The sequence below is a fragment of the Electrona antarctica genome, assembly GCF_951216825.1.
Source record: "Electrona antarctica genome assembly, chromosome: 7".
In the NCBI taxonomy this organism is placed as follows: domain Eukaryota; kingdom Metazoa; phylum Chordata; class Actinopteri; order Myctophiformes; family Myctophidae; genus Electrona; species Electrona antarctica.
The window spans coordinates 44,137,902-44,206,921 of record NC_136812.1 but is presented as its reverse complement, the minus strand read 5'-3'; the positions used below and the strand labels follow the sequence as shown (position 1 = coordinate 44,206,921).

Here is a 69,020-nt window from a genome sequence, read left to right as displayed (position 1 = left end):
CTCAGAAGCAAACTCATAACCCACGGATCCACGATGAAGATACTCAGCCACAGCTGGCACGATTGACACATTCTCAATACTAACGAAGGTCAGCCTTTGTCTGTGCAATTCAAAATAGTTTCAGCATATTTGATATTTTGAGTCTATTGTCATTTTGTTAATCTTAGACAAGTCCTGCAACATACTTGGCCATCATCTGAGCAGCTCCGTTCATCTCATTGAATGGAGAAAACGAATGTACTTCAGTGACCTTTGCCTCCATGAACAGGGCACCAGTAGTTTCTGGCTTCAAGGTATACTCATAGGATACTGCTCCCCTCAAGTTCTTTGTGATCTGTGCAATAACACATGGTTAAGGTTATGCTGTTGAACTGACAGTAATATATCTTGCGGTATCCGGCAGAAAAATAAATTGGTCTTACCGCTTGACACTCAACACATTTATCCATGTAAGCCAAACCAATGTCCTTAACGATGGGTCGCTGGCAGTTGTTCAGATCCCTGGTTTTGGTCAGATGGATGCGTTCAGCCTTTGTGTCCTCATTGATTATGTAGTGGGTATTGCACACACCATGAACTCCATCCTAGATAATATGAGTATAAATTGAAAATTGCAATAGAATATAATTCAAGTCAAGTTTATCTGCGTAGCCTGTAATCACAGATATAGTATCAAAGTTTACATTCCCCCATTTCCAGGGCTGGAGCGAGTGACACTGCAAAGTACACCTAAGAGCTAAACTATTACCATAATGTATTATGATGTACAAAATACAGAAATGTACAGTTCATTCCTACCTCCTCCATCAACTCATAGACATTGTGGGTGCTCTTGATGTTAACATGAATGACGTTCAGGACTCCTCTGAAGATATTCAACACAGTAGCGGAGACAGTAGCTGGGGCAAAAACCTTACCCACAAGACCATTTGCATACTCAAACTTGATGGGAGTCATGAGTTGAGCAGCAAGGGCAGCAGTGAGTTTTGACGCTGGAATAAAAGGTACGTTGGCCCCGACACCAGCATACTCAAAGAGCTCTGGGTTTGCAAGCTGCATATGGGAGAGAGTCACATCAGTTTTAAATACTTAACCTGCGGGAACCTATGTTCAAAGCATTTACTTTTCAGGAAATGGGAAAAGGTTTACCTGTGCTCCAAATGAGATCCAATAGTTTTCATTGGTTAAATCTTTTTGAACACCTCCAACCACTTTCAACTTGGCGTTACTATTTTGGGCATGTCATTATAAATCTAGTTGAAATGTTTCAGAACAGATCTATAAGCTCACAACGCATATGCTCACGCATATCGTAAGCTTGTGGATAGGTAGGCTATCTTTGCTATTTGCCAAGTATAAAATATAGCATTAATTTATGGAAAAACAAAACAAAAAAAGTTAAAAGTACAAAAGATTCAAACATGAAAGGTTTCTGCCAGACAGGGTGATAAGTGCATTATGGAGATTATGTCAGTGTCAGTGTGTGAGTGTGACATTGTGACGTGAGCTTTGTCAGACATGCTTGCTCGTACAGTACCTTCAGGAGGAAGTGTTGAGCGTCAACTGCAGTGAGAAGAATTTTGCTGGTGATTTTTACTCCAGCTTTTGCCAGACCCTCCTCGGGCACACCTCCCATGATCACTGCCTCATACTCGTATGCAATGGTCTTGCCGGCAGGAAAGTAGGGGGCTGTGGGAATAAATTAACTGAATGAGATCACATTGACATCTCTTTTTTAAAATCAATGTTAATATTAGTTCAAATAATTGCTTCATAATTCGGTTAGGGTTAGTTCAAATTATTATTTAAGTTGTACATTTTGAACTGAATTTGAACTTTGAATATTTATCATGCAGATATGTTTGCTTTGTAAAATAAGTAACATATTCAATTGAGATCTGGGTTTGATAAAGTGTTGACTTACCATAGTTGTGACAAGCTGTAAATGATGATAGTATACATTAGAATACATAATTTTAAAAAAGATGCTTTAAAAATATATATTTTTCCATGCCATTTTCTAAAAATAATTGCATGGATATAGTGGTTAATGTATTTTTTAATCTAGCACTTTTCTTTTTTTTTCTTTTTTTTTCAATAAAGTTGGTTCCTTCCATTTCTCTGTAAAGTGACTTTGAGTACTTAGAAAAGCGCTATATAAATCTGAGCTATTATTATTATTAAGAAAAACTGAATCAAGTGATACTTACCCACAAGGGCTACAGTCAGGGCGAGGACAACCACTCTCATGATCGGGAGAGGATGAGGAGGATGTGAGGATGAGAGTCCCATACCACCTCTTATATACTGTCTTGTAATGACTGATTGTTTGTTAAGTCCAAAGTTAGCGTACAGGTGGATCCACCGGTTAGGTTAACCTGTACTATTATTGTGTGCCGTGAAGTGATTTGACCTGTCATTGAACTTTTAGTGGACACGTTCTCTGGGCAAAGACCGCTCCTCACTGTGAGTTATACTGCAATGCAATGTTTACTGTTATTATCAAAATAGATCATTCAACTTTTTTTCAGACACATAATCTAGTCATTAAATGCTTGTATTGTAACCTCTGTGTAAATTGTACTGCTCTTATGTTCCTTTTGATGTTGTATTTGTATGAGGTATTGCTTTTATGTTTCTTTTTACTATGCTGTATTTTATGCATTTCTAAATGAAAAGCACTTTGGGTCAATTTCTGCTGTTTTTAAATGTGCTATATAAATACAGGTGACTTGACTTGTCATAAAGCCTGCAACATCAAAGAAAAACAGGATACAAAACAAGAACACATAATACAATATAGGACACATATTTAAAACTTTCCTTAAAGCCATGCAATTGGCTTTCATTGCTAATCTGGTCAAACTATCCCTCCTAAAAACTTGCCAAAATCATTTGACCTGGTTTTGAAACGTAACAGTGGTCAGCTTGACTCAGACACTCCGTCCTATATTGCCAAATAGTACCACATACATGAATATCTATAGAGAATATTTGTTAAAAACTTGTAAACCGTGTTGGACAATGAATGGAAAAAATGGAAAAGATTACGCTTTACTGTAGATCTGCTATTTTTTTGCTATTTTTTAAATGTTTTGAAATCACACATTTTATTCCTTACTAGTCTAATCTGGTCAAAATGGCCTTCCATGGAGTAGTGAGGGACATACATAATACTGTATCTAGTTCTATGGAACTAGAAATTTGCCAAAATCATTTGACTTGGTTTTGAAACTTAACAGTGGTCAGCTTGACACAGACCCATTGTCATTGAATATTGTTATTACATTAACAACTTAAGCCCTTGATATTTAATCAGACGACATTTTTAAGCCTTTATTTGACAGAGACAAGCAAATGGTCAGATCGGCAAGGAATTGAACATACTGACAATCATCTACAATCATACAATGTACAATATTATAACAGAAATATAATTGCAAGCCTGATTAACCTAATTAAATAATATCATAGAAATAACAAGACTACAGTATGTAACAGCAACATCATACATTTTTAATATGCTAATTTGAAATGTTGCACAAATGTTAGTTCTGAACTGGACATAAGTATAGTCACGTGGGTGTGCAGTGAACATTTTCAGAGAATGTTTATTTTAATGATCAATCAATCGATTGTGTTTTAGCTTGGGTCAATGGAACCAACATATAGTATAGCCTATAGTTTAAGTTCTAATTATTTGACACTTTCAAGGTTATAAAGAGAAATGCCATTGCTATTATACTTTCATTCGTTTACATTAATGCTATATTATCAATAATTTTTCCTATTATTTGGGGGCCCACTTGCAATATCCTCAATTCTGGACTTGTACTTGTACCTGAGTATTTCTACATTGTAGTATTGATACTTTTACTTGATTAAAACATGTGAGTACAGTGTGGGCCTGGCCCACAGGCTTGGAATGGCTGACTATACAGAAACCTTATCAACCAACAGTGTCCATTGGGCAGGGTGGCTTGACAATTTTGAGCTCCCTTGGAATCCTGTTAATTTTGTAACTTTTTATCCAATGACATTTGGGATTTAATTGGGATATTGTTTGTGTAGTTTAAATTTAAGCTCACAATCGGTTATAGAGGCCCATTATTTTGGATCAGCGTTCATGTAGAGACAAGGAATTGTGCATCAATCAGCTCTATTACAGGAATATTGTGAATATATTGGAATGATGTAATGGATTAATCTGTCTTTGGCATCGTCCTTCTTTTTTCTTCATTCTTCTTTTTTCTTTTCGTCCTTTAACAGTCTTTAGCCCTAGTGTCAGCAGTGTGATGTTTATTTTCTTCACAGTAAATTGATTTTCCACAACAGGCAATAAACTACTTATGCATAATGAATCGCATACAGAGGATTTCAGGTAAAGAAAACATTTGAATGCTTGGAAAACCATAGACCTAAGCACAAATATGTAGTCCAATTACAATCTACATGAGGCTTATCCCTTGCCTATTTTTGAAGTAGTACAATATTATGTAGTAGTATGATATACCGGTATGTCAGTAAATAGAGATGGGCGATATACCACACATTTTTGAGTGGTGCAACAACTCCCTTTACGGAGCTATGTGTGTGTGTGTGTGTGTGTGTGTGGGTGGGTGGGTGGGTGGCTGGCTGGGTGGGTGCGTCTGAGCATGAAAACAGGATGGTTGTTTTTCACCACCTGTGCGCAACCAAACACACACACATATATTAACTGTTGGTGATTTCGGGTGTGCCAGTACAGTACAGTACAGTAGAACTCTGTCATTTCTCAAACGTTTCGGACACGGGGCGGCTCGCCGGAATCGGGCCGGCACCCTTGCGTTCCTGTGGGTCTGGAACTCACAGCCTCAGCCTGACGACCTCAAAACTCTAATATCTCCATAGGCAATTGCCTTTGTCTTGTCTTAGTGGTTAGGATGTTGGCATTCCACGTGGGAGACCAGGGTTCAATTCCTGGCTGTTACACTAACATGCAAAAGAAAACATCAACAGCGCCACGTGGAAAGCCAACATCCTAACCACTAAGACAAGTCAAAGGCAATTGCCTATGACTCAGGGGAGATACCATGTATTAGAGTTTTGAGGTCATCAGGCTGAGGCTGTGAGCCACTGCTAGAGTAGCCTTCATTTAATAAAGCTGAATAGTAGGGGCTGATGATCAGACAGACTCTCAGCACAGAGAGTTCATGTTCAAATCCCAGTCTCCCTAAAGTCTAATACTAGAGTTATTCAGCTTTATTAACTGAAGGCTATTCTAGCAGTGGCTCACAGCCTCAGCCTGACGACCTCAAAAATCTAATATCTCCCCTGAGTCATGGGCAATTGCCTTCGACTTGTCTTAGTGGTTAGGATGTTGGCTTTCCACGTGGGAGACCAGGGTTCGATTCCCGGCTGTTACACTAACATGCAAAAGAAGACCTCAACAGCGCTAAGAAACATCTGATTAATATGGTTCTGTGTTATTTTAACTTTACTAACTGAAGGGTAACAAACAAAAGATCACTTCAAAATTACCAGGAGACTTTGCCTGAGAGTGTCTGACTGATGGTGCAGAGGTCTAATGATCAGTCTTTCAGTACAGACATTCCATGTTCAAGTCCTGTTCCTCCTACAGCTCAATGCTGCAGTAATTTGAACTTTTCAAGGCTCGAATGAAAAAATAAAAACTCAAAAGCACCAGGAGACATGTACTGAATGCCCAAAGGTGCCTTGGCAAATACACAGACTATTCTGTCAGATGATGGGCCAAAACCATGAACTATATAGTATGTAGTTTTTTCATCATTTTCATATTTGTTTTTGAACCATGAACAAAAGTATGACAGTATGTCGTTTTTGAGGTACAACCATTCCTTTACGGAGCTTTATGTGTCCGTGGGTGGCTGGCTGGCTGGCTGGCTGGCTGGCTGTGTCCGTCCCTGGCTGTGTCCGTCCCTGGCTGTGTCCGTCCCTGGCTGTGTCCGTCCCTGGCTGTGTCCGTCCCTGGCTGTGTCCGTCCCTGGCTGTGTCGGTCCCTGGCTGGGTCTGTCCGAGCACGAAAATTGCGATCGGTTGTGACCACAAGTGTCACACACACACACACACACACACACACACACACACACACACACACACACACACACACACACACACAAACTGTATATATGATTTCGGGTGTGACAGTACAGTACAGTACAGTACAGTACAGTACAGTACAGTACAGTACAGTACAGTACAGTACAGTACAGTAGAGGGACCCCCTGGGGTCCCCCACACGGTAACTCTGTCATTTCTCAACCGTTTTGGACGCGGGGCGGCTCGCCGGAACCGGCCCGGCCCCCTGGGCGCATTCCTGGGGGTCTGGATGATCCGGGGACCTCCACACAGAGTTGCACCACTCACTTCACATGGGTGTGATTTTTTCTTTTCACAGAAGAATGGAGAGGGAAGAAGTACCATATTATTTTTTCACTTGTCAGCATCACAAATTAAATTCAGGAGAAAACATACGTTTACATCGCCAAAGCAAACATGAAACAAAACAAAGCAAACAGAAATCAAGACAAATAATTGCAATAAAATAGAATAAAAATAATAATAATAGAAAGGGATAAAGAGATGTAAACAGAGCTGTGTCCCATTGCAATAAAAAAATGTGCCTTGCCAAATAACTGGATTGTGCAAAGCATAACTTTGTTTGAAGCTTTTTGGAACAAATAGCAATATTTGTTTAGCTGTCATTGGTATAAAACCTGTGAGGCAAATGGCAGCAAGTGTATTTAATAGCACAGAGGTAGCAGTAGTTTTTCATATTAAAGGTATTGCTCTGTGCACATTTGATTAATTGCGACCGCAGGTCACATTTACTATGACAACGTCCATTTCCCGTCCGTCCGTCCGTCCGTCAGTCAGTCAGTCAGTCAGTCAGTCAGTCAGTCAGTCAGTCAGTCAGTCAGTCAGTCAGTCAGTCAGTCAGTCACTCACTCACTCACTCACTCACTCACTCACTCACTCACTCACTCACTTATTATCCCCATAGATGGTCTCGTGACATCACGTGACATCATCAGGGATGGAGATGTCATCAATATTGGCAGCAACTCCACATCTGACCTCAAACCTCAAACCCTTAGATCTCCATATATGGATATATGTCATAATCTGTTCTGACATTCCACATGTTGATCCTCCCCATCCATCCTTCCTCTTCGATGTCTCCCTTTTGACTGATACCTGTCCATTCAAACTCTAGACGGGCCTGCCCCAAAGTTATTAGTGCAGCCGTGCCCGGCAGCCGGCGAAAACTAGAGTTCTCAACAGGCCCGAAAATGTAGGCCCGGCCCTACCTGGGCCCTCATCAAACCCTGTACACTCAAGAGAATGTCCCCGCTACCACCCTTAGATCTCCATATAGGGAGCTGACCTGTTCTGACATTCCATATGTTGATATGACCTCATCAAACCCTGTACACTCAAGACATGCTCCTTATATGGGCAGTACAGAATTCATTCCATGTTGATCTGCCAGCGCTCGCCCAGCAGTCTGCCGTCAACCAGGCGGATGCGTGCACGCGACCACGCCCAAGGTCGCTTCTCGCCCTTAGGCGTCTACTGGTAGTCCTTAGGGTGGTTGTGTTTCAGTGGACATCCTTCTGTCATACTGACAACAGCTCACAAATCTTGCTGCTGCGTTTGCACACTCACTGTTGTTATGTACTTCACCCAGCAGATATGGAATATTGTCATTGGTCATGTTTTAAAACTCTCTTTGGATGTTTGTGATCTATGGAAAGTGTGTCTCTGATGTCCACCTCATTTTGTGAGCAGTGAATGCACACTAATTGGACCTAGTCTGGGCCATTTTAATACTTTGTTGGGATTGGGACAAACCAACTAATATCCATAGCAAAATGACAAGACACCCCCTTTCAATTCATTCAAGTGAGTAAAATTATTTAATAATAATTTAATACACAAAGCAAGTGCAGCATTCAAATGGTTCGGTGCTGACCATGATGAGGCTATAACAAAACGTAATGGTGATTACACTGAAACATAAAATACTGGTAATGAGTACAATGCATGATGATCAGAAATCAGATAAATATGTCACCAGGAAAATAAATCATTGAACATGTGAGGCTGTGCGGGAAAGGCAGTCTGTCTTTACCACACAATAAACCTATATCTGGACAAACCTAGTAACTTTCAGAACATTTAGAAATAACTTCCAGACAACATATTTTGGGATTCTGTTTATGTTCTATATTTATTATCACATAACCCAGACAATTGAGCTGAGATAATAACAAATAACGTATAACTGAATGACACAAAATACCCAAAGGACACACAACATGACGCAAAAGAGTTTAAGCACAATCTGTGTTGCAGCTACAGGCCAGATGTGCGTCTGTTTTCTCCCTCAGGTCCACACTCATGTCGTAGCCAATGGTTTCAGACTGACTCACCATTGAATCTGCAGTTGTGAAGAGAGTGAAGTAGTTTGTTTATTAAAGGATCACCCATTAGAGACACATGAAAGAACCTCTAGTCTTCTGGGGGTCCTAAATAAGGCAAATACAATACAAATGTACAACTAATAATGAAAACAAAAATGATACAAAACCCAATTCACATTACAAAATGAAATCTAACAGTCAAATTTAACATACACAAATCACAAGTTAGTAACTGAGATTTCCCACTAAATCTTCCAGCTAAAGCTTATGAAACTGTTTTTATACATTTGTTCTTTTTTTCTTTCTTTTTTTATATTTAAAATTATATAATTTTATAGATTTACCAGCAGGCACACAGTGGAAGCCCACAGTGACAGGAGTGGTCTGGACAGCCACACAGCCAGTCAGACAGCGCAGCACCGGCTCAACAGAGTAGCATATGGACTCCTGCCCATGAACCATGATCTGCTTGCCCAACGCCACAGATTCAAGACGCATGCGGCACTCTGTAATGGAGATCGAGGTATGGATAATTTACTTGCTCTAAAGGCAATCCCTCATCTGTGTTTTTAGAGAGTCGCTTAATCCATGTGTGTAACATTTCAGATGCTTTTTATGTCACTAATCTTGGTTTATTATGCCATGGTTTTGAATGAAACACAAAAGGACTAGGTTTTACCAGTAGTGTCACCACAGCTCTCAGCAGGGAGCACCCAGGAATGGGCGAAGCTGACTGCATTCTTGGTCACGTGTCCGTTGGGAGTGCGGTACTCTTGTCTGACTTCCCCATCAGCCTTACCACAAAGTCCACATGTCTGTCCCTTCATCCAGTCCACCACTTTAACCTGAATGGAATGGCCATACATACCATATATTATGTCAGCTCACATTTAACAAAATATTTGAAGAGTATAGTCATTACACTGCATTTATGCTTTTACTTGGGGGTAGAACTAATGTTTTTTGTTGTTAATGTTTAAGCTCTATATTCAAATTGTAATCCCGGCTATAGTGTTCAGTAACGGTGGGTTCCCCATCCATCTCTCCAGCTCTTTGGTAAACACAACAGGTTGGGATTCCAATTTTATCCAATCAGGAGAGAGAATCAATGTTCCAATTCCAATTGTTTTCTCATTAGTCATTATTAAAGTTTTATCACTTCCAGTATTATATTGCATACTACATGTTGTATTAGTTCTCTCTCCTGATTGGATGACAATGGTATCCTGACCTGAAACTGTAGCAGGAGAGAAGGGGAGACCGCAGTTAGTGAACAAACAGTCTATACTATAGCAATGATTGCTATTGGAATATAGAGCTATTTAACACTTATTAAAAACAATGATTTAATTTTTTTACCTTCCATGTGTCCTTAGCAAAGTAGACTTCATGAAGTCCATGGCTTGGAGCATAGACAGCGATGCCCTCATCCTTAGGTATGATCTGGATTTGAGCTGATAGTAAAGCACATCACAATCATTTATTCAGGTCAGTTTAAATATTCAGGTCATCTGTGGCTTAAAAAGTATTTGAAGCAGAATGATAAGATTTGTCTCTGAGGAACAAATATGAGAAACCTTGGTTTGTCAGAAACATAATGCTTATTTTGGAAAAGTGAATTTGGCATGGTGGTTTTTACTGCTATATAGTGTCTGGAGGATGTAATTCATATTTGTATAAACCTGTGGGATCCTTGTATGGGAGGTGGTTGATGGGAATTTCCATTCCATGAATTAGCGCAATCATGCGATTGTTCTTTAGCTGCAGGTCAATGTCACTGAAAAGGCACACATGTAACAAATTATTATGGCATCATTATTATTATTATTATTATTAATAATAATAAAAATAATATTATTACATGGTTTAATATTATATATTTTTTATTATGGACATGGTTTTCAATGACTCACATGTCAGCAACTTTGACATTGATATAGTTCTGTCCAGTCACATATTTCTTCAGTAGAACCATGAACTTGAGTTCAGGGGTGCAATCCTGAGCCAGAACCTGCTGGCAAGAGACAGGCATCTCATTGGTGTAGCTCCTGTTGTTGAATGTGGTCATTTTGTTGTCGATGAAACTACATGTAGCTGTGAATATGTTGTTGGACAATTTATTGTTCAGACAAAACAAATTAATTAGAAGGAAAAATAATTCTCAAAATAGTGTTAATACATTTGTCTTTAGGCATGTGGGCAAATTGGCAAACAATACAAAATAAAATAATAACCACCTGCATTGGTCTCGGCGAGCAAATAGTGCAATTTGTTAACCATGTTGTCATCAAAAGGGGAAAGACCACTGAATTCATTAAGTGGCAGAGAGATGGGAAGAGGCATAGACATTTTGCAATAGGTCGCCTGCAAGAAGGAAACAACAATAATAAGGCATATTAAATAAATAAAACAAACAGAATACAGCTTCAGTGATCCAGGAACAAAATTTGATCCATCATACTTTTGGTGTTTTCAAAATGATGTCCAGAGTCCTTTCAGTTGTGGCGACCACAGTTAGTGACATTTGGTCTGCTGTGTTTTGTTCCCTTCCTCCAACCAGTGAATTGAGGATAGCAGCAGGAACATACTCGTAGGCACTATAACATAAAAGTCATGTTTAGAAATGGCTCTTTAAATTTGAAATGGGCCATAATTAGGAATGCATGCTATATACTGTATAAAGTACCACAGAATGTATGCACAGGTATGCTTAGAATTACATATTTGCATAGCGCAGAAGGATTGGTTTGACACATTTTTGCCAATCCACTTTCAGGCGGGCTGCAGGGTTTGGACCAACTAGACCAGTCTCAGTGGTGGTCACAAGCTGAAAACGCTGACTGGCCGTACCATAGACAACCTTGACCTGTAGGGATAAACATTCAGCTGATTTTTAAGTGTACCCTTTTACAACTGCAACAACACACATGGATATAGGGCAGCATCATGCTGTAAGATGGATGACGTAAAAATAAAAGGCTTCTTACCATAGCTTTATGCTTGCTAATCACAGTTCCCTCAATGATTAACCTCCAGTAGGTGTCATGCAAAGAAGAAACCTTTAACAGCGCTTTGGCATTAGTTTCGTCCAGGGCGCCAACTAACTGATATCCTTGCAACCTCTTGTCAGCTCTTATCACACGGAAGGTCAAGGAGATGAAATGGGAAACCTCGCTCAGGCATACAGTATTCTGAGGAACAGTGTTAACCGATGTAAATTCACCCACAGATTACACTTTTATTTCTGTCGAAGAGGATAAAGCTTTACCTGCTTGTAGATGGCCTCAAGACTTGAAGCACTTCTTCTGCTCTTGGAGTTTTGCACAGCTGAGGCGGCTTGAGAGATGATAGTCTGTACAAACGTCATAGGAGATTTGTGAGAAATTGATTGCCGTAATTTATTATTATTATAATTTTTGACTTATCCTGTCCCAAGATAAGTAAAATATACCTGCATCTTGTGGTTCCTCTGAAACGTATGGGGGTAAATGATAGCCTGTTTGGAACCAAAATATTCAGTCAGACTCCACTTTTTCATGAATTGTGATATGAAGAGCTCTTAATACACAGTATTTCTTTCTACGTAAAGTGATATTAATGAGTTACCTTCGAGATCTGAGCCGACCTGGAGGAGCTGGAAGAGCTGGAGCTAGAAGAACTGCGCACTGATCTGCTGGAGCTCAGCCTGCCATCAACGGTCTTGCTGCTGACGCCAGACCAGGAAATGGAGGAGACGGACGAGGACATGGAGCGAGAACTGCTGGAGCTGGAAGAAGAGGCAGTGCCATTCTTCAGACCAGGATACAGGATTTTCTTGAGTTTTTGCAAGACTGGTTTTCCCTCAGTGACTTCCTCTTCACATAGGTTTATGAACCTTTCTGCAGCCTTTGGTCCGAAGTGAACCTCCATCGACACTCCCTCAACGACTACTCCTTTAGCTGAAAACAAACCATGCATGACATTGCAATGTTAACAAGGGGGGTGTGTGTGTGTGTGTGTGTGTGTGTGTGTGTGTGTGTGTGTGTGTGTGTGTGTGTGCACGCGTATGTGTGTGCGTGCAGAGCCGGATTTACCTTGCTGAGGGCCCCCGGGCTGGAGCAAATTTGAGGGCCCCCCTTGGGGTGCGCGGCAGAGCCGCGTGTCCCGCGATTTGGCCTCGCGGCACAGCCGCGAGGCCGAAAAAAAATTGGGCTATTTTGTTTTCATTTTGGGGTACCCAGGCCCCTAAAAACAGAGGCAGGCAGGCAGAAGCTCTCAATGGTTTAACCATAATACAACTAAATACAATAACAATACACACATTTCACTTGAATTGGATTTAATTTTACAATTTTATAATTAAAAAAAAGATATATACATATATATATATATATATATTTTTTGGGGGCCCCCCTAGTCGGGGGCCCCCGGGCTTCAGCCCACCCTAGCCCAACGGTAAATCCGCCTCTGCGTGCGTGCGTGTGTGCGTGTGCGCGAGAGAGAGAGATTCATATAGTGTATATTTAATTGTATGTTGTATTTACTATTTAGAACACTTGCCAGGTTTCACATAAACAGCAACAGAATGCATTCCAATCAGTTTGTAGAAAGCAGTGTCCCTGATGAATGCAGCATTCTCTGAGACAATCTTAACACAACTCTTCATGGCAAGGGTAGCACAGTACTTCTTATTAAACTGGGCTGCCTTTACGAGGGGCTCCATGTTAACTGGCATATCAGGATAAAGCACCTCAGAAGACTTTGACTACAACAGAAGAAAGGAGTATAAGTATTTGGACTAAGCTAACTATCAGTGTATGTGTGTATGTGTGTATGTGTGTATGTGTGTATGTGTATGTGTGTGTGTGCATGCGTGCGTGCGTGCGTGCGTGCGTGCGTGCGTGCGTGCGCGCGCGCGTGCGTGCTGCAACTCACTGAGCTGCCAACAAGAGAGGAGTAGTAAATCATGGATGTCAGTCTCTCTTTGGATATGGGTTCCAAGATTTTGGCAGGGATGATGGGTGTGATTTTTGGAGCTGCAAAATCCTCTATATTTTGTACCACAGCATGAGTTTGAACTCTGTTGAAAGAATAAAGAGAGTTTCAAAGTTTGTACATTTTAGAAATTAATGGAAAGAAATACATGAAGAAAAATGTATGACTTACTGCACAGATGCAATGTACTCAGGCGCAGTAATGGGAAATGCCTCAATCTTGAAGTTGCCTTCAGCGATGTCAAGCCTTACTGCTATTTTTGCTGGCAAGAGAGAGTTGACCTTACCTCTTGTCAACACAGCAGCCTGGAGCATTGCAGTATTTACTCCCATCATAGCAAAGGTTTCCATAGCAATGCTAGGATAATGAGACAAATCATTTAAAATATTATTACAAGACCTGAGGCCGATTCTACAAATGCCCTCACTTTCAAGATTTTTCAAGACACAAATACAAGACACAGATATTTTTGATTAGCCAACGTATACATTCTAAAAGGACACATTCTGACTGGCTGCTACATGGCCTGGTATGGCAGCTGCACCGACCTCAACGAGGTCGGTGCACTATCAGGCTGTAATTGTACCTTTTAAACTAAAATTGCTGTATATACGGAACATAACCTCAAATTGCACCTTCTTAAACTAAATTGTGTTGTATACTGTATATGGAACATACAACATAACTTACTGTGAAGCTGTTCACATAATGTTTACCTAACTTTGCGACTACAGTGAAAAGATGCACATGTACATATGTTACTATTTGAATTCTCTTTCTTGCACTCTTATTCTATCTCTTTGTTTTCTGTGCTTGCTGTGTTTTGTTGTTTCAATGTTATGCTATCTATATGCTGCTGCATTGTCTGTAAGGAAGCCAAACAAAAATAAGTTTTACTCTTATGTACCTGTACACAAGATGTAACAATAAAGTACAACCTTGAACCCTGGAACCTTGAACCAGCTGCTTTCCCGGGTTGAATGGGTTAAATATATCGAAATGTTATTTCATTTAGAGGATAGCCCCTTGAGATGCATCATCTCGTTTTAGAGGGGGTCCTCGGGCACAACACAATGAATACAGTACTACACAGACATATAAATATTACTGTTATCTACTTATATATACTGTAGTAAGAGTGGTTGATTGATTAATTGATAGATTTTCTTACCTTGGTTTGATCTCAGTCTCAAGCTGACAGATGGCTGTCTCCAGTATGTGGGCAAGATTAAAGGTTTCTGGTAGTGGTGGAGTGGTCTTGGCCTTCACTATACCAAAACAAATACAGTATGGAAGCACTACTTAACCCACTCTACACACCATGGATTGTGCACTAGTACAACATACTAGAACTAATCCCAGAACTAATCCAAAGTGCATGTTACTTGCATTGGGCTGCAAGTTGTGGGTGTTATAGTCAATAAGTACTTACTTTGGACCGAAGCAACAGCCACAACAGCAGTTACAACACTGAGTTCCATGGGAAAGCCAGCTGCAGTGGGGATAATGCGACGCATTTCAGTAGACAGTATAGGTTTAGTATAATGGAAAGTTGTGCCAGACAGCAGAGTCTTTAAAGCATTCTTTCCATATGCTTCAACGGTGGGTCCAGTGGCAAGCTGCAGGGTAGAATTTTTCTTCATTATCACATTTCACAAGGTGGTCAAATACAATTTATTTAGCAATTTCAAGGATGGAAGGTTATGTTCTGGAATCGTACCGCAATGGCCTGGTCAATCACAGCCTTGTTGATGTTCGCAAAAGCAATTTCTTGTCCAAAGAATTTGATATACACAGATGCCAGGGGTTTGCTATTGGGCATACCTCTCCAATGCGAAAGCTGTTAAAAAAGGTCATACCATCTGTACATCTGTACAGTGCTTTCATTATGTGCATTTCATCCTGCACTGAGATGAACAATTTGTATTTGTACTCTTCTTCATGTTTCTCGTTGCTTACAGCTCTAAGGACACGCCTCATCTTGGTGACCCTGTCAGTGTTCTCCAAAATAGCAGGGTTTTTCAGAAGAGCCTCCTGGAGTCCCTCAGTTCTTACTCCAACCTGAACAAAAATGAAATAATGTATGAATTGCCTTTGCATTACCTTTTCATGAAATCAAATGTCACTAGAGGAAAACTGACAACTCGTCCACACCTCCAGAATATCAGCAGTTGCACCGGCCATGAAGCCACTGGCCTTAGCCACAATCGATCTGGGCAAGATTGTGGCAGCGTCATTGATGTAGAAAGCACTTGCGGCAGCACCAAGCATCAGGGGATCTTTCATATAGTGTAATGAGACGGTTTGAGGATACAGAAAAGATTAAGCAAAAGAAAACTAACAAACTCAAAGGGAAATTTCACTTTAAAAAAAAAATCGTTTTGCTTATTTTATCATCTACTCAGGCTTTTGTGAACACCCCAGACAGTGTTTAAGTTGCTCGATTCAGTATTTAGATATCCATTTTAGCTAACCCACCTATACAAACTATACATACAAACCACCTCAAACCCTAACCTAACCATAACCGCAAGCACGGGAGCAGGCGCTAGTCCGAGGTGCGGACGCATGTCGAACCAATGCTCCGTCGGACCATAGTATGCCTCCCCATACAAACCCTATACAAACCCTATACAAACCCATTGTAACTTCAAACTCTATTTTAACCATGTTAGATTCATCAAAAACACCTGTTATTTTTTCTGGTGACTTTTTTCAAAAGTGAAATATCACTTTAAATTCAACTTAAATTTAGATATTAGCTCTTACTGCTATACACATCCACATGGACTGCTTTGCTGAAACGGTAGCTCAGTCTGTCCAGTCTGGGGCTAAGGATCTTGACTGCAATGTCACAAGCTGCAGCACTGCAATGAAATAATGACATTGTTCAACGCAGATTGATTATTATTGTTTCATAAGGCGTGCGATGCTGACTGGGCCTGTAATGGAGCACTTACACTGACGCGTGGCTAGCTACGGTACTCTTAGCCAAGGACTTCATGTGAGAATAAGTGAAGCTCGCCACCTGCAGGTTCTCCTCCGTGGTCAGAACGTTAGCTAGTGTAGTCACCAGACCCATTGGTGGCCTGGTCTCAAACAGCACGATGGAAGAAAGCATACGCAGCTCTGGGTGGAGGGCCCTGTCCATGAACAGTTGAATAGCCACTTCCTGGACCTAATTTACAAGAGGAGATGAGAAATAGTATAGTAGTTTGAAGAGGTCCGCGTTGTGGATTATATACCCTGTTACTGAAAATTCACATACCGCCCTGGATTCCTTCTGTGCAATATTCCTCAGGGCCAAGATGGCTTCAGCATGGACTCTCATGGGCAGACCTGCAGCAGCATTGCCAAACATGGGGAGGACCTTTGTGATTGGCTTAATGCTAATAGGGTGACCAGCGTTACCCAGGACCTTCAGCAGCAGGATGAGCTCCTCAGTTGCACCACTGGCGAGGGCAGCTCTCAATTGATCATGGAGGGACTACAGAAAGAAAATGAACTATAAAGATTCTAATCCAGACATGGACCAAATATGTTTTGTATTATGTTACAGATATTTTTACCTTAACAAGCTCAGCAGGACAGACGACCTTCTCTGCACAATATTTTGCAATCATGGTACCGTAGCCAAGCAAGACAATTTCACGGAGAATGGGGTTGGCCACAATTTTGTCGTTGACTGCCAGGGCCTAGAGTCGACCAATACAAATGGATTATTCTCTTCCAATAACTTAACTCTTGTTAACTGGATAACAAGTACTGTGTCGTTTGAAGTTTCACCAACCGCAAAAAGCTTGATGGCTTCCAGATCTGATGTGACCATGTGCACAGATGCCACCAAAGCCTGAGCTACTTCAGCAACTGTAATGTGATCAGCCAAGAACTTCTCCTTGATGAATCTCAGAACAGCTGATGTTCCAATGGCAGGGATGGCATCCAGGATCCAGCGTCTGAGAAAATAAAAAGGTGAACGATCGAGGTCTATAGACAATTTTGATGAGTGACAACTCGTCCTTATACCTCATCTATGGTAGGCGCTTGACAGTAGAGTAGTCAAAACTGAATGAATAAAAGATTGTCTACACTCTAAGGTTTTTAATGCACGTGGTTCTTCAGACCTGTGAATTAGAACCTCTGGGGTTTTAAAACGTCACGTTGGTGCATTAAACGGGAGTCTGTCTTTCATGCATTCAATGTGGTCTATGTGCAACACCATTATAAAATGTTCCAGTGCATTTCCTTTCTCCAGGGGCAAACTAACCTGAAGGCAGGATTGGACTCAAACTGATTCCATAGTCTCTCAAGGTCTTCATAGCTGGCTGTACGAAGGAGCTGAATGAGTTCCATAAATTTGAGAGGTGCATCCTCATGGACCATTTCCACATTGGAGGTAGCCAGATGATTCAGAGTCTCCACAAGCTACAAACAGAGTAAATCATTGTAAATTTTTTGATGAATTGAACAAGGTGGACCCTCTTGTAAAGTAAACAAGTGTAATGCTTTATTGGGTCGTCCACTCACAGTTAACAGTTTTTGTATTGAGTTGTGCTTGAAATGTACTGTAATTCTGCAAACAAATGTTCATAAATACAATGAATCAATTAAAATGTGTCATTGAAGATTGACCATAATAGTTGTGATGCTCAAATTAATAGGACTAAAAAAAAGCCTGCTTTGGGGGTTTGGTCACTGCCTAAGCAAAAGCCCCCTGTACCCTTAAACAGATGCAGGTCCATGCACAGCTAAACATTGTGGCCAGGTCAATGTTAATGGACAGTTTTGTTTTTAAAAATGTATAAACAATGAAGTATAATAAGGAAATGGTGGGGTATAATGTAAAGTATTCATTTTAGGCCTGGGCCATGGCTCAGTGGTCCAGGCACCTTGGCTGGTAATCCAATCTGGCAGTGTGCCGCGGGTTCGACTCCCGATCCTGACAGCCCTTACTGCATGTCTTCCCCCCATCTCTCTCCCCATTTCCTGTCAGCCTACTGTCTGTCCCTCCATAAAAAATATAAAATAAATGTAAAAGCCACAAAAAACTAAAAAAAAGTATTCATTTTAACATGCAAATGGTACATCATTATCAGAGCTACAATTATCCTTCAAGTTATTGTTTGGCCCCAAAATGAGTGGATATATAGGTTTTGTAGAACGTTTTAGCATTTGTAGAAAATTTGGGGCTTAAATGTACTGTACTATTAAAGGGCCACTTCACCTCTTTGCAAAAAAACATTATGACATTTAGAAGATTTAGAACACTTTCCTGAGGTTTTATGCGTGTAATATGTGGTTTTAGATATTTGAGTATTTCAACGTGCCTGTGATGTCATAGGCACTGCATGGTCTCACTTCCTTCCTGGACTTACACAAAGTATTGTATATATTTGGCCGGCCCTCATTTGTTAAAAAAGTACATATAAAATAAATCATAAAATACAGGGGTCTTTCAGCAGGGCTGGACTGTGACAAAATAATTGGTGCTGGCATTTAATTGCCTATCAAAGCGAGAGTGAGAGAGAGAGAGAGAGAGAGAGAGCTCCACAAAGACGTTCAGCTAGTTATAAAGTAATTTTCTTTATAATGTGTTCTAATTCTATTTGTTTAAGCAGTCACAATGGCAAGTAGGTTATAGACCCTGTGTATGGATTGTATAGTAGTCAGCTGCCTGTAACTCTTACTCTGAGCTGATGGAAAGGAGAAAAAAATGGTCTTCCATAACTGTGTGTAAACATGCCACGGACATGGTATGCTGTTACACCGCATGTTAGACGTCTGATTCTGTGACCTGCCGTCATAGCAGTGATGGCAGGATGCAATGGACATAACCAGAATTTGATAGGTACCAAATGCGGTGTGACACGCATGGCATGCTTTTGACAAATTCCTCCATACGTTTTAGGTCCCACGGCTGCCTCGGGCTCAGTGGGAATGGTAGCCTCACAAAGTCCAATAACAACTTCCATTACAGGCTCATCAGACCCCAGGGGGTTCCTTGCAAATATGCCATAGTGTCATAGTAAATTATACATGTCGTACATATTTCGAAGAAACTTGGTGGCATTCAGTAAGTGGTCTCATGAAATAAGGACATTATAATGGTGGGTAAAAAAGAAAATATACAATATTGCCACAGAGAAGAAAATATAAAATGTAACACAGACAAGTAAAAAATAAAATATACTGTAACATCTTCCACAGACATATTGATGACGCCTGCTAGTAACTAGAGGTAAGTTTGTTGACTTCTGCAGCTACAATGGCTGAGTGGTGTTTGTTCTGTGCGCCATACAAAAATGGCAAACATTTATTGATTATAAGCAGTGGAGACACGTAAATGTGGAGAAGTAAATGGTTGTCCTGCCAGAGCCATGAGCATTGTTAAAATTAAAAGTAGAGAAGATGGTGGAAATGGATGGGGGGAGGAATACCAGACGACTCGCCCCTTTACCAACTCGCCCCCGCGAAATGTGTTAATGTAGTTAACAGTTAATTTAGTATTTCCCCCCTCTCTGAAATCTGAAATTATCTTGTATACAGATTTATTTGATTACTTCGATCTCTATACTCTGTAAAATTAAGAATAACATGAGACAGAGACAGTTAAGTTAATTTAGGACCTTCTAGCAGTTAATTTCATTTTATTAAACACATTTCTTCCATGTAGCCCATGTTTTGTAATGGCATCATCATGCTATTATGCCCGTGGATATACAGAGTGAACTTAACAATGATAAATTAATATGATAATACTTTTTATATAATCACCAACATGAATTATGTTTGTTATTTACAGCTATAGGTAGAGTAGTGGGGCGAGATGGAAAAGGGGCGACCGTACCTGTTACCAGAGGGGAGGAGGGTGAAGAGAGAAGGGTGGGGGTTGTTTCTGCACTGTTTCTGCGTCTGTTTTGTGTACTGGTATTTGTGTAACCCGAATAGCATATTCCCATAATCCCATTCATTATTTTATTAATCTTTATGAGTAATATGAAACAATACCTGAGCCTGTATGTTGTTGACCTTAATGAGCTGAAGTGGGGATTGAATAAGATCATCACCAAACTCATACTTCAGTGATCCACGGTGAACATACTCAGCTGCAATTGGCACAATCGGTGTCTTCTGAATCTCAAGGAAGCTGAACTTTTGTCTTAAGGAGTAATATGGAATAAAACATGAATCTGAGATTTCACAAAATGTAAAGCATTGCCATTGTGTTGAATGCTGTGTCTCTGAACTTACGTGGTCTTCACCTGAGCAGCACCGTTCCTCTCAACAAATGGTGAGAACTGAATCAGTTCACTGACACTTGCCTCCAATATCAGTGCACCAGTGGCAGCTGGCTTCAATATGTAATTGTATGCAGCAGCTCCCCTCAGGTTCTTTGTTCCCTGTGTATAGACACATAGTTATTTTATTATATGGCAAGTACTGTATACAGTAATGCATCTCAGGACAGAAAATGAATTGGCCTTCACCTGCTGGCACTCAGCACACTTCTTGGTGTAGACTAAACCGCTGTCCTTAATGATCTTCTCTTGGCAGTGCTGAAGGTCCTTGGACTTGGTCAGAAAGATGCGCTCAGCCTTTACGTCCTCAGTAATGGCATACAGGGTCTTGCATACACCCTGAGCTCCAGACTGAGAGACATTTGGGAAAGGTTACTGGAGAGCTCCCACTTTCTGTTTATGGATTTGTATGTAGCTGCAGGGGCTTTTGGACAAACCTCCTGCAGCTCATAGACATTCTGAGTCTTCTTAACGTTGAGCTGAAGGACGTTGAGGATGCCTCTGTAGATGTTCAACACCATTCCCGAGATTCTCTCAGGGGCATACACTTTACCCACAACACCACTGGCATACTCAAACTTGATAGGAATCATGAACTCAGCAGCCAGGGCAGCAGTGAGCTTAGTGGCTGGTATAAATGGATCATTGGGCAGGATACCACTGTACTCATAAAGTTCAGGTTCCACAAGCTATAGGGTATAAAGAACATTGTTTAATGTAAAGGAATGAGTACTTGTTGATATTTTGTCACCTTTGAAAATGATGACCTTTATACCTTAAGCAACAAGATATTGTGGGCAAGAGCACTGATGAGAACTTTGCTGCTGACTTTTATTCCAGCTGTCGCTAGACCCTGATCAGGCAGACCGCCCATGAGCACTGCCTCATACTTGTACACATAGGTCTTAGTTGCAGAAAATTCTGGATCTGTGAATACAATTTCCTTCTATTAGAAGAGGAATACAATAATACTTTATCATAACCATGCATTTATGAAAGATATAATTTGCAGAAACAATTTATTTTTGTGATTGTTGACAATATGGACAATATGGACAATATGCATAAAAGGGATATCACAAAGGGATAACACAAAATGTTTGGGGGCATTTTAACATCTACTCTGTCTTTTGTGTTTCACCCCAGACAGAGTTGTGGTTTTTCAATTACTTTTTAAATTTATTTTATAGCATGTTTGTATTTTCACAGTTATAGTGGATTTGTATAGGAAGTGTCAGTTAAATATAAAATATCTAAATACCAAATAGCTATACTAAATCAAGCTGTCTGGTGTGCTCAGAAAAGCCAGAGTAGATGTTAAAATGACCTCATGCTTGAAAGTGAATTTTCCCTTTAAGTTTCATATGGCTATTAGATTAAAGGACCACTTCACCACTTTTCAACCTATCTTCATATAATTGGTCCTCAGTCCTCACTAATAATCATGATAAAATGCCACCATTTTTTTCTACTCAGTCTGTGTCTCATAGGAGGGCTGTGGGCAGTTCAGAAACCTGTCCACCAGTCACATCATCGATGGGGAATCCATCGATTCCCCATCGATGATATATAGAAACTATATAGAACTATATAGAAACTGCAGGCTTTCTAGTCCTGAAAGGTTGCAATGCGAAAATAGAAGCCATCATTCTCACATCATTCTCACAATAATACAAATCTCATCTGTTTAAAAAACATCTGACTAATGATCATGTCACTGGTGGACGGGTTTCTGAACTGCCCACAGCCCATATGAGACACAGACTGAGTAGAAAAAAATTGTGCCATTAGTATCATATTAGTAGTATTATATGAAGATAGGTTGAAAAGTGGTGAAGTGGTCCTTTAATGCTAATACTATTTAGTATTATTACAGTGTGCACGTACCAAAGTTAAGGTGTTGACCAGCTAAAAGGAAATGACACAAGATTAGTGTGAACTACCGCCATAATTCCATTCCATACTTAGTATATTCCTAACTCCTCTTACTCTTTTCAACATACAAAAAAAGCATACACCTACTGCAGACACATCTACTAATCCTTTCTTTCCATTGACACATTGATACAACTTGCATTGAGTTTTCCAATAAATGTGGATAACACTTTACCGGCAAATTGCTATTTTTGAACGTCATAATAAATATTAAGCCATTTTACGCGAAAAGCAAAAACAAACAAAAACAAAACAAAAAAACAACAGCATTACTTTGGACTTCCATAAGAAACCTGTTTCTAGTCAGAAAAAGGAAAATACACACTATAACCCTATAACTATAACACTATAACTGCATGCCTGTCTTGTAGCAGTCTCAAGTAATGGCACAGTGAGAATGCCATAGTAGGCATAGTAATTACATGGTAATGTCATTTATAAAAGGTGTAACGTTTTATGAACAGGGCAAATCATCATCACTCACCCACAAGGGCCAGAGTCATTAAGAGCACAAGCCCTCTCATGGCTCTCACTGTGGAAAACTCCAAGCAGCTCCAGGCAGCTCCTTTAACAGAAAAATGTCCTGGGGACAAGGCCCTGGTTAGCATAGTGATCATGACATTGTTTACAAAGTCACCTCTCGCGTATGCCATTGGATGGATTGTTATCTCAGGTTTCAGATTTGGACAGCCCTTTGGCTGTTATTGGTTAGGTTCAGGTTAGGGCCACCTGACTTGTATTCTACTGACATATCCCAGGTCAGCATGAAGCATCGGTTCCACATTGTTTGTCGTGTCTCTCTATGCCGCATTTTTTGGATGATTCGAAAATCCAGCTGATTAACTTGATGTAATAGTAAAAGTAGTCTGGATTTAGTTGTTCCTTTGTTTTTGTGTCGTTTTTTGTTTGGTTAGTTTTTTTTAAATATATTTATCTAGAATCAGTGTTGACATAATGACAAAACCCTTTTTACCCCCATTTGTTCAGTTGACATTAACAATAATATTTGCTTGACCTCTGACAGTCTTCATGAGCCAAATGGTCATCATGAGGCATCTGTAACTAAAGTGAAGAAAAGACATACACCAGTGATTCTATTGCTGGGAGCAAAACTTGTATTTAGAAGCAATTATATAATGTGGCATGTCTCCTATTCAAAGTTAAAATAACATTGGCACATGGTGACTATACTGTAAGTATTTGCTCACTTTATCTCTCCTTAATGGTCAAGATGACCATTGCTGACATGTCATTTCAGCATGTTTGTTCTAGATGTGATGCCAACGTTTAAACATCACTATTGAATTATTTCTGTGAAACACAAAGCTAACATTATTTGAACTTCTTAAACATTATATAACTTAAACAAAGCAGCAAAGTTATTCAGCAAAACTTAATTTCCAACAGTTTTGACACGTTTAAATTCATCAACTGTATTTCAACTGTATTGGGAGTTAGCTAGGTTACAGTTATAAAATGACAACACTGTATGACATGATATTCATTGATATCACAGAACATTGCAGGCAGACATGATGAATCAAAACAAAGGTTCTGGCACAGGTCACAATCTGTAATATGTTTGACTGAGATGAGATAGATAAAGGCAAAGATGCATTCACTAGTATTTGAGTAAGTAGATTTAGAAATGTTTGGAAAGGGATTTATGATTGTGTGGCAATTGTATCTTTGACTACCACGTACTAAACAGATGAGGCCTTGCAGCCCCCATGTGATCCTAATTTAACCCTCCAATGCCACACCACAATTAGGGAACCGTGCACTGCTTTAGACCAGGGGTGGACAAACACCCAAACCAATATTTGTGATAATTGATTAACAGGGAAGATGTTAATTGATATTTACAAACTGTCATCCCAAACAACCAGGCCAAACAATTTTTAAAATCCTGATTTACTCAAGATTAAAATAAATAAATAAAGAAAAGAAAAAAATATCACCTCAGGGTGGGACCATGCAGATAAAAAATATCTAACCTAAACTAACAAAAACAGAGAAATTAACAAATGAAAGGCACACACACGCACGCACGCACGCACACACATTTAACCGATGGTGTTTGGAGGCTAGCTAGGAGGAAGATGTCTGAAGACTCAGTGGAGACACCAAACAGGAGCCAATCAGGCTCCATGGCCGAGACTATGCTTTTCTTTTCACACTGTCCGTCCATCGGTCCGTCCGTTTGTCTGTAAACAGCAATCTCCAGCACCATTATTGGCCCGATCGACACACTGAATTGTTCAGATCGGCCTGTTATAGTGCCATCAGGAGGCTGATTTTGGTTCAAACATCACATACATCGGTACACAGTATCTCTATAGTCATGTGATCCACATATTACATCCTGATTGGTCATTGCTGGCCCACAATAACCTACCTGACCTGGCGGAGTGAGTTCTATTTCATAGTAGGGTTAGAAGTCATCACCATGATAATTCAGCCTTACAGTATGTAAGAAAGAACATTCCACATGTATACAACAGGTGTTCACATACTGTACATTTCCTATTTGTTATTAAAACAAGCAACATAAGTTTGTAACTTGATGACATGATGGGTTGTGTTATTAAAATGGTAATGAAATAAAGGTGTGAGCTCTTTTATTGGAACTTTTTGATTAACATGTTGATGGGAAAAAGGTTTGATGAAAGAATAATACACTATAGGTTAACGTCTGTGTTGTAAAGGTTGTGCACTATTTTTTTTAACATTACCATTACCAATCAGTAATCAAGAAACCATACCTTTAGCGTCTGCTAAATGCTTAAATTGTGAATCGTAATAATTGACTGAACACACAAAGACCGACCATAATTCTCCCAATTTCACCTGCATTACATGATTATGTATAATTGCTGTTCAATATAGCACAGTAATAACATTCACACAATATATGTTGCAATGCTTCATGATCTTTATTTATAATAACAGTTTAAGTAATATTGGTGAAATAACAAACAAAACAGAATGTGACAGAATGCGTGAGATTAAGCACACTGAGGAGTACAGTGGCAGGCCACATGCGCCTCTGTGGTCTCCCTCACGTCCACACTCTTCTCATAGATGTTGGCGAGACCCTCCGAAAGATTCATGCTGGAATCTGCAACGAGGAAGACAGCAAAGTGTTATGTCATGTTACTATTATTTTTCTATAATATTTTAAGGTGAAAGTGTATGTTTGTTTTGTAGACTCACCATTTGGTACGCAGTGGAAGCCGACAGTGACAGGAGTGGTCTTCACAGGGGCACAACCAGGCAGACAACGCAGCACAGGTTCAACAGAGTAACATTTGGACATCTGGCCATGAACCCTGATTTGCTTCTCCAGCTTGACAGATTCAAGCTTCATGAAACATTCTGGAAAAGTATACGGTGAACACATGGGTCATTCTACGAAAATGTGCCATTTTCCATTTTCTGTGTTTGATTTTTAAAATACCATTTAAAAAAAATGTATGTAGAATTGTAGATCTGTACCTGTCAGAAACATGAGCCGTGCCACAATTATTAGATTTTTTTAGGTGAATGGAATCAAGATAATTAAAATTAGATTTTTATGGATGTTTGATATGAAATCCTTTCCAGAAAGTGTCATCATCACATTTTGGAACATTCATTATCTCTGCAAAGGGGTGTTTTCTTTGAACAGTTCTTCTTTTTTCACAATTTTAAACAAATTAAAAAGAAAACCTTTTCAAGTGTCAACACAATCCTCACCGGGATCGCGCATTGCCAAGGTTTTTCTCCTTATTTTGAAGAGCCAAATATCCTTAAATATCCGGATGTTACGATGACGTAAAAACCCGACCGCGAGTATCACAGCGCCGGCTGTCGGCCGTTGAAAAACCTTGTTTTGACCAGAAACTACATTCATTGTGCCGATTTGGAGATAAAGTCCATTAAAAGCAGCACATAGAACACACGTAGATGCGCGTGCAACTTAAAATGGCGCGGTCCATTGTCACACTTTATACTGGGATGTTATATAACGGCACTCGGCTATCGACTCGATCCGATCAAAACATAGATGAAATAATATAAAGACCCTTTGCTTATGACTTAAAATGGGGCTTTTACCATATGCACGTATCAGGACTCTGATTAGTTTCTGGCTCTGAGTGAGCTCTGAACGGGCTGCAACTTTGGAAAAATACACTGAAGGAATATGTCTGGAATTGGGGCTGGGGTGAACTGCGGGATATTTCTGTGCATCTCTGTTATATTGTTTTGTTTTGTTTTGTTATGTGTTTGTTTTGTTATGCATTTCTTTGATTGTGTTTTGTCTATGTCTATGTCAATGTCTTATATACAAAAGAAAATTAATAGTACTAATAGTAATAGTAATAGTACTAATAGTATTAATAAAGTACAAATCATAAAAAAATAAATAATATAAAAACCCTTATCACGTAAGGGATCGGCGGGGGACAGACTAAAGCTTATTTACTGGATCTACGTGAACGGCGGGCTTCGTGTTAAAACACAATTGAGGCTTTATATGAAATATAGATCATTACAAAATGGGCTCAATATAGTTGAACAATCATACAGAGGGATTTATGCATACATTTGAGGCCATGCTTTTTGTGTTTAAATTACCTTCTAAAACAATGAAACTAAAACTTTATTGTTCTTATATTATGAAAATAAATTATTTTGTCTATTTAATTGTTTTGTTCTGAAGGACACAAAATGGCACGTTTTCATGGAATGACACATATATAGTAGTAGTAGTAGTAGTAGTAGTAGTAGTAGTACATATATAATATGTATTTGTAGGTCAACTCACCTGAAACTGTGAGTTATTATACAAATGTTAACCACTTGAACCCTCAAACTTGACCATTTAGCAATATTGTTGCACTCTAATCGCACTAAATGATCTGGGTTGAGTCCAGTTTTTTTTTACTATGTTGCTTGTACTTTGTTTGTTTCAAGACGACCATAGTCATTATAGTTGGTCTAGATTCTAGTATTGAGTCTTTAAACGTGAGTATTATTCCAGACTCTAGAATAATACTCACGTTTAAAGACTCAATACTTTCTCAATGATCTAAATTAGATGAATAGCAACTTTTGATGCTGTGTTGCCAATGTTCATGTGAAGGAAACATATTTTACCAGTAGTGTCACGGCAGCTCTGAGAAGAAAGCACCCATTGATGGGCGAAGCTGACTGAGCTCTTGGTCAGACGTCCGCTGGGGGTGCTGTACTCTTGTCTGACTTCCCCATCAGCCTTACCGCAGATTCCACAGGTCCTTCCCTTCATCCAGTCCACCACTTTAACCTGAGAACAAAGAAAGCCTTTGTGGTTTATGGACATAGAGTTTAGTCTTTTTAGGACAACGTTGTTAAGAATCATTATTTATAAATTAGAGAGTTAGTGAGTCACGATAGTTCCATTATAAATGTGTCACCTTCCATGTGTTCCTATCAAAGTAGACCTCCTGAAGACCCAGGCTTGGTGCATGGAGAGAGATACCGTCACCTCTTCGTTTGATCTGGATTTTGGCTGTAATTGTTACAAGAACAAATTATGTACAGTAGTATATTTGTCTGCTAACAATGTGAATAATTTCAGATTGACAGATTAATGAGACCTGTGGGATTCTGGTATGGGAGGTTGCTGATGGGAACTTCCATTCCATTCACCTTCACAACAACATCATTGTTCTTGGGGACTAGTTCAACATCGCTGTTGAAAGAGAGTTCAGAAATTAATGAACTGCCAAATCTCCTAAAACCATTTTTTTAATACATTTTTGGTTTCCTTCTTTAGAAATCTTAGACATTTACTTACATGTCAGCAATTTTTACGTTGATCTCGTTTTGTTGAAGTGTATGATTTTTCTTCAGTAGAACCATGAACTTGAGCTCCTCTGTGCAATCCTGAACCAGAACCACCGGGCAACATGTGGGCATCACATTCGTGTAGATCTTTTTGTTGAACGTGATCAGTTGGTCACCAACCATGGAGCACTCAACTAGAATAAAAAGAACCAGAATATTTTTAGTTAATTTGTTTTAACATTCAGCTATTAACCCTTGACCTACCGTTGACGGATTTGACGGATTGAATCAATTAATGCAAACCTACCGTTGACGGATTTGTTTTATTCCCTATAATCGGGGGCTTAATGTAGCATCATGTAGCAACATTTGGCTATTTTGGCTAACGGCCGATGTAATCTACCTAAAACTGTCCGAAATCCTCGCGTGCACGGTCGCTCACGCACACGCGCGGTCTTTATGTGCATAGCTGCGTAAAATGCGATATTCGGGGCTTGATTAGAGCTTAATTTGACTTAGTTATTAAAATAAACGATGATCGCTTAGCATCAGGGACAGATCACTGTGTAACACAGTGCAGAAAGTTAGTGGATGTTGTGATCCGTTTAACCAGAAATGACATCGCCAGATTCGCTCTAATCGGTCAAAATCGGCATAATGGTGAAGTTACCGCCACCATCAGGACTGGGTCTCTAATACTATAGGATTGCCGTGCTAAAATGAGATATAGTGTGAATATCACAGATTTTTCTATTGGCATTAAAATTATGAATTAAAAATATGAATAGAGCTGGCAGAAGGCACTGAAAAGCTGCTATTGTGGTGGCAGTCCAAGGAGAAAAGCATTGTTTTCAGTACAATAGTTTTACCTGCGTGAGCCTTATTAATCATGTAGGAGATCTTGTCAAGCAGGCTGTCCTGATAGGCATCCAACTCAGCGGCTGTGTGTCCAATGGGCAGATAAAAAGGGAGATGACATCCCAGTTTGTACATGATCCTCTGTTGAAATTGAAAACACCAGCCATGATTAATAATGTAAAAGATAAAATGGTATAGGCTATGCAAAGCTAACTAAACAAGAAAGAATTCGATTGAGGAATAAAAGTGTACCTTTGGTGTTTTCAGCACAACATTCAGGGTTCTCTCAGAGGCAACAGCCACAGTCAGTGTGATCTGTTTGGGAGCATTCTTTTCTTTTGCCAAGCTTGCACCAAGTTCTGGGGCAATGTTTGGAATGTATTCAGAGATCCTAAGGAGACATTCATATTTGATGAACATTGCATACAGATACAGTTGATTTTATTTAAGTGTACATCGAAACAAGGTTTGAAAGTGATATTGTGATTTGTGGGCTTTACCACTTTGCAAAGCATTGCCAATTTGATGGAAGCCTTCCCCATGTATACTTCATGCGGAAAGCAGGGTCTGGGCCAACAAGACCAGTTTCAGCTATTATCTGAGTCTCATACTGCATGCACTCCTTACCCCAGGAAATCCGAGCCTAAGAGAATCATATGGGAAGCCCATTTGAAACACATGCCAACTAAGTTGAAGTCAAATTATATTGGAGTCTGAGATGCAAGACTGACCATGAGTTTGTGGCAGCTTAGCACCACGCCATCAGCACAGAATCTCAAGTTGTCATTTTCAGCAAGGTTTGTGGAGATAATCTGCAATCTGGAAGTAGCTCTGTCGATGTAAGCTACAATCTGGTATCCTTGAATCTTCTGGTCAACTCTCACCGCACGGATGAGGATAGTCACGGCAGGAGTGACAAGATATTTGTCCTGAAGATGGAAATTACGTTATTGCAAGTTGTTAAAAAGGTCTTCAACACCTTTGATTCTTATCAAAATGTTTCTTTGAATATTTTGATTGAAAATGCCCCACCTTTTTATAGATGGCCTCAAAGCTAGAGGCACTGCTCATGGTGGAAACCCTAGCAGTGGAAACTGCATGCTGCAAACAAAAAAGGCACATATGATGTCTGTCAAAACAGAACATGATAGCTTGATGATGAACCATTCTTTAGACAGCTGTTAGATAATTACCTGGTGAATGTGCTTCTTTTTAAACTCAATGTCATACACCTCCTGTTGTAATGACAAAAACAACAGATCAACTCACTGTCCGAAATTTGCCCAAGAGAAAAGAAGACCTTCAAGATGGCTTTGAGCATTACCCTTGAGACGCGGGAGCTGGAGGAACTGGATTTGGAAGAGCGACTGCTGGATGAAGACTTGGAACTAACACTAGAACGAGAGCTGGAGCGGCTGCTGGAGGATGATGATGAAGGCCCTGAACTCCTAGGAGGCCTAGAAACTCCTCCAGGAACCAAGATCTTCTTGAGCTTCAGGAGGACATTCTTGTCCTCTTGGATTTCCTCCTCCTCGCTCATGTTGATCACTTTGAGAATCTTCTCAGCTGCCTTTTCTCCAATCTGAACCTCAACCTCAATCATCTCAATGACTGCCTTGACTGGTCCAGCAGCTGCATCAAAACAGAACAAGAAATTACTTATTATTCTTAACGACCTCTGTTACTCAATAAGATGATGTCATGTACTTTACTTGCCTGGACCAACATCAACAAAGACTTCATGTTTTCCAATCAGAGTGTAGAGTGCGCTGTCTGGCAGCATGATGGCAGCATTGTGAGACTCAACATTAGCACAGGCCTTGATTCCAAAGGTCTCGGATGCAGCACACATTCTCTTTTTAAAGAAGACCTTCATGGCTTTCATCTTCTGGGCAATGTCGGCTGGCAGATCAACAGGAATGATTTCAGATGACCTTGACTAGAAAAACAGAAAATACAATCTCATAAGGGACCAGTCGAAATTTAGGAAAAGGGGGGCTGGAGTAAAATAGGGGAGGGTGATGCCTTTCTAATTTTAGTCAGAGGGAGGGTGAGCTAATTTTACTTGGAGTCCAAGGGAGGGTGATCCAATTTTGATAATACCAATAGGCTGTGTTTTTATAGGCCTATATATTTTACTATACAGCTTTTCTGAATTCAAGTACAACTTTGGTTAATGATACCCCTCTGTTGCTTTCACTTGGTAGGCTACTTCCCATTCCCAACATCCTCGCTGTTGGACAGTTTCACTGTGCGTACACACAACACTTCACACCTACTACAATTAAGCTTTACAAAGCTGCCGAGTGTCAATAGCATATATGTAATTAGGAATGCATATATAGGCTACGGTCCATTGTTGTATAGGTGTGTGTAGACACTGTGGTTTTTTAAAAGCCAATGCTTGAGCTGCTTTAACTTCAATGGGTGGGCTATCAAATTATGTAATAGGGTTAATTACCAACGACCAACCATCCCGTAACAGGATCGTTCCGTAATTGTAAACTAAATGACGCGCCCTGTACCGAACTGATACGGGATCGGGTGCAATTTGTTTCGTTTTTGGGGTCGTGGAAGAATGACACATGACAGCGCGTTATAGTGATTCTCAGTCACTCACTCACATTGCTCGGTCAGCGCGGTCAGCGTAATCCATGCATTCGGTCACGCAGGGGTGAAAGTGGGCCATTAAGAAAAGGGGACGGTAGCTGTCAAAATCCCATAACTTGCCAGTGTACCACGCATATGTGATGTCTAAGAAGAAAACATAATCTACTAAAGTCAGATTAACATACACACAAGTGTTATTCAGTTGCGCTTTCTAATAAAGTGCTTCTGAATTGTTTTGAATTGAATGATTTAGGGAGTTCAACAAACCATGTGTTATGAATCATGCCATGTACTGCTAAGTAAGTCTGTGTACTGAACTTGAGATACAGTGTACAGTACAGCTTGCATTTTGCTTGATAGCGATATGTTTCTCTGTGCATGGTACTTTCTAGATATGTGAGGAATCCTGTTAGGTGGCACCAATAAGGTCCGCCTGGTATGCCGACAGTAAGGTTAGCCTTGTAGCCTACATTGTGAGGTCAACCTTGCACATCATCATGCCACGTTCCTATGTCGCATATCTTCATATCTTGCTGTCTCATTTCTACGATCCAGCACTATAAATATTCCCTGTGTGTGTAATAAACGTTGTGAACCGATAGTGTGATACTGCCTCAGTGTCTCATTACTTTCGTTCTCCCGGGCCCGTCTCCGTACCAACAGAGGTACTTCAACTGGACCGTCACACACCACCCAGCCTAGCACACACTGCCAGCCTGTCAGAGCCAGACCGAGGGTCCTTTTAGAGATCACAACACCATGTGCAACACAGATTCGGCACAAACAAGGGACTAAATTATTTTCGCTCCTATGACACCAAAATGTGGAACGTCCTACCAACTGTCATTAAGACATGCAAATCCCTTGAATCCTTCAAAACCGCTCTCAAAGGGCACCTACGGACGGCTGCAATTCGAAACTTGCACCCGTAAAATCAGATTTTTCCACCCACCCCTTTTCCCCCTCACTGTATATGTTTTTTCTTTCCTTTTTACCTCCTCTATGATGATTTTCTGTTTGTGGCTATATAGAAGTGTATATTTGTACGTCTCTAAATGTTATGATGAATTGAACATGGTGGACCCTATCTATTATACATTTGAAAAGGTGTGCCCAAAAGCTGTGCCCAAACCACGAAAAGAAAGTCACCAGCTACTACGTCACTGACACGCTGCAACACGCTGCAACACACACTGCAACAACACACTAACACGTCACACACTTACCCTCCGCGTCGTTCGTTCCCTATCTCCTCATGTCGCGCCGCACGGCCACACTCAACACCACCCGCGTAAAAATTGTCATCGCACTGCCACTACAGCCGGCTCCCGTCCACACTCGCAAACAATATCAATATCAGTAATAAACACAAACACGCCACAAGCACCGACACCCCCGCCTAATTTGTTGCCACGTCTATGAAAACAAGCACAGAAAAAATGCCATTCAACACGCTACTTACACACACTACCACTCGCTTACAATACGCGGACCTGGCAACACTACATTCCCTCTCCCATTTGCTCAAAGCCCACCACGTGACCCACACAGGGAGGGAGACGATTGCGTGATGCTTCTATGTACAGGATTCTATAGGTCACCACTTTTGGTGTGACACACACACGGCTTCTGTTTACTATGCGTTGTCAACACGTGCTGAGTTGACAAACATTGACCGATTTCGGAGAAGACTGATACTTTATCCTTTAGTAATTAGGCTGTGGAAGTATTCACACTAGGCAACTTTTGCATTTATTGGGATTGGCAATTTGGGGAGAAAAGGAGGAGGAGGAGGTGATCAAGCTCCACAACACCACATTGGTAGGTAGGCTCAAGGCTGCATTTATTTTCCTTCTTTTTCCTCTCGAGGGTGCATGGGATGATGTGAACCCCTCCAGCAGGCTAGGGACCACCGCTCCGGTTAGCGGAAAATGACCGCGGGGTGCGGGTTGCCAGGTTTTTTTATAAGTAAAGTATTTACAAAAAATATATATATAATACATTTTAATTTACGTCATATTTAGCGGCATTTCGACCTAATTTCTCTGTTCTTTGTCAATGGCAAATATTGAGACGTGTGGGGACTAAAGCTGTATATAGGAGGGCCCTCAAACACATTATTTGATAACTTTTCTTCGTGCTCCTAAAAAAAAATGTGTGCTACTAGCCGCGATTACATACACAGTTAAAATAATAAGAAATTTGCGCCAACGACTGCGTCGACACCTGGCGTGGAACAAACGGGACGAACCGAGGCGCATATATGGATAACTACAACAACACTACACGCGCGCTGCAACACAAAACAGCTGCATACAACGCGTGTCACTGTGCACTTCTGTATCTGTGGACTTCTGTATCGCAACGCGGGGCAACGCAACTCTGGGATGAGCGGGCCGAAGGCCCGCGAAATTCTAGTTGTAAACAAGTGTAATGCTTTATGGTGTCGTCCAGCTGACAGTTTTGTATTGAGTTGTGCTTGAAATGTACTGTAATTCTCCAATCTGTTAATACATCTTTCAATCAATCAATCAATCAATCAAGCAATCCAGTGTCAGTCAGTCAGTCAGGTTAATCCATACGTTCGGTCTTCGGTGTTAATTTACGGAGAAGTTTTGTCCACTCCACCACGCAATGTGCAACAAACAAGACTGCCTGGCCCTGTGGCCTGGACTCGCTGCAACCAAGCCCCCAGTGAGGCTCTCCAACGTTGAGGCGCTCGGCCCTAGTGGTAAGAGCGGGAACTGCAGGCGGACCCGTGGAGTTATGACGAGGAAACCCTGTGCATCTGGGCTTTAACATTGAGCGCTCGTTTGCACTTCCGCATTTTGGACACCAAATCGGAAAAATGTGGAAGTAGACGGTTCTTCCGGGTGCTCCAAAACGCCACTGAGCAACTTCCACTGAAATGAATAGCGGGGGGGCGGGGCTATTGCTCCGGTTCAGTCTCTATCCTTTTAATACTATGGCTGGGACTCATAACTCTATAGGCTCGCTCAGTTCACTTTGTAGTTGGAGATCCGGTTTTTAATATTACCGAATACAGTAGGCGGGCTACGACGAGAATTACATTTAAAACATGTTTCTGGTTGGCTGTCAGACTGTCAGTTATCATAGTTAGTTCTGATTGGTTCAAATCACGTGTCTTTTCTGGAAGAAAAAAAAGAAAACACATGCGAGGTGAAATGAATACTGGAGAATGCAACTTAAAAAATAAATGAAGCACATTGCAACAATTACTCAGAAAAAGAGAGAGTTGAAGGAGCTGATAATGTGGACTTTTTGAGAAAAACATACTATATGCTACTATAGCCAGGCTAGACACCCTGCAATGAGAGAAGTGACAGCAGGACAACAGCAAACACAGGTAATTAATAATAATAACTGTAAGGAAGGGGCATGGTATTTTATATCAGGGCACATAATTTACTCCAGGGGTATCCCTACTTAGATAACGACCGTCCCTAATCACAAAACCAAGACAATAAATTACTTAGTATTGTATAGCACTTTATATGGAAAATAAGGCCAGGAATAAAATGCACCAAACCACGTACCATAGAGGATGCAGCAGAAGTGAAAGACTCCCTGGAAATGTCTCTTACAACTGCAGCTGGGACCATTGGTGTGATTATTGCAGCTGCAATATCTTCCACATTTCTTGCAATAGCAAGAGTCTCAACACTGCAGTGGAAGGTGGAAACGGAATTAATTTAATGTATAAGATAAATGGTGAATCGTACAATTTGTTTGGTGAAAATTATACGTACACTGCTACTGCAATCTTATTCCAGCTGTGAACAGGTGAAACCTGAATCTTGAAGTTTCCATTTTTCAAGTCAGCTCTTGCTTCTATCTTTGGTAAAAAACCAGGTAAAATGGTGTGGACTCTGGCTCTTGATACCAAAGCAGCCTGGATTAAAGCAGTATTCACTCCCATAACTGCATATGTATGTATGGAAACACTGAAAGGCAAAGAAAATGTGAACTTAAAGTCAATGCCAGGTTTATTTCACATCAATGGATGAAAGTTAATCACAAATAAAACATAATAATAGCACAATTGATACTTTAATAATTAAAGAACGAGTTGCCATTTGTTTCACCTTGGAGTCATCGCAGCCGTCATCTCAATGTCAGCATTAAGAAGCATGGAAGGATGGAAGCCGTCAGAGGGAGGTGGTGTCACAGTTGCACGGACTGAAGTTGAAAGATTATCTTCAGTCAAGTTTAAAAGGTCAAAGCACCTAGGTTTCTATTAGGCTTGAGCTAATATTAACTTACGCTCAACAGCAGCATTAGCCACAGCAGCGGTATAGAAACTCAGCTCCATAGGCAGACCAATGGTAGTGGGGAAGATACGACGTACCTCAGCGACAAGTATGGGTTTAGTGTAATGGAATTCAATACCAGCCAGCAGAGCATCAAATGCCCTCCTTCCCTCAGCCTTAATCATAGGACCAGTGGCAAGCTGTAGGAAAACATGCACAATAACATGATGACATGCAACGTTAAAATTCAGAGTTAAATGATTATTGATTATAAACAAGTTAATGTAACTGTACAACATTCAGTACCTCAATAACCTGGTCGACGATGGCTTTGTCCACGTTAGCAAATGCAATTTCCTGTCCGAAGAATTTGACATACACAGAGGCCAGAGGCTGGCTTGAAGGATGAGCTCTCCATTCATTAAGCTGAGGTATGATGACAGTAAACCTGAGTTAGTCCAGATTTTGTAATGAAATTGTTCTGTGATCACATACAGTTCTTTAAAGAGAGAATGTAATAATGATATGTCATTCCTACTCACAGTCCTGATAACGTTCCTCATCTTTGTAATTCTGTCAGCATCTTCAGGAAGCTGAGGCATTTTCAGAATAGCCTCCTGAATTCCTTCAGTTCTTACTCCCACCTAATAAAAGAAAAATTAAGAGAAAAATAATTACTTGCGCAAGCAGAGCGTGCAAGTAATGTTATTGCGAACGCAGTGAGCATTTACTATGAGACCCAGCAGATCCTGTCTGTGTGTCTGTGTGTCTGTGTGTCACGCTGTAACACCACCCGCCCACCACCAGAGGGCGCATCTGTATCACACACAAAAACACACACACACATGCGCACACACGCACGCACGCACGCACGCACGCACGCACGCACGCACGCACACACACAAAACTTAACTTAAAAAAAACTTAACTTAAAAAAAAACTTAACTTAAAAAAAAAACTTAAAAAGGAAAAACTTTAAAAGGAAAAACTTAAAAAAAACGTAACTTAAAAAAAAATTAACTTAAAAAAAAAAACTTAAAAAGGAAAAACTTAAAAAAAACTTAACTTAAAAAAAAAACTTAAAAAGGAAAAACTTTAAAAGGAAAAACTTAAAAAAAACTTAACTTAAAAAAAACTTAACTTAAAAAAAAAAAAAAAACTTAAAAAGGAAAAACTTTAAAAGGAAAAACTTAAAAAAAACTTAACTTAAAAAAAAACGTAACTTAAAAAAAACCTTAAAAAATTACGTAATTTATTCTAATTGTTGTTTTTGCAATTTACGAGCTGCGTTCGCTTCCCGCGTTCGCGCGTCTTACTTGTTAGTCAGGTGCTACGATGCGTATGTCCCTTAGCAGCATATGATATGACGTCATATGCTGGCACGGGACATACGGAAGCAGACCGTGCAGGTATGTTTTCCGTCATGCTACGAAGCGTATGTCCCATGACGTGATGAAGATATGTACCAATGTCCCTTAGCAGCATATGATATGACGTCATATGCTGGCACGGGACATACGGAAGCAGACCGTGCAGGTATGTTTTCCGTCATGCTACGAAGCGTATGTCCCATGACGTGATGAAGATATGTACCAATGCCAGGGTATAATTGGTTTATGATGGTGACGTAATGATGATATGTTTCAGTGTCGGGTGGATTAAAGGGACATACGCATAAAACCACCCGAGTAACCACAGTATACCACTAATCAACTCACAAATTACATATATACATAGACATATGAGCATATGCGAATAAAAAAAACTAGAGGATAGAAATAAAAAGCAAAACCAAGAAAAACATAATAAAAACCGAATAAATGAAACCGATGGGAACCGAAAGGAACAGCTTTCAAAAAGACGGAATTCATACGTTAAAAAGGATATGAGTAAAATACCACTTGAAATTCAAGAAAATAAAAAACTTAAGAGAAACAGACGACTTCGAAATATCCGAACAAAAGAAACGGATGAAAGACGAAAGGAACGGTTGGTTATGCGTAACAAAAATCTCAAGAATATGGGAATACAAAAACTAGAGGAGATCAACGGAAATGAAACTCATAAACTAGAACTGTGTGATCGAAAAATGGATACAAAGAAAAAACAAAACCATAAGGACAACCAAATACGTAAGGAAAACCAAATAAATGAAACCGATGGACAAGGAAAATTAATATATATATTTTTTCATCTGATATCCATGACTTATTTTTCTTTGAGAAACTACAAGTGGATCCTGGGCACTTCTAAAACGATGGGACTGTATTTCCTTTATAGATAGAAGATTTTACCATACTTCAAAAGCAAGGTACGTAGCAAATAGCTAAACCTAATAATTCAATATTGCAAACGGGGGGGGGGGGGGGGCTTTAGAAATTCAGAGCATTTTTTGTCTCTGGCTTTCATTGCAGCCAGTATGTCCGAATTCATCCATGATTCCGAGCGGGTTTTGCCCCTGGTGGTTCTCAAAGGAGCCATGTTGTTCAGTACTGATGTAAATTTGGTTTTGAAGCCAAGCCAAGCTTCTTCGACAAGTGTGCTTTTAAGCTCATCGGACCAATCCAGGCTAGAATAGAGCACTAGGGGACATTTGTCAGTAAAGTACCCAACAAATAGAGAGAAGTCTATCTAAAACGATGAAGAGAAAAGATTGTAACATCAGAGTCCTTGTCGGAAATGAGATAATAAAGTTGTAGCTGCATCATACCATTATGGTAAAGTCAAACAAGGTGACACATGAAGTTTATGGATCTGAGCCCTGCATAAACCTTAACATGCAAGGAAAGGAGGGCTATCTTTTACCTCAAGAACATCAGCATATGCTCCAGCCAGGTAAGTGCGGGCTTTGGCCACAACAGCTCTTGGCAAAAGTGTTGCTGCATCATTGATGTAGAAAGCAGTGGCAGCAGCACCCATCATCCATGGATCTGAAAACGACAAAATCATCAGATGTCTGATGTTTTCCCCCACCCCTTTCTCCCCATACATGTTTTTCCCTTTTTACTTTCTTTATATGATGATTTCCTGTTTTTTTTATAGAAGTGAATTGAAAAAGGTGGACCCTGTTGTAAACAAGTGTAGTGCTTTATCATGGTTCATCCACAAAGTAACAGTTTTTGTATTAACTTGTGCTTTAACTTGTACCCATTCTGCATACTGTGAAATAAAGATTTCAATCAATCAATGAGTGTAATAACTAATGGTAAATTAATGAACTGTTAATGCTCGTACTGTAATAGGCATCATAATGGATGGCTCTGCTGTAGTGGTAACTCATTCTCTCCAACTTGGGGCTGAGGAACTTCACAGCAACATTACAGGCAGCAGCACTGAAATCGGGAGATAAACATTTATGAGATACCATCCTTTTAAAATAACAAGGGAAACAAGTGATTACTGTTAGGATTCTTACACTTGAGCAAAGTCAGGTGCTGTGCTCCTGGTCATGGCCTTCATATAAGAGTAGACCAAACTAGCAACTTGCAGGTTACTTTCAATCGCAATGGCTTTACCAAGTGTGATCACCAGGCCCATGGGGAGCTTAGTCTCAAACAGGACAATAGCAGCAACCATGCGGACCTCCGGTTGCAGAGCCCTGTCCATGAACAGCTGAATAGCCACTTGCTGGACCTAAATCACAAAGATAAAAATCACACCCGTGTGAACTGAGTGGTGCAGTGACGTCACACACTAACCATAGCAACCATGCTCACCATGCGTGGGGCCACATACAGGTACACACATACACAGGTACATACAGACAAAGCTGGTTGTTGGAGTGGTTTGCACCACTCAAAAATCATGAACAAATTTGAATTGAATGGGGCATGTTAAAACTGTTGGCAAGGAGGAGACAGACGGAGGAGCTTTGTTCTTACCATCTTGGGGTCCTTCTTTGCAATATTTCTTAGAGCCAGGACTGCATCGACGTGGACTCTCATGGGCAGAGAGGCAGCAGCAGAGCCAAATCCAGGGAGAAGCTTCGTGATTGGTTTAAGACTGGCGGGATGACCGGCATTACCCAGAACTTTAAGGGCAAGTACTAGTTCCTCAATTTTACCCCTGGCGATTACAGCATCTGCGACAAGGTCATGGATTGGCTATGGAAGGCACAGGAGAACAATAATATTACCATTAAAATGTTACTTTCATTAACTGAAGTTACGGTTTTTATGGACATAACAATTACATAAGCCAACCTTAACTAGGTCAGCTGGGCATTCTGGGTTCTCAACACAGAATTTGGCAACCATGGTACCATAGCCCAGCATGGCAATTTCACGCAGAACTGGGACTTCCTTAACCTTGGGGTTAAAAGCCAGGTGCTGAAGAGAGTGAAGAGAAAGCACTGTTATAACATCTTAGTTATTAATGTGATGAAATATTTAATGAAATTTAATTGTACAATCTCATTAAGGATTGACCTATAGTACCTGCATGAGCTTGATGGCCTCCATGTCAGCTGTCACCATGTGCACCGATGCCAGCAGAGCTTGACTGGCCTCAAAAATAGTGATGTCATCGGCAATAAACCTCTCCTTGATGAACTTCAAAGCAGCATGAGTTCCAATGGCAGGAACAGCACTCAGGATCCATTGTCTGAAAATGAAGAAACTATCCTTGTTTCTTTTCTAGACATTTTTATAATCAATCTTACTTTATTTTTTAGATGTTGTTGTCGCTACCTGTAAGCTGGCCTGACTTTAAACCGAGTCCAGATATCCTCAATCATCTCAAATCTGGCCACACGCAGCAGCTGGACGAGTTCAATAAACTTCAGGGGGGCATCTTCATGGACCACCACATCATTATAGGTCACCACATGGTGCAGAACCTCAACAATCTGTCAGGAAGAGGAAAAAGAAATCACACATTTGTGTGCGGGGCACCCTTTGCATTTGTATGTCACTGGGGTCAATAGACTTGAGGTGGCAGCTCTGTTTCAATTTACTGTTTCTTGTGAAGCTGTGAAGCAGTACAGTACTGTTTCTTTCCTTTATCCATCCTGGCTTGTTTCTTGTATGAAGCAAAATGACAAAAGATGTATATCGGCCACATGACATCTTACGTTGTCATTTATTGCCCTAAGAAACATTAAAATCCATAATAGCAAACGTTTTACGTCATAGGTGCCCTAAACAAACTTAAAATTAAAATCCATAGACTTGGCTGGAAAACGATTTACATCATAACTCATAAGTGCTCTAAGTAAGTGCTCTGGGGCGGCGGTGGATCAGGGGTAGAGTGGCCGGATGGCAACCGCAAGGTTGCCAGTTCGCACCCGGGCTCCCCCAGAGTAAGTGTCGAATTGTCCTTGAGCAAGACACTGAATTGCTCCTGATGTACTGGTTGGTGCCTTGCATGTTTTCCGCCGCCATCGGTGTATGAATGTATGCGTGAATGGGTGAATGTAATGCACAATCTCTGTAAAGCGCCTTGGATAAAGGCGCTATATATGCACAATTTACCATTTAAACAAACATTAAATTCTCAAAAGCCATGTATTGGAGTGGCTAGCGCCCCTCAACAAACAATGCTTCCAATTTTACATTGTGTTTGCCAGTCTGCCCAAGGGGGCAGGCAGACTTTCCAACGTTGAAGCTCTGGGTCCTAGTGGTAGGACGAGGGACTACAGGCGGACCCGTGGATTCATGACCGGGAAACCCCGTGCAGCTGGGCTTTAACGTTGAGCGCTCGGTTGCCCTACGTCACTCAGGACCTCAAAGTTGAGGTCCTGGGAGGGACTTCCGGCAGTCTTCCGGGTGCTTCAAAACGCCACTGAGCAACTTCCACTGACATGAATAGCTGGGGGGGCGGAGCTTCGCGCTAGTTCAGTCTCTATTATATATATACTCTATGAGTCTGCCAGAAGAAAAGGTTGAAAATAATCTGCAGAGCAGAAAATGGTTCTCAGTACCTGGGCCTCTGGGTTGGTGATCCTCAGCAGCTGGATGGGTGTCTGTAAAAGCTCAGTGGCAAACTCATACTGCAGAGATCCACGGTGGATATACTCTGCCCTAATGGGCTCCACCACGATGGTCTTCTCAATCTCAAGGAACTTCAGAAGTTGTCTGTGAAGAAGTTTTCAGGAATAAGATCTTTTGTTTTGTGAGTCATATACTGTACATTTGAGCCGGTAACAAGTTGTGCGCGAACATTTCGTGCGCAGTTCAGTTCGGCAAGGCATAGACCGTGATGCATGCTGAGCATGCGGAAGCGCCGCCTACGCCCGGCTCCATGGCCGTGATACATCACCGACACTATCCCTGCGTTTATGGTTTACACCAAGGGGCCAGTGAGGCTATTCAACGTTGAAGGTCTGGGTCCTAGTGGTAGGAGGAGGGACTACAGGCGGACCCGTGGATTCATGACCGGGAAACCCTGTGCAGCTGGGCTTTAACATTGAGCGCTCGGTTGCATCAAGGGGCCAGTGAGGCTATTCAACGTTGAAGCTCTAGGTCCTAGTGGTAGGAGGAGGGACTACAGGCGGACCCGTGGATTCATGACCGGGAAACCCCGTGCAGCTGGGCTTTAACATTGAGCGCTCGGTTGCCCTACGTCACCCAGGACCTCAAAGTTGAGGTCCGGGGAGGGACTTCCGGCAGTCTTCCGGGTGCTTCAAAACGCCACTGAGCAACTTCCACTGACATGAATAGCTGGGGGGCGGAGCTTCGCGCCAGTTCAGTCTCTATTATATATATACTCTATGGGTTGCATACGTCACCCCGGACCTCAAAGTTGAGGTCCGGAGGAGGGACTTCCGGCAGTCTTCCGGGTGCTTCAAAACGCCACTGAGCAACTTCCACTGACATGAATAGCTGGGGGGGCGGAGCTTCGCGCCAGTTCAGTCTCTATCCTTTATATACTCTATGGTTTACACCCCATCTCCATGATTTCCCTGTCCGTGATGCGCACGGAAGGGAAAAACAACACGTGCGCACATTCACAGAGAAACAACAACAGCATGGAACAACAACAGATAATACATTTGTATTGTTCAAAAAGAGAGAAAAAAGTCAACTACATACTTAGCCTCCATCTGGGCAGCACCATTCATGATGTTGAAAGGTGAGAACTCAATGTGCTCATAGGCCTTTGCCTGCAGTATCAGAGCACCAGTGCGCATTGGCTCCATGACGTAGTTGATTACATTACCACCCTTCATTAGCATTCCATACTGCATAGACACAATTCACAATTAACCTCAGCAGCAGTTAGCAGCCGTGTTTAAACATATGCTGTTCATGAAAATGTAAGCATAGTTTAAAAGAAATGTCCCTTACAGTTCTAGACTCGCACTCAGCACAGTGCTTGGTGTAAGCCAAACCGATGTCTTTCATGATTCTCTCCTGGCATTGGTTTAGGTCCTTGATTTTGTTCACATAGATACGTTCAGCCCTGGTGTCTTCACTAATGACATATTGAGTCTTACACACACCCTGGGTTCCAACCTGGAGTATTAAAGAGAACAGAAATTATTTGGGAGTTCACTTATCAACCCTGTCCTTTTGGTATATAATCATATAGAATAGGAATTATTTGAACCTCTTGCATCTCGTAAACATTCTGGGTCTTCTTGATGTTGAGCTGAAGGATGTTCAGGATACCTCTGTAGGTATTCAACACAGTAGTGGAGACCCCTTCTGGTGCAAACACCTTGCCCACAATACCATTTGCATACTCAAACTTGATGGGAATCGAGATCTGATCAGCCATGGCTGAAAGGAGCTTAGTTGCAGGTACAAAGCCGTCTTTTGGCCAGATGCCACTGTACTGAAAGATTTGAGGATCCACAATCTAGAGGGGGGAAAGCCAATTTTCAATTACAAATCATTTATGTAGAGGGGTCTAGAATTCCTGTCCATAACCCACTTATAAATACTTTATAGATCAGTTGTATGTAATTTATTCATGCTGAGTTTCATTCAAAGCTATTTGTAGTCTTTACCTTCATAATGTAGATCCCTGTGCTCATTTCGCTGATCAGAACTGTGCTTGCGAGTTTGATTCCAGCTCTAGCCAGGCCTTTCTCAGGCAGACCTCCCAAGATCTCGGCTTCATACTGGTACACATAGGTACCGGCTGCAAACTCAGGTTCTAAAACAAGAAGTTATAACACATGATATCTATGCAGAATTTAGCATCAAGATTCATCGTTGGCATCTAGGGAGTGTGTGTGCAAAGTTTGGCATCGACCAGGTTAACGGTGTCGGAGATTATCTGTACACATGACGGACGGACACACACACACACACGGACACACACACACACACACACACACACGGACACACACACACACACACACACACACACACACACACACACACACACACACACACACACACACACACACACACACACACACACACACACACACACACACAGACGGACGGAGTGCAAAACATACTCTCTCCCCATGCCTTCGGCCTGGTAGAGATAACAATGAATTTAAAGATGAATACATATGTTATTGTAGTTTAAAAAGATGATAGATGAAAAAATAAGTTAAAATCATTTCACAAATAAATAGCTAAATAGCTTTCACAATGTGCACATTTACTGTTCATATACGCTTACCATAGTGCCATTGGATATGGGCGGCCGCTGCAAAATAAGAATTGATTGTCAATAGAGCGTCGCAGTCCTGCCCCCTTTCATGACGACGCCAGGCCCAGGAAATAATTCCCAATGCATTTTTCCCATAGACATTTCAAAAAGTATTTATTTAAAGACCTTATAAGCGTCGTACAAAGCCAACTCGAGTTGTGACAAATCATGACAACAAACACAATATTTTGGACCAAACAAATAATTACAAAGAATAAAAACAACAAAAAAGTGCCGTTTTTTTTCTTCTTTCTAATTCTTTGTTTGGCCCAAACATTGTGTTTATTGTCATGATGTGTCACAACTCGAGTTGGCTTTGTCCGCAGCGTAAACGTAAATGTAAGCGTAACCTTTAAATAAATACTTTTTGAAAAGTCTATGAGGAAAATGAACGGGGAATTCTTTTCCGGGTCTCTCGAGGGGGTGGGACTGCGACGCTCTATAATCTGATGTAAAAAAAACTACACATATAGAGTTGGTGTTATACCCCTGTTATAGACTAGAGATTGTATAGAAAACTTGTGTCTATGAAATGTCTATTTCACGAAAGGACCTATGTGTGCTCCCTTATGTGTTTTCTGTATTCTGTATTCATTATACAATTTATTAATTAATTCATAAATTAATGGATTTCAAAATTAATTCATGAGTTATTGTAGTTTCAAAAATCATGTATTAATAAAATAATGTCAGAAATATACATCTAGCTTTCACAATGTGCAAATGTCCTGTTCATGTATAAACTTACCATAGTTCATATGAGCACCCGCTGCAAATTAAGAATAGACTGTCAATAATCTGGTAAAAATACACATAGAGTTGGTATCTGAAAACAAACATTAAACCTGTATATAGGAGGGGCTAGCGCCCCTCAATAATACACGTGTGATATCAGTTGTACTCCTAAATCTTTAAACTCTTTTAAACCCTTTTCTGTGCAAATGGCCACAATTTACTTATGTGCCCCCTCCTTTACTATGGCAACAAACAACAAAATGAGCAAAAACACATGGATTAAATGGTATTATATAGAAAGATATACTTACCCACAAGGGCTACAGTCAGGGCAAGGACAATCGCCCTCATGGTTGGTGGAATGTACGGATAACATTCAGGGGTTGTCTTTTATAGCAAAATGTTGCTGACTGTGCAACTGCTGAAATCTCTCATTAACTATCCATGACCGTTATCCGTGACCATTATCAGCATCATCGATGGTACCTTGCTCTAGTATCATAAAGTACATCTAAAGAGAAATGTCACAGTCAGTCAAGGTTAGGTTAACCTGGCCCTTGACTTGTCTGTGAAGAGCTCAATGTCCAGGTTGCAAATACGTTTGAACACTTCCTTTATTAGCAGATCTACAAGCTCATAGCGTGCCACCGAGTGGCATTTTTTGTCCGTCGCTCCGTCACGCCTCCATATATGGTTGTCAGTCCATCACGCCTCGTGACATGTCACGCCACCATAATTGGCCGTCAGTCCATCACGCCTCGTGACGCGGTCCATATATGGCCGTCTGCATATATGGAGATCACGAAACTGACCCCATCAAACCCTGGATAGCCATACATGGAGAAGACTGGATCATCACCTAGATCTGCATATATGGAGCCGGCCAGCAACTCTACATCTGACATCAAACCTCAAACCAGATCTCCATCTATGGAGCTGACCTGTTCTGACATTCCATATATTGACCATTCCTCACCCATCCTTCCTCTTCGATGTCTCCCTTTTGACTATGGATACCTGTCCATTCAAACTCTAGACGGGCCTGCCCCAAAATAAAATGGTAAATGGTGCATTTATATAGCGCCTTGGCTTTACATAGATTGTTCATTACATTCACCCATTCACGCACACATTCATACACCGATGGCAGGGGAAACCATGCAAGGGACCGACCAGCACATCAGGAGCAATTAGGGGTTCAGTGTCTTGCTCAAGGACACTTCGACACTAACTCTGGGGGAGCGCGGGTTCGAACTGGCAACCTTGCGGTTTCGATCCAGCCACTCTACCCCTGAGCCACCGCTGCTCCAAAGTTATTACTTGCGCGAGCAGAGCGGCGCAAGTACTGTTTTCGGCCGTGTATGTCGGTGTCTGCCTCGGCCAATCAGGGATTGTGAATCTTTGCTCGGCTGATACTGACAGGGGCAACAGCGGGGGCAACAGCTCCACCAGAGTGCTCCAGACTTCCCTCTCCAGAGCAACATTAGTGACTTCCTCCCGGGGGATGTGTTTCCTCCAACTGCGCCTTGGTCTGCCCCGGGGTCTCCTCCCAGTGGGACGTGCGTCGAGAGGCATCCTAACCAGATGCCGAACCACCTAAGCTGGCTCCTTTCCAGGTGAAGGAGCAGCGGTTCTACTCCGAGTCTCTCTCGTGTGACTGAACTTCTCACCCTATCTCTAAGGCAGCCACCCGTCGAAGAAAACTCATTTCGTCTGCTTGTATTCGCGACCTTATTCTTTCAGTCATGACCCACACTTCATGACCATAGGTAAGAGTAGGAACGAAGATTGCTCGGTAGACAGAGAGCTTTGCCTTCTGGCTCAACTCAAATGTGGGCATATTACATTTCTGCAAACCTACAGCACTTATTCATGTTTTTTTTAAATTGTTGGCTGTATACATTCTGTTGGTGAGACCATGAAGAAGGCTACAGTCAAAATGTTGGTCCGATAAATACAGTATGTGTCAGGAAAATGTCATTATGTCCTAACTTGACTTGCAAGTCCTGCAAACATGTCCCAATGAATGTCTTCCCCAGTACGTTTGGATTATTGCAAGTTCAAAGGGAAACATTATGATCAGTGCAATTACTGTGTACAGCAATTGTTCAGCTGCAGTACAGGCCCGGTAACATGCTTCAGACACAATGTTTAAATGCTTAAACTAAAAAGTAAAACTGGTCGTGAAAAAGCTTATAAACTAACTGAATTATAAACTAATTGAATATAATTAAAATATTTTCACATGGGGTTACATATACCCCCAAATATACGTTGCTGCTTCCGATACAGACACATGTGAGACATTTCTGAAGTTTTTCATTGATAAAATTAATAATATAAGATCCCTCATCTCACCTCCAGTCTCAAATCTCTCAACACAGTCTTATTTCCCTGCCTCTATTACACAGTATAGAGACTGGAAACAGGGAGAGAGAGACAGGGAGTCACACACAGCAAAGGTCATCAGGCTCGGGAATCAAACCTGTGACTCGCTGTAAGGCTCCATTAGAGCCGTATGCGCCTTAACCGCTAACAGATGCCTGGCAAATGGCAATGACAATGACTTTCCCGTTTTAGTGGGTTCAAAAAGCTGGCCTAGACCCCATCGGCCACAACAATTTCAGCCACATCTCCAAGCTGCCATGCATTTAGATCATTTTGAAAAAAAGTCTTCTCACAGGTCTCCTCCTATTTAAATATATTTGAAAAATGTCTGTGCCGTTTCAGAACTCTGAATATCACAGAATCCCCATTGCTCAAAGTACACAACGACATTCTTTATCTGTTGACTCTTCATGGTTCTTGTGCCATTTTCATCCTCGAACTATAGTGCACATTTTGACACAATGGTATTATTTTGAAACGTCTGGAGGATGCAGTTAATTTTAAGCTTCAGAACTCCCAAAACAAACTGATATGACTACTTCTCTGCCTTAAGCCACCGAATTCCAACACGCTTTGCTAGTTAAGGCTCAGGGTAGAAGACAGGGTTAAGCACATACCACTGGGATTGGTATTTAAGATAGTCAGTGCCCTCAATATCCATTCCTCATACGTACGAATACGTTTCTAAAGTGAGAGCCACAACACCAGAGGGAGCAACCATGATCTGGTACCACCCAAATTGTGAAAGTTCTCATTCTACTGCTCTGCCACCAAAATGTGGAATGCCCTGGCAGTGCCCATTAAATTATTTGCAACGCTGATTCTTTCCAAAATTGGCCTGAAAAAACATCTACCAGGAGACCAAAATATATCTACGTAAATGTAACTTTCCCATCTCTTTTGTACATAATAGCGTTTGTACCGTATGCTAGCCTATGTTGATGAATTGTATACATGGAATGGAATTTATGGAAACAAGACATTTTTGTGTTATCCTTTTAGCTTTATTGTCTTACTGTGCTATGTGCTGTTTACATTTCTGACTAATAAGTAATAAAGTATTCAATCAGTCAAAATAGGGCGCAGCCGTAAATTGGTTTACCTCCTATCCAGAGTAATCTAGTAAGAGAGTGGCGACACGCTTTGATCTTGCCGCAAAGCGGGGTGCTATATGGGCTATAGTTCCAAACATTGGAACTATCCCATTGAGCTAGAATGAGCACTTCCGCATTCCATTGTTACAATGGGGGTCAACGCCACTCTCTTACTAGATTACTCTGCTCCTATCGAAATGGTTGTGAACCTTTAAAATTGGGACCTGTTCATCATCCTTAGCCCCCAGAACCGTACATGCAGAATCCCTCAAGGGTCAATCTTAGGATTGCGGTGTTGTTTTCTTTGTACAGTATATGCTTCCTCTTGGCTCCATTTTCCAGAAATACAAACCTACTGTATATTATAATATATAACCCTATCCTTTACAGATGGTTCAAAATGCAGCTGTTATGCTTTTAACTGGAACAAATAAACAAGCGCACATTTTGAGCGCTGGCTGTAATTGTAATTCTGACCACTCCAGTATGTGACAGTTCTATTGTAATATAATATTGTAATCTATTGTAATATAATAATACATATTTTATGCTGTACTTTTGCTTTGGTGGACTATGGACTGTGGTGTAGGCCTAAATGTTGATGTCTTTGTCTTTGTTGATTGGAAAGCACTTTGGTTCAACTTCTGTTGTTTTTAAATATGCTATATAAATAAAGCTTAATCTAAAAAATTTGAGTGAATAAGAAATGAACTCAAATGAAGGCAAATGTGCCATGGATTGATATCACATTCTCTTGATATCACATTCTCTGACGCAAGTCATGAGCTGTAATAGTTAGATCTACGATAATGGATGAAATAAAGGTGACAATGCCTATTGTAATACTGTAGATACAGTGCAGAATCATCTTTATTTTAAGTAGAAAAAATAAAAAAGTGGGTGAAATACAGTACAGTACAATAGGAAGTAGATTTAGCAGGGCCTCTTAGCTGAGAAACTCTCTGCCTGGAATCTCAGGCAAGCAAACTGTCCTCTTTTAAATATCTTCTTAAACTCACTTCTATGATTCAGATTTTTCATAATTTATGTATTGTCCTTTATATTATTATCTTGTTTATCCTCACCTTTAGTGTAAAGCAATTTGTAACTGAGAGATGAATAATTGGCATTCCATGTATACCACATTTGTAATAACTTTACAATTCAGTTGCAATGCTTCTTGTTATTTATTTCGAACAACATTTAAATAAATAATTTAAGCACACTGAGGAGTACAGTGGCAGGCCACATGGGCTTGTGTGGCCTCCCTCACATCCGCACTTTTCTGATATATGTTGGCAAGACTCATGTTAGAATCTGCAATGAGGAAGAACACAAATAAATGTAATTAGGACATATGTAATTCTTACATTACATTTTCATACATTTTCTTTTTTTGTTTTCTAAACTCACCAATTGGTACGCAGTGGAAGTCGACTTTGACAGGAGTGGTCTCCACAGGGGCACAACCAGGCATACAACGCAGCACAGGTTCAACAGAGTAGCATTTGGACAACTGGCCCTGAACGGTCATCTGCTTCTCCAGCTTGACAGATTCTTGCTTCAGGAAACATTCTGTAAAAGTGAGATGAGTTTATTGTACCGGATGTATGCACAGCATTTCGTAGGTCAAATCACCTGAAACTACGAGTTGATATGGATATTTTAACGTTCAGACATCCGTCTGTAATATTTTCAAGCCTGAACATTTAGTAATTGTGGCACTCTAATGCACACTAAATTACCTTGGCTAAGTGCACTTATGAATAAAATAAAGGAGAACTGATTTATTATTATAGTTGGTCTGTAATGGACACCTTTAAAGACTTAATTCAAGTGGGAATACTTGTTCAACACAGAATGATAGTGTTAAAGAAGCTATAACATGCATTTTAAATTTGTTTTCAATATTGAATATATTGTTTATGCCCCTCAAATTTATTTCTAATGGTTTGAACCTAAATGACCACTCTGATATAGCCAGTCCAAGTAATTTCTTTCCATTCCATGCTAGCTTGAAAAATCAACAATGGCAGACATTGTAAACAAAGTGGAAATTAAAATTTGGAACTGAAGACTGAAGAGGGGGAGGAATTATACAAAGTAGGGTGATACTGATGACATCACGCATATGACCAAATCAGTTGAGCTGTTGAGAGCAATTTCCATAAAAGCCCCTATACTGTATGAGGAGAAAACCTGATTGTTCAAAATTGCGTATTTGTGGGGATAGAAAACACAAAGTGAAAAAAACACAAAAAAATTGAAAAGTTTAATTTCATGTTGTAGGACCTTTAAGTGAATAAGTAGCCTACTTTATATGCTGTTTTGCCAATCATCATATGAAGTAAACTCGCCAAGATGAGGTGTATGTTTGTTTTACCAGTAGTGTCACGGCAGCTCTGAGAAGGAAGCACCCATTGATGGGCGAAGCTGACTGAGCTCTTGGTCAGACGTCCATTGGGGGTGCTGTACTCTTGTCTGACTTCCCCATCAGCCTTACCGCAGATTCCACAGGTCTTTCCCTTCATCCAGTCCACCACTTTAACCTGAGAACAAAGAAAGCCTTTGTGGTTTATGGACATAGAGTTTAGTCTTTTTGGGACAACGTTGTTAAAAATCCTTGTTTTTAAATTAGTGAAATAGGGTGCTAAATTAATATTCAAATGTCTCACCTTCAATGTGTTAACGTCAAAGTAGACCTCCTGAAGACCCAGGCTTGGTGCATGGAGAGAGATACCGGCACCTCTCCGTTTGATCTGGATTTTGGCTGTAATTGTTACAAAAACAGACGTGAAGTAGGATATTTGTCTTCTAACAAGTAACAATGTGAATAATTTCAGATTGACAGATTCATTTGACATTTTAATATATAGGAGACCTGTGGGATGCTGGTATGGGAGGCCGCTGATGGGAACGTCCATTCCATTCACCTTCACAACAACATCATTGTTCTTGGTGACTAGTTCAACATCGCTGTTGAAAGAGAGTTCAGAAATGAATGAACCGCCATATCGCCAAAATCTATTTTCTCAGACAAGGTAATTGGTTTCCTTCTTTAGAAATATTAGACATTTGCTACACTTACATATCAGCAATTTTTACATTGATCTCGTTTTGTTGAAGTGTGAGATCTTTCTTCAGTAGAACCAGGAACTTGAGCTCCTCTGTGCAATCCTGAACCAGAACCTGCGGGCAAGATGTGGGCATCACATTCTTGTAGCTCTTTTTGTTGAACGTGATCAGTTGGTCACCAACCATGGAGCACTCAGCTAGAATAAAAAGAAACAAAGAATATTTTAGTTAATTGTTTTTACCATTCAGCTATTAAAACAATAAAAGCACTGTACAGTGTAAGGAGGCTGCACGCAGCACAATATATCGCTATCGTATTGTTATCGAAGTATGAACATGCACAATATCAGTATCGCAAAAAGGCAACTGTATCGCGATATATAGATATATCGTCGATATATTGATATATTGTCGATATATCGTCCACTTCTAAAGCCTGCAACATCCCTCTGTTTTAGCCTGTGCCCCTCGAAAAATAAACCATCACTCCGTTCTCCCTTTTTCATGCTCCTGTTGGTGTGTGTGTGTGTGTGTGTGTGTGTGTGTGTGTGTGTGTGTGTGTGTGTGTGCGTGCGTGCGTGCGTGCGTGCGTGCGTGCGTGAGTGTGTGTGTATACGGTATGTGTGAGGGGGGAGGGGTCTGTGCTATGTTGCTACGGGGACTGTGCTCCAGTACGACGTTGCGTTGTTGTTAGCCCTGGTCCAGTGCGTTAGCGAACTCACTAACAATTTTTTTTTAGTTTTGCAACACCTTAAGATATAGAATATGAAATGTAAATGGTAATATTGTATATCGTATCGATATCATCATGCAGCCCTAGTACAATGTACAGTATACTCTTACAGTACCTGCATGAGCCTTATTAATCATGTAGGAGATCTTGTCAAGCAGGCTGTCCTGGGCGTCCAACTCAGCGGCTGTGTGTCCAATGGGCAGATAAACAGGGAGATGACATCCCAGTTTGTACATGATCCTCTGTTGAAATTGAAAACACCAGCCATGATTAATACAATGTAAAAGATCAAATGGTATACATGCAATTTATCTGTAGATCGCTATGAAACAAAAATAATAAATAAATAGATTGAGGAATAAAAGTGTACCTTTGGTGTCTTCAGCACAACATTCAGGGTACTCTCAGAGGCAACAGCCACAGTCAGTAGGATCTGTTTGGGAGCATTCTTGACCTTTGCAAGGCTTACACCAAGTTCTTTGGCAAAGTTTGGAATCCAATCAGCAATCCTATTGTGTGAAAAAGACAAAGATATTTGATAAACATTGCATGCATACACTTTTTAATTAAGAATCTGAAAGTGATATTGTGATTTGGAGACCTCTTAGCCCATCTTTTCCATTCTTCTGGAATCCTTTCCCATCTAATCTTCATGCGGAAAGCAGGGTCTGGGCCAACAAGACCAGTTTCAGCTATCATCTGAGCCCCATACTGCCTGCAATCCTTACCCCAGGTAATCCTAGCCTAAGAGAATGATATGGGAAACAATTAAGACCATTTGAAACAAATCACAACTAAGTCGAAATCAAAATAAATTGGAGTCTGAGATAAGATTCACCATGAGTTTTTGGTAGCTTAGCATCATGCCATCAGCACAGATTCTCCAGTTGTCGTTTTCAGCAAGGTTAGCGAAGACAATCTGCAATCTAGGTCTGAGGAAGTAAGCTGCAATCTGGTATCCTTGAACCTTCTGGTCAACTCTCACCGCACGGATGATGATAGTCATGGCAGGCGTGACAGCGTTAGCAAGATATTTGGCCTGAAGATGCAAATCAAGGAGTGAGGTTAATGGCATCAGATATATCTTAAAGGGATTGTGACATAAAAATAAGTTTTTGTAATTTCTCTTTATTTTTTTTAGGTTTTCTGAGCTCAATTGCACCCAAAAAACCTGAACTTTTAACATTCAGTAGATTTTCTGTGGTCTGCATGGGGTTTTCTGGCTCAAACAAGTGCTCTGATTTTCCTGCTGTTTGTGATGTTGCAGCCTGCAAATCCCATATATGTCAATGGGATTTGCCAGCAGATGTCACTGTTTTCACTGTTTTGCCTGTTTTCATTGCAGCTCAAAGGGCTTCCAACCCCCAGAGAAAACTCCAGACCACAGAATATACACTGTTCAAAGTTCAGGTTTTTTGGGTGTAGCCTAATTGAGGTCATAAAACCTAAAAGAAAACCGAAAAATAAATTAAAATGAATGTCATGAAACCTTTAATGTTTCTTCTTTGAATGGTGTGATAGAAATGTCCTCACCTTTTTATAGATGGCCTCGAAGCTGGTGGCGCTGTTTATGATAGAAGCCCTGGCAGCGGAAGTTGCATACTGCAAATGAAATAGGCACATGTTTGTCAAAACAGAGCATATGGCATGATGGCCTGATGATGGAGAATTCTTTAGACAGCCTTTCGATAATTACCCGGTGAACGTGCTGCTGGATGAAATCCATGTCATACTGCTGTAATGGCAAAGACAACCGATCAACTCACTGTCTGCAATTTAAACAACAGAAAAGAAGAAGATGATTTTGAGCCTCACGCGGGAGCTGGATCTGGAAGAGTGATGGGGCGCTCGACTGATGGATGAAGACTTGGAGCGGCTGCTGCTAGAGCTGGATGCACTGCTCGAAAATTTGCCAATGGCACGGGAGGAGCTTGAGGATGATGAACTTGAGCTGCTGGAGCTAGAGGACCCGTTCTTCAGACCAGGAACCAAGATCTTCTTGAGCTTCAGGAGGACATTCTTGTCCTCTTGGATTTCCTCCTCCTCGCTCATGTTGATCACTTTGAGAATCTTCTCAGCTGCCTTTTCTCCAATCTGAATCTCAACCTCAATCTTCTCAATGACTGGTCCAGCAGCTGCATCAAAACAGAACAAGAAATTACTTATTATTCTTAACGACCTCTGTTACTCAATAAGATGATGTCATGTAGCCTACTTTACTTGCCTGGAGAAACCTCAACAAAAGCTTCATGGTTTCCAAGCAGGGTGTACAGTGCGCTGTCTCTGAGGAAAGCAGCATTGTGAGACTCAACATCAGCACAGGCCTTGAGTCCAAAGGTCTCCCATGCAGCACACATTCTCTTTTTAAAGAAGACCTTCATGGCTTTCATCTTCCGGGCAATGTGTGGACCAACAGGAGTGATGTCAGATGACGTTGACTAGAACAACAGAAAAATACAATCTCATAATCACATAACCAACATGTCTTGGTATCATATGGAACTTTATGGTCTCGGATGCAGCACACATTCTCTTTTTAAAGAAGACCTTCATGGCTTTCATCTTCCGGGCAATGTGGGGACCAACAGGAGTGATTTCAGATGAACTTGACTAGAAAAACAGAAAAATACAATCTCATAATCACATAACCAACATGTCTTGGTATCATATGGAACTTTATGTGTTAAAGGGGATCAGGCATCAAACGCACCAAACTAGCAAACAAGGCTGCAGCATGAGATGAGATTGTAGAGGTGAAAGTCTCTTGTGCAGCTCTAGCTGGGATAAGTGGTGTGATTCTTGCACCTGCAATATCTTCCACATTTCTTGCAATAGCAAGAGTCTCAACACTGCAGTGAAAGGTGAAAACTATATGAATTTAAATATATAAGATACATGGTGAAAAAAAAAGGTGAAAGGTGAATTTAGAATGAGAAATGGTGAATCATACAATGTATTTGGTGAAAAGGATAGTACATACACTGCTGATGCAATCCTATCCACGACCCGAACAGGTGAAAGCTGAATCTTGAAGTTGCCCTTAATCATGTCAACTCTTGCTTCTATCTTTGCAGGTAAAATGCTGTGGACTCTGGCTCTTGATACCAAAGCAGCCTGGATTAAAGCAGTATTCACTCCCATAACTGCATATGTGTGCATGGAAACACTGAAAGGCAAAGAAAATGTGAACTTAAAGTGAATCCCAGATTTCGTTCACTTCAATAGATATATATATAAAAAATCACACCCGTGTGGGGCGCTCTTATCATCATACATCATCATGCATCATCTCATACTGGCCAATAAGAATGCCTGTTGCCTGTGATTGGTTAGCTGATTTACTCGTTTACGTACATTTTCCCTTCAATGTCAATGGCGTTTAATGTGTTGATGTTTAATTTACGTCATATTTAGCGGAATTTTGACCTAATTGATCCGTTCATTGTCAATGGCAAATCTTGAGACGTGGGGGGACAAAAGCTGTATATAGGAGGGGCTAGTGCCACACCCGTGTGAAGTGAGGGGCACTCTTATAATCGTACATCATCATGGCGTAATTACTCAGACACATGACGTAAATTCTCTATTCATTGTCAATGGGAACACTTTGTGTAGGACAGAAATAGCCGATTTGCTCGTCCACATATGACGTAAATTCTACATTCATTGTCAATGGGAATTTTATGTTTGTGTAAGACGAAAATCTACACTAACAGCTGAATATAGGAGGGGCTAGCGCCCCTCAAAAATAATAATAAATAGAAGAATGAGCTGCCATTTGTTTCACCTTGGAGTCATCGCAGCCATCATCTCAAATGTGTCAGCATGAAGAAGCGTGGATGGAAAGAAGGATGGAAAGAAGCCGTCAGAGGGAGGTGGTGTCACAGTTGCACGGACTGCAAAATTGAAAGATTATTTTCAGTCAAGTTTAAAAGGTAAAGCACCTAGGTTTCTATTAGGCTTGAGCTAATATTAACTTACGCTCAACAGCAGCATTAGCCACAGCAGCGGTATAGAAACTCAGCTCCATAGGCAGACCAATGGTAGTGGGGAAGATACGACGTACCTCAGCGACAAGTATGGGTTTAGTGTAATGGAATTCAATACCAGCCAGCAGAGCATCAAATGCCCTCCTTCCCTCAGCCTTAATCATAGGACCAGTGGCTATGGCTAGCTGTAGGAAAACATGCATGGTGTACATGATGACATGCAGTGTTCAATTCAGAGTAAAATGATTATTAAATATAAAGTTATAAAGTTAATGTAACTGTACAACATTCAGTACCTCAATAGCCTGGTCGACTATGGCTTTGTCCACGTTAGCAAATGCAATTTCCTGTCCGAAGAATTTGACATACACAGAGGCCAAAGGCTGGCTTGAAGGATGAGCTCTCCATTCATTAAGCTGAGGGATGATGACAGTTAGTCCAGCTTTTGTAATAAAATTGTTCTGTGATCACATACAGTTCTTTAAAGAGAGAATGTAATAATTATATGTCCTTATACTCACAGCCCTGAGAACGTTCTTCATCCTTGTAATTCTGTCAGCATCCGCAGGAAGCTGAGGCATTTTCAGAACAGCCTCCTGAATTCCTTCAGTTCTTACTCCCACCTAATAAAAGAAAATGAAAAATGAAGAGAAGGTGTGAGGAATTATGGAACATGCGTGCGTGCGTGCGTGCGTGCGTGCGTGCGCGCGTGTGTGTGTGTGTGTGTGTGTGTGTGTGTGTGTGTGTGTGTGTAAACCACTGGGTCGATTAGCACCCCATATATATATATATATATATATATATATATATATATATATATATATTCATATGCTGGTGGCACATGAGGTTTATGCATCTGAGCAAAATGTCAACATGCAACTGAAAACGTTTTTAACCTCAAGAACATCAGCATATGCTCCAGCCAGGTAAGTGCGGGCTTTGGCCACAACAGCTCTTGGCAAAAGTGTTGCTGCGTCATTGATGTAGAAAGCAGTGGCAGCAGCACCCATCATCCATGGATCTGAAAACAAGAACAAATTCATCAGATGTCTGATATCTGAGTGTAATAACTAATGGTAAATTAATTAACTGTTAATGCTCGTACTGTAATAGGCATCATAATGGATGGTTCTGCTGTAGTGGTAACTCATTCTCTCAAACTTGGAGCTGAGGATCCTGATAGCAACATTACAGGCAGCAGCACTGAAATGAACGGGAGATAAACATTTATGAGATACCATCCTTTTAAAATAACAATGGAAACAAGTGATTACAGTGATTACTGTTAGGATTCTTACACTTGAGCAAAGTCAGGTGTTGTGCTCCTGGTCATGGCCTTCATGTAAGAGTAGACCAAACTAGCAACTTGCAGGTTCCTTTCATTCTCAATGGCATTAGAAAGTGTGTACACCAAGCCCATGGAGAGCTTAGTCTCAAACATGACAATAGCAGCAACCATGCGGACCTCCGGTTGCACAGCCCTGTCCATGAACAGCTGAACAGCCACTTGCTGGACCTAAATCACAAAGATAAAAAGCGCAAACAAAATTTTAAATTGAATGGGCATGTTAAAGGTTTGTGAACTGTTGGTAAGGTAAGGAGACGGACTGAGGATCTCTGTTCTTACCATCTTGGGGTCCTTCTTTGCAATATTTCTTAGAGCCAGGACTGCATCAACGTGGACTCTCATGGGCAGAGAGGCAGCAGCAGAGCCAAATCCAGGGAGAAGCTTCATGATTGGTTTAAGACTGGCGGGATGACCGGCATTACCCAGAACTTTAAGGGCAAGTACTAGTTCCTCAATTTTACCCCTGGTCATTACAGCATCTGCGACAAGGTCATGGATTGGCTATGGAAGGCACAAGAGAACAATAATATTACCATTAAAATTTTACTTTCATTAACTGAAGTTAAGGTTTTTATGGACATAACAATTACATAAACCAACCTTAACTAGGTCAGCTGGGCATACTGGGTTCTCAACACAGAATTTGGCAACCATGGTACCATAGCCTAGCATGGCAATTTCACGCAGAACTGGGACTTCCTTAACCTTGGGGTTAATAGCCAGGTGCTGAAGAGAGGTGACGAGAAAGCACTGTTATAACATCTTAATTCATAATGTGATGAAATAGTTAATGAAATTTAATTGTACAATCTCATTAAGGATTGACCTATAGTACCTGCATGAGCTTGATGGCCTCCATGTCAGCTGTCACCATGTGCACCGATGCCAGCAGAGCTTGACTGGCCTCAAAAATAGTGATGTCATCAGCAATAAACTTCTCCTTGATGAACTTCAAAGCAGCATGAGTTCCAATGGCAGGAACAGCACTCAGGATCCATTGTCTGAAAATGGAGAAACTCTCCTTAGATTTTTTTCAAGACATTTTCATGATTTATTTTGCTTTATTTTTAGATTTTGTTGTCGCTACCTGTAAGCTGGCTTGACTTTAAACCGAGTCCAGATATCCTCAATCATCTCAAATTTGGCCACACGCAGCAGCTGGACAAGTTCAATAAACTTCAGGGGGGCATCTTCATGGACCTTGTCTACATTATAGGCCACCACATGGTTCAGAATCTCAACAATCTGTCAAGAAGAAAAAAGGAACAATACTTCCAGTGTTATGTTGTGTTTGCCAAAGGAGAAAGTTGAAAATAATCTTCAGAAGAGGAAATGGTTCTCAGTACCTGAGCCTCTGGGTTGGTGATCCTCAGCAGCTGGATGGGTGTCTGTAAAAGCTCTGTGCCAAACTCATACTGCAGAGATCCACGGTGGATAAACTCTTCCCTAAGGTGCTCCGCCACGGCATTCTCAACATCAAGGTACTTCAGAAATTGTCTGTGAAAAGGTTTTTAAGAACTAGTTAATTTAAAAAATCTTCCTTGTACACTTTAAAAAGAGAAAGAAATCTCAACTACATACTTAGCCTCCATCTGGGCAGCACCATTCATGATGTTGAAAGGTGAGAACTGAATGATCTCTGTGGAGGATGCCTCCATTATCAGAGCACCAGCGTGCATTGGCTTCATAATGTAGGTGAATGCAGAACCACCCTTCATGTCCATTCCTCTCTGCATAGACACAATTCACAATTACCCCAGCACAAAATAATAATAACTAGAAAAAGTGCCCTTCTGGGCACAGGTCTCCACCAGGAGGATAGGACTGTGTGAGATGTTTGGCAAAATGTTTAGGAGTAATATAAACATGTTTGCCTTTGATGGCAATTGGATGATTTGAGGCATTTTGTTGCAAAAATGTGTTTTGCAAAAATCAACCTGTTGGTGGCGCTACAACAGGCCAATGTGAAAAGGGTGGGATATATTCCTCAGCCTAGTAAGAAAATGTGTGAAAGATTTCACGTAAATTGCATGCTGCGTTCATGATTTGAGGCTTTTGTTCAAAACGGGCCAATCTTGCAAACTTTGAAAGCCAATTATAGCCAATTAGGATGGAATATGAAATATGGGACAGATCCGACTTGAGCACATGACCATAGAGATACTGTGTAACGATTTGTGTGATTTTTGGACAGAATCTGGAGGAGTAATATAAAAAAATGTGTTTTACAAAAGTCGGCCTCCTGGTGGCGCTATAAAAGGCAGATGCGGAAAATGCAGGTCAAAGGTTTGTCCTTGGCCTCTAGGGAGTGTGCATGCAACGTTTCACGCAGATCGGTGCAGTTTTAGGTAAAAAATGTGAAAAGCTGCCTCATGGTGGCGCTATAACAGAAAATGCGGGGCAGAGGTTCATTGTTGGCATCCAGGGAGTGTGTGTGCAAAACAAATTTAAGCATAGTTTCAAGAAATGTTCCTTACAGTTGTAGACTCGCACTCAGCACAGTGCTTGGTGTAAGCCAAACCGATGTCTTTCATGATTCTCTCCTGGCATTGGTTTAGGTCCTTGATCTTGGTCACATGGATACGTTCAGCCCTGGTGTCTTCACTAATGACATATTGAGTCTTACACACACCCTGGGTTCCAACCTGGAGTATTAAAGAGAACAGAAATTATTTGGGAGTTCAAATATCACCCTGGCCTTTTGGTTTATAATCATATAGAATAGAATTAATTTGAACCTCTTGCATCTCGTAAACATTCTGGGTCTTCTTGATGTTGAGCTGAAGGATGTTCAGGATACCTCTGTGGATATTCAGCACAGTAGTGGAGACCCCTTCTGGTGCAAACACCTTGCCCACAATACCATTTGCATACTCAAACTTGATGGGAGTCAAGAGCTGAGCAGCCAAGACAGAAGTCAGCTTGGTTGCAGGTACAAAGGGGTCTTTCGGCCAGATGCCACTGTACTCAAAGATCTCAGGATCCACAAGCTAGAGGGGGAAAAGCCAATTTTCAATTACAAATAATTTACGTAGAGGTCCTGAATTCCTGTCCATAACCCACATGAAATACTTAAATTCATACGCCTACCTACATGTAATTTATAAATGCTGAGTTTACCTTCAGAATGAAGATCCCTGTGCTCATTTCGCTGATCCGAACTTTGCTTGCGACTTTGATTCCAGCTCTAGCCAGGCCTTCCTCAGGCAGACCACCCAAGATCTCGGCTTCATACTGGTACACATAGGTCTTACCGGCTGCAAACTCAGGTACTAAAACAAGAAGTTATAACACATGATATCTATGCAGAATTTATCAACAATGAAAGATGAATACATATGTTATTGTAGTTTAAAAACATGATGTAGCTTTTAAAAATAATTTCACAAATAAATAGCTAAATAGCTTTCACAATGTGCACATTTACTGTTCATATAAACTTACCATAGTGCCATGGGAGATGGGCGGCCGCTGCAAAATAAGAATTGATTGTCAATAGAGCGTCTCAGTCCCGCCCCCTTTCATGACGACGTCAGGCCCAGGAAATAATTCCCAATGCATTTCAAAAAGTATTTATTTAAAGACCTTATAAGCGTCGTACAAAGCCAACTCGAGTTGTGACAAATCATGACAACAAACACAATATTTTGGACCAAACAAATAATTACAAAGAATAAAAACAACAAAAAAGTGTCTTTGTTTGGCCCAAACATTGTGTTTATTGTCATGATGTGTCACAACTCGAGATGGCTTTGTCCGCAGCGTAAACGTCTTTAAATAAATACTTTTTGAAAAGTCTATGAGGAAAATGAACAGGGAATTATTTTCCGGGTCTCTCGAGACTGCGACGCTCTGTAATCTGATGTAAAAAAAACTACACATATAGAGTTGGTGTTATACCCCTGTTATAGACTAGAGATTGTACAGAAAAATCAACTTTTTCAATTGTTTTGTGTTTTGTGCGCTCCCCTGTGTGTTTTCTATCTCCACAAATATGCAATTTTGAACAATCAGGCTTTCTCATCATATAAGGGCTTTTATGGAAATTGCTCTCAGGAACAGCTCAACTGATTTGTTCGTATGTGATGTCATCAGTATCACCCTACTTTGTATAAAAACAGTTATATGTTATTTCTGCTTGAACACTGCTATATCAAAAGCAACTTGTGATATCAGTTGTACTCCTACATTTTTAATCCCTTTCTGTGGAAATGGCCAGTATTTACTTTACCCCTCCTTAACTATGGCAACAAACAACAAAATTAGCAAAAACACTATACTTACCAAGGGCTACAGTCAGGGCGAGCACAATCCCCCTCATGGCTGGTGGAATAAACGGATTACATACAGGGGTTGTCTTTTATAGCAAAATGTTGTTGACTGTGTATCTGTTGAAATCTGTCATTAACTAAACATGACAGTTTTCCATTATCAGCATCATCGATGGTACCATGCTCTAGTATCATAAAGTAAAAAAGGAGACATGTCACAGTCATTCAAGGTCAGGTTAACCTGGCCCTTGCCTTTTCCATGAAGAGCTCAATGTCGCAATGTTGCAAAACTTATTGAACACATTTGAAAACTGTCTTTATCACATGTATTGATTACATTAATTCGATTTCAATAAAGTATCCATTGCATTAATTGTAGTTAGCCTATGTACAGTATATTAGGAATTGTATACAATTACAAGTATTTCCTTTTTTTTACCCATTGTTTTTATTTGTTCATGATTTGAGTAACTGGATTCTTGAACATGAAATTGCTACTACTCCTATCAGCCAATGAATGTTGTAAAATGATCACTTATGCATATTACAATGAATTGAATGTCTTATGAGTAAAGATAATTGTGATAAATCGTGACTGCTGGATAATATGCTGAGAGAAAATGGTCTGCACACCATACGTGACAATATATGTAGGCTAATATTCATCCGTAGTTCCTGGGCAGGTTGATGATTTAAAATTTAAGAAACATATAAGTGCATACACAACATGCACAGTAAACAGACATTAACAAAATGCATGGGCAGCATAAAAGCACCCCAACATTCAGGCCTATAGGGAAGATCTCACAGCAGGAAACGCATACAAAATAACAAAGGCATCTACAGTACCATAGCAAACCGTGTCCCCTCAACCCTATGTGCCCTCAGCCCCAACCCAAATTCGAATCCTAACCCCAACAGGGCGGAAGTGGCTCAGGGGTAGAGTGGCCGGTAGAGTGGCTGGATGGGAACCGCAAGGTTCCCAGCTTGATCCTGGGAATCCCCAGGCCAGAATTATGGTCGATGTGTCCTTGAGCAAGACGCTCAACCGCTAATTGCTCCCGATGTGCAGGTTGGTGCCTTGCATGGTTTCCATTGCCATCGGTGTATGCATGTGTGTGTGAATGGGTGAATGTAATGCACAGTCTATGTAAAGCGCTTTGGATAAAAGCACTATATAAATGCACCATTTACCATTTACCATAATACCACTGTCCAACTCTAAACTGAGGGGATTAAACTGAGGTGTGATGGAAATGGGAACATATAACTGAGGGAACGGTGAACGGGGCATGACCATAAGGCATGACAACCACCACCACCAATAGAGCACCGAAGTCCTGACGTCACTGTCAGTAGAGGGCGTCAGTCCCCAGGTTCGTGTACTTTTAATTTGCATTGTAATCGCCATAGGGGGATTTTAGATCGCCTCATATAAGAACTGTGTTTAAAAAATAAACCGATCACCCCGGCCTTTTCACTCATATGGATATGAAGCATCGACTGAAGGTCGAAATGTACAAATATACCCAAATAGTAACAAAATAAGCGTTAGAAACGAGCCAAACAACCCAGAGGCTACATTTCCGGGTAGGCTGGTGGCTGCATCTGCCCGTCGCACAACAGAAACTGAATGTTAATTACGTTTACTTTTATTACATTTATTGATACTTAATGTTTCGTGGTTAGTACGAGTCGAGTCACCACCAGCTGAGCTTACGTCAACGAGGAATCTCAGAAACGCAATGTGTTGACAGCTGGACGTGACGTATATTAGCAGCGACATTGCCTTCATATGTAGTTTCAAGGCTTTTGCGGCCACATTATTCCATTTTCTCCAGAAACTGGCTGTATCAAATATGAATGGACATCATTAACGACGCACAGCCACTCCCCTGACAGAAAGGCCGGGGTTGTCGGTTTATTTTTCAAACACAGTTCTTATATGAAGCAACCTGAAATCCCCCATGGAGATTACAATGCAAATAAAAAAATCACACCCGTGTGAACTGAGTGGTGTAAGGTCTTATATAGCCTGATCAGCTGTGGTCTGACGTAATGTCTGACGTAATGAAATCACACCCGGGTGAACTGGGTGACCGTAGCAACCATGCTCATTTTTTAGTGGTTTACACCACTCAAAAATACATGAACCTGTGTATTGACGCCCTCTACTGAAAGTGACGTCAGACTTCGGTGCTCTATAAGAGCACTGGGAGCCCTTTTTGAGTGGTGTAAACCACTCCTACAACTGGCTTTTTTGTGCAGAAAAAATGAGCATGGTTGCTATGTTCACCCTGTTCACCCGGGTGTGATTTCATACAACTGTCTTTGTTAGTGCAGAAAAAATGAGCATGGTTGCTATGTTCACCCTGTTCACCCGGGTGTGATTTCATTACGTCAGACATGATTTCATTACGTCAGACAGGCTATATTACACCACTCAGTTCACACGGGTGTGATTTTTTCTTTTTGAGTGGTGCAACCACTCCTATATAGACAGCTATGTGTGTCCCTGGCTGGCTGGCTGTGTCCCTGTGTCCCTGGGTCTGAGCACGGAAATAGCATATTTTCTCTACCAAGCGTTTTGGATGCGGGGCGGCTCGCCAGAACCGGCCCGGCCCCCTGGGCGTGTTCCTGGGGGTCTGGATGTTCCGGGGACCCCCACACGGTAACTCTGTCATTTCTTGACCGTTTTGGACGTGGGGCGGCTCACCGGAACCAGGCTGGCACCCTGAGCACGTTCCTGTGGGTCCTTTTAGTAAGAAAAGAAAAAGTTACTTTTCACAGTAACGCATTACTTTTTGGTTTAAGTAATCAGTAAAGTAACTAAGTTACTTTTGAAATGATGTAACTAGTAACTGTAACTAGTTACTTAAAAGTAACGGTCCCAACACTGATGACAACACATCACATTGAACATTTAAATCAAACTATGATTGATTGATTGATTGATTGATTGATTGGTTGATTGATTGAATACTTTATTAACATTCTTATTAATAGTACAGGTATAGTACATGCCATTACAACATTGGCTGTGCATTCCCTGTGTGTCTTATAAGCCGATGACTTTGTTGATGAGCAAGTTGCTGTACACAGAAGTAAACTATTACCTAGGCCAGGGTGTTGGAGAAAAAAGAGGGGATTATTATGCATTTTTGGAAGATGAAAGTTCATGCAAAAGACATAGTGGCTAAGACATTGTTCTTGTGGGGGTTAAAAGGCACAGTGGCATATAATGAATTGCATTTTTATTCCAAGTGCTCAAAGCGCTTTACAATGGTTCATTCATTCATATATTGGGAGGTGAAGCGGCGAACAGTCGACGCCAGCGTCCTCACTTCCCACATTCACACACCAATGGTGGCAAGCTCACACCAACCAACTCATTGGAGGCAATGTAGCCCCCTTTCTGAAACCAGCTCCTCGCCACTCGCCCTACACACTTGCCCTCGATATGCGCGTTCACGCGAGGCTGCGCCATATTAAGTGTCATCCGAAACCAAGCAGCCTTGAGTGGAAGAGGCTTATAAAGCCCTCAAGAGCGAGTCTGCGAGTCTGTGCCGATCTAGACTCGATTGCCTTGTGCAGCCCTGCTCTCTGTCCGCATGGAAACCTCAAACCGCGACCTACAAATGTAAGTACCACCACAAATAAATGATAAATAAACTCCTCCTAAACAATCTTCATCTGATGCAGAATAGACAACGCTCCAACTGATGTTCACAAGGGCTCTTTATTTACCCCACCGTGAAAAACACACACAAACAAAACAACTTTTAACACAATGATTTATAAACACCATGGATGTATATGACATGTCATTTTTGACAGTCACGCTGTATTTCCTTTTTCCATATTAATGAAATCCACATGTCACACAAACATACACGATGCAATGCAATATAACGGTACAAACAAAATAACAGGTAACACAATTGCATGATGGTAACCATGGCAACGAATGGTGTCTGTTTCCTCTGTTTTTTGCGCGACGGCCAGATTCCCGGAAACGCAAAAAGTCCGCGGAGGTGGAGCTTCTTTTCCATCCACCACCTGTCTAAAAACTCGGAATTTAAGCTGCGCAGAGCTTAAGAAGTGCGTGGCTGTCGACCGTTTTGCGCTTAGGTGTGGAAAGGGCTTATTTGTTGGGGAGTGTTTTTTATACCCAGCACCCTAATCAAGGAAACTTGATTCAGCTGGAGGGGCACTTCCTGAGGGAACCTCCCGAGAGCACTTCAAGTCAAGGGACTGGTTTCAGAAAGGACCTAGGGCTCAGTGTCTTGCCCAAGGACACTTCGACATGAGGACAGGAGGAGCCTGGATTCGAACCGCCGACCCAGGGATCATTGGACAACCTGCTCTACCTCCTGAGCCACAGCCGCCCGTATAAATGTGTTGGAGTCAGCACACAGGCCTTCACCAGGGTGACTGTGACCCTGAAGAATTAAGGCTGGTATGTCCTGACCTGTCGCTTTTCCAAATTCTGTCAACATCCCCACTTTTCCCATAGAGATTTACAAAAATATTTATATAAATTATTAAGCCTAGAATCAAACCATCCAGTATCCTGGTGATTCATGACCATAACATGGCCCGTGGGGCCTCTACAGCGGTGCTCATTGGACACTGGCCTACTTGGAACGATGCAAGTTGGAAATGCATGGCCCACCCAAATCAGTTTGTGTCTCTTTTATGCCCATATGGAGTTCTTTGTCAGTCATGCCCAAATATGCAGTCTATGCAAACGTCAGAATGATGTCATAACAGGCCAGCCTCCATGTACCCTGGGCAGGGGCCCTGTCCAGGCCCGGGCAGAGGCCTTTTGTGGCGGTTCTGGACAACCGTGGGTCCGCCCGACTCGACACCGGGCACTGCACCCCCTGTGGTGACGTGGAACACATGTGTGTTGAATTTGAATTTGGGGCGAACGGTTCCCGAGTTACGTGGATTACACACAGACAGAGACTTGGTGCATTTATAGATATAGATATCAAAGGTTTAATGGCCATGATTCACCTCTTGGATGGCTTGATTGTAGGCTTAAAATAATTGATAATTGAATATTTTTGTAAATCTCTATGAGAAAAATGAATGACAGATTTTTCATTGGTGCCAGAAAACCACGCCCAGTGGTGGCCATTTTCATTCCAGACTCCATTCATTTTTCCCATAGAGATTTCCAAAATTATTAAAATATTATATAATATCATTACTTGCGCATGATATAAATGTAATATATTTATGATATAAATATTGATAACCTAATATAAATAATGATAACCTACCTGTCCGAGAATAAAGTGCTTTTATTGTAGGCCTATTCATATATTGTTTTTAATCTTTAATCTTTATTTTTTTTTTAAATTGCATTGGCAAATATGTCCTGTCCCCTTCACACGCCTTGCATGAATCGGCAGGCAGATAAACTCCATCCCCAATAATCACACCAACAAAGACGTTCCAGTTGTCTTTACTGTAATCACTGGCAGTAGGGTAAAACTGACAGAAATAAAACATACATACAATCATAATGAGTACAAATCACATGAATGCAAGTACAATGTAAATACGGTGAGTATGAGTAAATCATAAAACAATATAAAAGTTACACAAACTTCCAAATGTTTCCCAAACATAGGCTACGGTAAGTATAATGTTGCACAATACAATGTATCAGCACATATTAGTAATGCAAGCAGGTACAAACATTGTTACCTAAATATGCAAAGTGTCTGTATTAAATCTTCACAAAACTTGTACAAATGTCTCTTAATTGTAAGAACATGTATAAATAATAACATCAAAAGTATTTGCACTCTTACCAACGATGCTATCAAAGATCTAAACGTCAAATGAAGAGAGCAGAAACAGCATGTCCTTCTCTGAGCTTGGTACATGTAGAAATGATCAGCTCTGCACTCTGCCCTAATTAACCTGACCTGCTGTCACTAAGAGCACTAACTAGACACACCTGTTGAAGTGCTTTGATCCCAATGATCAGAATGTCCTGGTGACATTAACAATTAAGACATGACTTAAATGCAGTTACACAAAACAACACACAGGGGGTGCTAAATAACAAAATACAAAACTGACTGACTGAAGGCAGCACAAAATATAAGGCTTTTTTATCATGTAATCCACTTCATGTGAGTGCCATAAATATTTATATTAATATTTATAATCATTAATATAAAGGGGGACGAGTTAAAAGGAGAGAGAGAGAGAGAGAGAGAGAGAGAGAGAGAGAGAGAGACATGGCGATCTTCAAGTCAACTCTGCACTGTTTATTACGTTAGGCCTAGATAAAATAGAGAAGTCAGTTATATTAACAGTTAGTTATTAAAACATGAGCATATATCATATGTCATGTGCGCCGCAGTGCGCGTTGGATGAAGAGTGTCCCATTTACTCCTCCCATAATCATGTGATTCACATACTTCGTCTAGATAGAAAAGTCGACTCGTGACGCGATCGCGGTTATAGTTTTCGTCAGTAGCCTAGACCTGTCTGACTTGGCAGTGGTACTAAAGGCTAAAAGTAAAACCGTCGAAATGATACGACACC

The 69,020-nt window shown here is 40.9% G+C and overlaps 5 protein-coding genes across 6 annotated transcripts in view; 1 reads left to right on the top strand and 4 right to left on the bottom strand.

The window, feature by feature from the left end:
* LOC306927141 (vitellogenin-like) overlaps nt 1-2,259 on the bottom strand; it is an 11,143-nt gene extending 8,884 nt beyond the window's left edge. The window contains exons 1-7 of the mRNA XM_079506813.1: nt 2,211-2,259; nt 1,925-1,939; nt 1,538-1,689; nt 799-1,053; nt 423-584; nt 186-334; nt 1-100 (exon numbers count right to left, since the gene is read on the bottom strand). The exon at nt 1-100 is cut by the window's left edge and continues 51 nt beyond it. Coding sequence (XP_079362939.1) covers nt 1-100; nt 186-334; nt 423-584; nt 799-1,053; nt 1,538-1,689; nt 1,925-1,939; nt 2,211-2,250 — 873 coding nt within the window. The 5' untranslated portion in view covers nt 2,251-2,259. The remainder of the gene's footprint in view (nt 101-185; nt 335-422; nt 585-798; nt 1,054-1,537; nt 1,690-1,924; nt 1,940-2,210) is intronic.
* A 6,098-nt stretch (nt 2,260-8,357) lies between these two features.
* Nucleotides 8,358-24,887, bottom strand: LOC306926270 (vitellogenin-like; the record flags this gene model as incomplete). Its single annotated transcript, XM_079505537.1, has 34 exons — nt 8,358-8,464; nt 8,792-8,953; nt 9,127-9,292; nt 9,807-9,901; nt 10,130-10,224; nt 10,361-10,541; nt 10,685-10,811; nt 10,909-11,044; nt 11,168-11,313; nt 11,435-11,638; nt 11,716-11,799; nt 11,899-11,943; nt 12,054-12,385; nt 12,987-13,191; nt 13,362-13,506; nt 13,593-13,778; nt 14,593-14,689; nt 14,854-15,040; nt 15,142-15,261; nt 15,381-15,482; nt 15,576-15,700; nt 16,191-16,288; nt 16,382-16,599; nt 16,690-16,908; nt 16,991-17,116; nt 17,212-17,377; nt 17,689-17,846; nt 20,430-20,580; nt 20,673-20,812; nt 20,909-21,070; nt 21,157-21,408; nt 21,495-21,665; nt 22,607-22,627; nt 24,726-24,887. The coding sequence occupies 34 exons, from the start codon at nt 24,885-24,887 to the stop codon at nt 8,358-8,360; spliced, it is 5,091 nt and encodes a 1,696-aa protein (XP_079361663.1).
* Nucleotides 24,888-25,582: 695 nt separating this feature from the next.
* Nucleotides 25,583-45,890, bottom strand: LOC306926269 (vitellogenin-like). Its single transcript, XM_079505536.1, has 35 exons — nt 45,861-45,890; nt 45,563-45,583; nt 44,785-44,811; nt 44,156-44,304; nt 43,753-44,004; nt 43,491-43,658; nt 43,236-43,384; nt 42,125-42,278; nt 40,893-41,050; nt 40,641-40,806; nt 40,407-40,532; nt 40,086-40,307; nt 39,620-39,837; nt 39,439-39,536; nt 39,010-39,134; nt 36,747-36,848; nt 36,511-36,630; nt 36,218-36,404; nt 36,040-36,133; nt 35,704-35,898; nt 35,491-35,617; nt 31,040-31,262; nt 30,648-30,955; nt 30,517-30,558; nt 30,356-30,424; nt 30,055-30,252; nt 29,824-29,966; nt 29,576-29,714; nt 29,335-29,464; nt 28,476-28,659; nt 28,276-28,370; nt 28,093-28,187; nt 27,797-27,962; nt 25,871-26,032; nt 25,583-25,775 (listed from the first exon to the last, which is right to left on the bottom strand). The coding sequence occupies exons 2-35, from the start codon at nt 45,570-45,572 to the stop codon at nt 25,663-25,665; spliced, it is 4,914 nt and encodes a 1,637-aa protein (XP_079361662.1). The 5' UTR covers nt 45,573-45,583; nt 45,861-45,890; the 3' UTR covers nt 25,583-25,662.
* Nucleotides 45,891-49,868: 3,978 nt separating this feature from the next.
* On the bottom strand, nt 49,869-61,640 carry LOC306927142 (vitellogenin-2-like). Its single transcript, XM_079506814.1, has 34 exons — nt 61,621-61,640; nt 61,297-61,448; nt 60,915-61,166; nt 60,654-60,821; nt 59,758-59,906; nt 59,523-59,673; nt 59,264-59,421; nt 59,012-59,177; nt 58,777-58,902; nt 58,456-58,677; nt 58,127-58,344; nt 57,934-58,031; nt 57,725-57,849; nt 57,350-57,451; nt 57,125-57,244; nt 56,821-57,013; nt 56,627-56,735; nt 55,820-56,005; nt 55,550-55,688; nt 55,387-55,449; nt 55,064-55,277; nt 54,655-54,974; nt 54,536-54,574; nt 54,373-54,441; nt 53,678-53,878; nt 53,441-53,583; nt 53,210-53,348; nt 52,955-53,081; nt 52,120-52,303; nt 51,913-52,007; nt 51,707-51,801; nt 51,415-51,580; nt 50,445-50,606; nt 49,869-50,348 (listed from the first exon to the last, which is right to left on the bottom strand). The coding sequence occupies exons 2-34, from the start codon at nt 61,321-61,323 to the stop codon at nt 50,248-50,250; spliced, it is 4,827 nt and encodes a 1,608-aa protein (XP_079362940.1). The 5' UTR covers nt 61,324-61,448; nt 61,621-61,640; the 3' UTR covers nt 49,869-50,247.
* A 4,389-nt stretch (nt 61,641-66,029) lies between these two features.
* The window catches only part of ctbs (chitobiase, di-N-acetyl), a 13,649-nt gene continuing 10,658 nt past the window's right edge, over nt 66,030-69,020 (top strand). The window contains exon 1 of one of the 2 annotated variants that reach the window (XM_079505971.1): nt 66,030-66,087. Coding sequence is in view for 1 of the 2 variants with exons in the window: in XM_079505970.1 (XP_079362096.1) it covers nt 69,008-69,020 (13 nt within the window). In the remaining variant the exon portion in view is untranslated. Of the gene's footprint in view, nt 66,088-68,898 lie in introns of those variants that run through there. The other variant, XM_079505970.1, reaches the window with a different exon arrangement.

Coding starts and splice junctions, on each gene's coding strand:
- LOC306926269 (XM_079505536.1), bottom strand. Junction 44,005..44,155: donor CAGGGATCTACATTATGAAG/GTAAAGACTACA, acceptor TCCCCCCTCTAG/ATTGTGGATCCTCAAATCTT. Junction 30,559..30,647: donor CCAGCTCCCGCGTCTCAAGG/GTAATGCTCAAA, acceptor TCATTACAACAG/GAGGTGTATGACATTGAGTT.
- LOC306927142 (XM_079506814.1), bottom strand. CDS start 61,323: ATGAGCACAGGGATCTTCATTCTGAAG. Junction 52,008..52,119: donor AATGTAAAAATTGCTGATAT/GTAAGTGTAGCA, acceptor CTCTTTCAACAG/CGATGTTGAACTAGTCACCA. Junction 51,802..51,912: donor CCCATACCAGCATCCCACAG/GTCTCCTATATA, acceptor TAACAATTACAG/CCAAAATCCAGATCAAACGG.